The sequence below is a fragment of the Hemicordylus capensis genome, chromosome 1 (assembly GCF_027244095.1).
Source record: "Hemicordylus capensis ecotype Gifberg chromosome 1, rHemCap1.1.pri, whole genome shotgun sequence".
Taxonomy (NCBI): Eukaryota; Metazoa; Chordata; class Lepidosauria; order Squamata; family Cordylidae; genus Hemicordylus; species Hemicordylus capensis.
Genome location: NC_069657.1, coordinates 449,361,083 through 449,433,171, shown reverse-complemented (window position 1 = coordinate 449,433,171; position 72,089 = coordinate 449,361,083). Strand labels below are relative to the sequence as shown.

At 42.2% G+C, this 72,089-nt stretch overlaps 2 long non-coding RNA genes and 2 pseudogenes across 2 annotated transcripts; 2 read left to right on the top strand and 2 right to left on the bottom strand.

The window, feature by feature from the left end:
* Window positions 1-20,803: 20,803 nt before the first annotated feature.
* On the bottom strand, window positions 20,804-26,424 carry LOC128341046 (uncharacterized). The gene is made up of 3 exons (XR_008314166.1): window positions 26,168-26,424; window positions 21,521-21,646; window positions 20,804-20,889 (listed from the first exon to the last, which is right to left on the bottom strand). It is a non-coding gene; the product is annotated as an uncharacterized LOC128341046 (long non-coding RNA).
* A 15,569-nt stretch (window positions 26,425-41,993) lies between these two features.
* Window positions 41,994-42,114, top strand: LOC128341348 (uncharacterized; annotated as a pseudogene).
* A 23,099-nt stretch (window positions 42,115-65,213) lies between these two features.
* On the bottom strand, window positions 65,214-69,422 carry LOC128340886 (uncharacterized). The gene is made up of 3 exons (XR_008314060.1): window positions 68,890-69,422; window positions 67,556-67,691; window positions 65,214-65,392 (listed from the first exon to the last, which is right to left on the bottom strand). It is a non-coding gene; the product is annotated as an uncharacterized LOC128340886 (long non-coding RNA).
* Window positions 69,423-69,960: 538 nt separating this feature from the next.
* Window positions 69,961-70,081, top strand: LOC128341354 (uncharacterized; annotated as a pseudogene).
* The last annotated feature ends 2,008 nt before the right edge of the window (window positions 70,082-72,089 follow it).

Genomic DNA, 72,089 nt, shown 5'->3' with positions numbered 1-72,089 from the left:
GCTGGAGACCAGGAAGAGCAGAAGGCCAAGAATCTGAAGACCTACTCATGAATGCTCTTGGAAACCAAACGTTGGGTACCATGAATCATTGGCCTCATCCAGCCAGCCAATTATTTTCTGGGGGGAATGGGCTGAGGAGGAGGCTAGAAGTCTTCATTCATGAGTTAGTTTAGAGTGCTATATAGGAAGCGAGCAGAGGAAGACTTCATCGGTGCATAGAGCACCTTTCTTATAAGGCAAGGCTACAAAATCACAAAAAAGGGAACCCTATGGGTTTGAAAAGGGTGAGTGGGAGGTCACCTTTAGGAATCAGAGGGGGTGGCTTGAAGGCAGGGGGACATACATATAAGGGTGGGGGAGGGTGCCCTTACCTTTCCTGACGTGTTTCCCCCACCGACTCTTGGTTTTAAAATTGTCCATTGGGGTAGCAGAGTACCTCCCTGCTGCCCTGTGTCCTCTTCAGCTGGAAGTAACAGGAAGCACTCAGTGCACATGCAAATGCCAGGTGCATGCACACACACGGTGCACTAATTCGTGTGCGCACGAGTTTTACATGTACACATGCACTGGGTACTTCCTATTACTTTTGGCTGAAGAGGATATGGGGCGGCAGGGAGGTACGCTGCTGCCCTGATGGACACTTTTGAAATGGAGTGTCTGTGGGGAAATGCGGCGGCAAGGGTAAGAGCACCCCGCCCCACCCTTAAAGATATCCCCCCCCCAAAGCTTTGAACTGGCTGAACGGCCGGTCATTCGAAGCAGTTTGGAGGCCCTAAAAAGGCCTCTGAACAGGTTCATACATATCCCTAGTCACCTTACGCACCATAGCAGTGGTGGCATTTTACAAAAAATACTTAAACCGCACCTGTTCTACCAGACTTTTAGTTCAATTTAAAATTGTGTCACAGTGAGAATGTTCAATTTCCTAGCATTTGTATTTCTTTCGGAAGAAAGGCCACATATATTTTTGTTGAGAGAGAGAGAGAGAGAGAGAGAGAGAGAGAGAGAGAGAGAGAGAGAGAGAGATGATAATAGTAAGCATTCTGTTTGCAAAAGCAGATGGACAGTTTTTGACCAGGGACAAACTGCAAAGCTTTCTCAGGCACAAAGGAAACATTGAAAATATTCTTTGGCTTCTGATCTAAAGCTGGAGAGATTTGACTTCCAGATGTCTCAGTAATAAAAGCATTTCCTCACCTCACATCAGTCTCTTTAATTTCCCTGGCAAGGCAAAAGTTCATTTACCCCCAGAATATTTCTCTGGAGCTAGAACACAGAAATTAAGAGTTGATGGTTTGTTAGCTTTAATCCCCCCATTAAGGCCAGTTTTCAGTTTGTTTCGGAAGATCAAAGTCCTTGCTTTCCCCTCTCTCCTCCAGAATAGGACAAGATGCAGACACAGAGGCTTCAGAATGCTTCCAGAACAAGCACTAGTACTGTGGTTTTGAGTAAACTTCATGCACTCTGGAGAGAAGTGACTCTCCTGATTTTCCCTTTCAGCTTTCTTTTCACCATACTCCTCATTTTGGAGAGGTTTCATCTTCTGAAATTCAGAATGTCTGTGTTAGACTTCCTTGGTGATTCTCTCCTCCCATGTATGCTGAATTTGATGGCACTATGGCCACTGTTCCCTAAAGGGTCGATGACACTGACATCACACACCAAGTCCTAGGTGCCACTCAGAATTAAGTCCAAGGTTGCCTTCTCTCTGGTTGATTCCAAAACCAACAGTTCTAGAGCACAGTCATTCAGCGTATCTAGAAATTTGACCTCTTTGTCAATACCTGACTGTGAATTTACCCAGGCGATGTGTGGGTAATTGAAGTCACCCATTATCACAACCCTGCCTCTCCTTGACACCTCCCTGATTTCCTGATGCAACTCCCAGTCACTGTCAGTGTTTTGATCTACAGGGCAATAGCACGTCCCCAGTAGCACGTTCCCTTTCAGGAACATGCTACTGAGGTACAAAAATTCAAGATGTACAAGATTCGGGTACAAAACAATGTGTACCCGAATCTGGCTGATTGAGGTGATTTGTAGAAAAAACCAATCACTCCTGTGCTCAATTGTCCAGATTCAGGAACAAAACAAATTACCCCAGATTTAGACCCCAAAACTTCGGAGATGTGGACCTCCATTTTGTGGCCAAAGTAGGTTGGGTGGTAGTGCCCTACATGTGGAAGCTACCACCCAATTTTTTCCCTGAAGTTTGCATGTCTTTAAGCTTTATCCTGAGAGTAGATTCTGTGGTAGGAAATGAGAGAATCCACTCTCATTTCATACCAGAGAATCAATTCTCAGAACACCTCAGACATTGAAAATAACAAAACCCAGTGCCCCATGGGCTTGCACTTCTGGTGGTGATTGGCACCCTATGTGCACTACACCACAACCCACTCTGGGCCAGCCTTATGCCCCCCCAAGTGGAGTTATGGGGCTGCTGAAATTCTCCATTATTCCCTATGGGGAAAAAGTTTAAAGATGTGCAAACTTCAGAATAAAAATAAATATGACACTTTTAACCAATTTACTTGAAATATGGGCAGTAGCAGGCACCCATTGGGCCCTACCACCTGACCACTCTCCTGCCACCAAAGCCCCCTTTCTGCCCCAAATCTGCCACAAAGACATGCCAATTTAACTTAAGAACATAAGAACAGCCCTGCTGGATCAGGCCCAGGCCAATCTAGTCCAGCATCCTGTTTCACACAGTGGCCCACCAGATGCCAAAGGAAGCCACAGGCAGGAGTTGAGGACACGCCCTCTCTCCTGCTGTTACTCTTTGCCCAATTTCTTTGAAATATGGGTGGTAGCTTCCTTGCACTCATTGGGCACTAACACCCACCACCACAACAACCCACTCTGGGCCACCTTGCTGCCCCCACGTGGAGCTATAAGGCTTCTGAAATCCCCACTATTCCCTATGGGGAAAAGCATAAAGACTTTTTAAAAAAACCCTTTAAATACACCCCTCTGCCTAATTTCATTTAAATTTGGGTGGTAGCTTCCACCCGTTTGGCACAACCACCAACTCACTCTTTTGCCTGAGGAACACCTTTTTTGCCCCAATCGATTCAGATTTGGATTAGGAAAATTCGGGTACAAATCAAAGCTGTGGTGATTCAGGGGTGGGGGAGATTCAGACCCATAACAAATTGGGGGTGATTCAGTATGGGTACAAATAAGATTTTTAAAAAATCAATTCATGCACATCACTATTTAAAGGTGATAACCATTACTTTCTATTTCACCCAGAAACATACCAGCAGTCAATGCAACTGTTTAAGATCAGGCATGATGTGATATCTCTGAGTTACCCCAGAGACCAATCTGGCTGCCACAGCTTGGACTAACTAAAGTTTCTGAACTATGTATGCATTTCGGGACCTATTTGTCCAGGGTAGCTCAGGAGTTCAAAGAGGCCATGATGACTATGGGCCTATCCCAAGTGGTCTCTGGACCGATGCATATTGCAAGTCACATGCTTGATTTGGTCTTTTACTCTGATCAGGGTGGTGTTCTGTGGGTGGGGACTCCTGTGATTTCCCCATTGTCATGGATGGACCACTATCTGGTTAAGGTCGGACTTACAACCACTTCCCACCTCCGCATGAGTGAAGGGCCTATTAGAATGGTCCGCCTGAAGAGGTTATTGGATCCAGTAAGATTCCAAGAAGCCTTGGAGGGATTCAATGTTGTCTTTGATGATGGTCCTGTTGATGCCCTGGTTGAGAATTGGAACAACTTGCTCACCAGGGCAGGAGACACGATTGCTCCAAAGCGTCCACTCCAACCCCCTTCAAAATTGGCCCATTGGTATACGGAAAATCTATGGGGGCTGAAGTGTCAAGGTAGGCGACTGGAGCACAAGTGGAGAAAGACTCGACTCATATCCAACAGATTGAGATATAGAGCACATCTAAAGATCTATGCTCAGGCAATACGTGCGACAAAGAGGAGGTTCTTTTCTGCCCGTATTGCCTCTTCAAGTTCAGCTGAGTTGTTCAGGGTTGTGAGGGGACTAGTATCTGCTCCCCCTCCCTTCAACCAGAATTTGGAGTCATCAGTTATCCGCTGTGATGTGTTTAAAGAATTTTTCGCAGATAAAATCTCTCGGATTCGGGCCGACCTAAATGGAGACTCCACAATTAATTTGATGTCTGAACTGGAGGTGCCCAACAACTCCTCTTATGTGATTCAACTGGATCGGTTTCAGTTTGTGACTCCCGAGGATGTGGACAAGCTGCTTGGAGCAGTGAGGCCTACCACTTGTTCCCTTGACCCTTGTCCAACATGGCTTGTTCAATCTAGCAGGGAGGCTGTTGTAGGCAGCCTCGTGGAAATCATAAATGCTTCACTGAGGGTGGGCAGGATGCTTCCTTGTCTTAAGGAAGCAATTATTAGACCTCTCCTAAAGAAGCCTGCGTTAGATCCCTCAGAGTTGAGCAATTATATTCCTGTTTCCAACCTCCCATGGCTGGGCAAGGTAATTGAGGTGGCAAGGTGGCCTCTCAGCTCCAGTCGGTCTTGGAGGAAACCAATTATCTAGACCCATTTCAAACTGGTTTCCGGGCAGGCTATGGGGTGGAGAATGCCTCGGTTGACCTCATGAATGATCTCCAATTGGGAATTGACAGAGGAAGTGTGACTCTGTTGGTCCTTTTGGATTTCTCGGCAGCTTTCGATACTATTGACCATAGTATCCTTCTGGAACGTCTGAGGGTGTTGGGGGTGGGAGGCACTGATTTACAATGGTTCTGCTCCTACCTCTCAGACAGATTCCAGATGGTGTCAATTGGAGATTGTTGCTCTTCGAAATCTGAGCTTAAGTATGGTGTCCCTCAAGGCTCCGTACTTTCTCCAATGCTTTTTAACATCTACATGAAACCACTAGGAGAGATCATCAAGGGATTTAGAGCTGGGTGTTACCAGTATGCTGATGACACCCAGATCTACTTCTCCATGTCAACTTCTTCAGGAGCTGGCATATCCTCCCTAAATGCCTGCCTGGAAGCAGTAATGGGCTGGATGAGGGAGAATAAACTAAAGCTGAATCCAGATAAGACGTAGGTACTTATTGTGAGGGGTCAGAATTCTAGAGATTATTTTGCTCTCCCTGTTCTAGATGGGGTCACACGTCCCCAAAAGGAAGAAGTTCGCAGTCTGGGTGTAGTTCTGGATTCACACCTCTCCCTGGTTTCTCAGGTTGAGGCGGTGGCCAGGGCTGCTTTCTATTAGCTTCGGCTGATACAACGGCTGTGCCCATTTCTTGAGATCAATGACCTCAAAACAATGGTACAAACCTCCAGATTTCACTTTTGTAATGTGCTCTACATGGGGCTGCCTTTGTACGTAGTCCAGAAACTTCAGTTGGTTCAGAATGCAGCACCAGGTTGGTCTCTGGGTCATCTCAGAGAGAGAATGGTACATTTGTTGGTAACCTCCAGATTTGACTTTTGTAATGTGCTCTACATGGGGCTGCCTTTGTATGTAGTCCAGAAACATCAGTTGGTTCAGAATGTGGCACCAGGTTGGTCTCTGGGTCATCTCAGAGAGACCACATTACTCCTGTACTGATGGAGCTACACTGGCTGCCAATAGGCTTCCGGACAATATACAAAGTGCTAGGTATAAAGCCCTAAACAGCTTAGGCCCTGGGTATCTGAGAGCATCTTCTTCACTACGAGCTCCACCACCCATTGAGGTCATCTGAGGAGGTCCATCTGCAGTTACCACCAACTCGTCTGGTGGCTACACAGAGATGGGCCTTCTCGGTCGCTGCCCCGAGATTGTGGAATGCTCTCCCTGCTGAGATACTATCCTCTCCATCTCTGGCAATTTTCAAAAAACACCTGAAAACCCATCTTTTCACCCAAGCTTTCTCAGCTTCCTAAATTTTTTAGGTTTTAATCTCTGGGGTTTTTTTTAATTGTTAAATTGTTTTAAGCTTGTTTTATGCTATTGTTAACTGCCCAGAAACAAATGTTTGGGGCGGTCTACAAATTTGACAAATAAGTAAATAAATAAAAAATAAAGTTCCTGAACTATGTATGAACACAGCCGAACACAGAGTGCATTGCAGTATTCTAACTTGAAAGTTACTAGGAGTTTGTGGATCCAATATGATCTGAAGCAGGTTGAAATAGACCAGGTTCCCCCCCACCCCATCACTCCCTTCTGATTGGCTAGCAATCTCCTTCATCCTGGTGGGATTGTTTTCATTCAAAATCATTGTATTTTTAGGGCAGCTCAAGCTCAGACAGGGCCTGTCTGGTTCACTCTGGATCTGGAAGAAGAAACCAGAGATGTCACTGCTGCATTGCCTTGCTCTGCTGCTGCTACTGCTTTCACCCTTCACTGGAGCCCTAGCCTGCTGCTGCCTGGACACCCCTCTACTTCTGCCTGTGACTTCTAGCTGGATTTGATACACACACACACCCTTTTACGTTTCTGCCTGTTAATGCCTGTTCCACCCCCTGTCTGCATCTCCCTGCCTGCACCTGAGACTCCTCTTCTGCTTTTGCCAGTGCCTGCTGTCACCACCTCTCTGCTAGACTGTTTGTGCCTGCTGCCAGGAGTGGAAACCTCTTCTCTACTGGATTATTTTGCTGGACCTTGTGGATTATTTTGATGCAACCTATGGATTAGTTTGCTTCAAGCCTCAAGCCATACATGACTTAAAAGGTCCAGCACCCTGAATCTAGCCTGGAAGTGGACTGATAGCCAGTGAAGCTGCCACAGAATGGCTGTGACACCCATGAAGCAAATTGTGCCCATCAGTATCCGAGCAGCATCCGAGCAGCATCCTGGAAAAGCTGAATCTTCCAAACCATCTTCAAGGGCACACAGAGTGCCTTGCAGTACTTTATGCAATGCACTCACCCAAATGAGGACGTTTGTTCCCTTAGGCAGCTGAAACCTTCTCTCTTTCTCTGTCTGGAGACAACCAATAGAAACAGTTCATACCATTCTCTCGGCAGCTGACAACCTTTGCTCAGACCTGCCTCTCAGAGTTCGTTGCATTTTAAACTGTTAACAGAGCTTGGACACAGAACAAGGCAAGGACAAAATAAACCACAAACCGAACAACGAAGCGGAAGGGGGCATTCCTTTTTGTTCTTCAAAGACGGTATCATCCAAATCTGAACAAGTATGAAAATGGTCTCCATGCCTGCACAGCCGTAGAGCCCATTTTAGTTACCCCCATGCCTATGCAGAGGCCCAAAATGGGCTTGAATTGACCCAGACTATGCAGGGGGAGGCTGGCAGGGGCAGGTTGGGGGCAGCCACCCCACCGCCTCCCCACCTTGGTTACCGCCCTGAGCAGCAGCAGCACTTTTAAGGTTATTTTTTTAGTCCCTTCCCATGCCATCTATCTTTAGACAAGCCCCCCACCCCCGTGCCCCTGTGCCCTTCACTAATATAGGGGAATCATCACTGGATTCCCTTTACCCGTAGAGTTCCAAGCCCCTTTGAGCCAGCTTGTTTCGATCTCGAATCGGTTCCGGCTCGACAGCACATGGAACTGGGCCGGGCCGGGTCAGCTTAAATCCAGTTTGGATTCAAGTCAAACCAGATTTCCACTATTTCCACATCTCTACTGCTGAGGTTATACTCAGGAAAGAACTGCATCAATCCTCTCTATCTGGAGAGGCTTCATGTGTGTTGTGCATATCCCCAGTCTTCATCTCATTTATATATTTTTAGGGGTCTACTTTATGTGCACACCAAAAACATAGACATGGCTCTAAAGATTCAAGCCAGGATCAGCAAAACAAATTTATTGTAATTTTATTAGTTAAGGAGGTATTAACAAAAAATGCAAACAGGTTCTATTTTGAAGAGAAGATTTTTAGAGCAGGAGCAAATGGACCACACAGCTAGCACTGAAGGAGGATCAGGTGTTTGTTGAAGACCAAGAACAATCTTCCAATTCAGAAGGATTCTGGGGCTCCATCACCTTGAATACACTGGACTGTAAAGAAAGCCACAGTTTGTTTTTGAATCCTCTACACCCAATGCAAGGCACTGGCTGATATCCTGACATGACTCACTTGTCCTTGTAATTCCTATGGGATTTCCTCGAGTAATTTTAGTCAGGATGTCAGGTACTGTTCCCAAAGGTCTCATCCCCAAGGCTTCCCTTCTGTCTGAATTAAAAGGTGCGACCTTCAGGGTGCCCAAGATGACATTTTACTTTGGTGCCCTCCCCCCGACTGAGAAGACCTTGCTTTAATTTGAGCTGAGCAGTCTGCTCAATTGCGGGGTTAATGACCAGTCCACATGGATGGATGGCAAATGACTAACCTGCTCTGGGGTTTGAGGATACAGTGGGAGAGTATTCCCCTCTTTTTATGGGGCCAAAGCTCTCACACTTTAGAGATGAAAAGGTGCTAATGTAACTTAGAAATCCATTCTGAGACCATTCCTCTTTGGAAAGGAATGCTGAGAAGCAGGCGATGCATTTTCAAGAGTGGGAGCTCTTTATTGAGGGCTGGGGTACCATGAGGAATAAAGGCTGTTAATTCAGGAGCGTAGAATACGCTGGCCCCTTGGGGAGCAGGGGGCAATATAAACTACTGCCTTCTTACACCACTGTGTGCAGTACTTCAGGGTGCAGTCCAGGAGGGAGAGAAAGGGACCTTGGCAGTGTTATCTTCTGCCACTCTTGATATGTCTCCAATGAGTGGTGCACTAGGCAGCCAACGAGGATATAGCTGAGCAGGTGGGTTCAAAGAACCAGGGGCCCCCAGCTCCTGAGGGCCCCCCCGAATACACCGCTCCCTATTTTCTTCATCTCCCTCACTCTGAGGGGCCTCTGGAGCGAGTAGCAAACACGGAACCTCTATCCCCTAGCCAACCTGACATTTAACCCACATCGGCAAGCCCTCCTGAGATCTAATGTGGGTTTAATGCCTGGTCGGCGCTGGACAAGTCACCAGTTCTCATGACTGGGAAGCAGCAGCTGGCATGCTACAGAAATCTCCAGATTCTCTTTAAATTCACATCACATTGATCATGAGAACCAGCCCAATAAAATCTGGGTAGCTCTATGATTTTCCCTTATCAGGCAAATTTGGTGGGAGGTGTGAAATCAGGAAATAAGTACACAGAAAAAGAGGTTAATAGGGGTGTGCACGGGACCGTCTGGCCCGGTTTGGTTCAAGGCTGGGCCGGCCTCGAACGGAACCAGGCCAGTTCAGTCTGTGAACATCCCCCCCAGTCCCGTACCGGTCCATGAACTTAAAAAAAAATTAAATTAAAAGTAAGTACCGGTAGCCCCTTCGGGGGGCTTGTTGTAGCCACTGGGGGGGTCCGCGAGGGTTCCCTCTCCCCCCACTGGCCTCCCTCATCACCACCACGGACAGGTCATTGTAGCCTTTTTGGCCCTTTCGGGCCTCCGTAAAGGTGAGCGGCCACCATTTTGGCCCCCGCCACGCATGTGCAAATGTAGGCCATGCCCATCCTCACAGAGGGCATTTGCAGATGCACGGTGGTGGCCAAAATGACAGCCGCTCGCCTTTACGGATGCCCGAAAGGGCCAAAAAGGCTACATTGACCCAGCCGCGGTGGTGATGAGGGAGGCCGGCGGGGGGAGAGGGAACCCTCGCGGTCCCCCGGCGGCTACAACAAGCCCCCCCAAAGGGGCTACAGATACTTACTTTTAATTTTAATTTTTTTAAAAAGTTTGCGGACCTGCCAGATGGAACCAGAGGTATGTGGTTTCAGTTTGATCACGAACCCATGAATCCCCAGACTGAACCATCGGACCGCGTACCGCCAGACCGGTTGTGCACACCTCTAGAGGTTAACTACCCCATACACTTCCTCGTAGCCCCAATAGATAGGTATATTGGCCTTTCATCAAGCACTACCCCCCTCCTGACCACAGGCTTCAATTTTATTCCCACTTACATAGAAATAAACCTCTATCAATTCATTTGGAGCTGCAAGTAATTAAGCATGCATCGGGTCATGCTGTATGAAGGTATTTACTGAACAACATTTCCAAGGTTCAAAAGGTAGACCTGTAGTACACTATGTACTTCCTTGACTCTCTCCAACAGTCATAGATGAAGTGATGCAGAATGGTAAAACCATATGAATGAATTTATCCATGACACTTACTCTATACAGCACAAACGCCAAAAATCACACTTTCCATAAAGTTCCTTCTGGTCACAAATACCAATCCTGCTACGAAAACAGAAGCTTCCCATGAATTGGCAGAATTCCTCATCACTGAGTTCTTGGGTTAACTCTGCACAAAAAGAAATATTAAACAGAGAAAGCAAGAGCTTTGCTGGATCAGGCCCAAGGCCTTTCAACACTTCTGTTAGTTATGACAAAACCCTGAAACGATTATGCTTACAGTATTTACAATACTAGAAACCAATATGCTTTAAGAACTTGTTCAATTACAATAAAAACTATTATTTCAGCATTAATATGGAATACAATAGTTTTATCTTCTCTCCTTGCCACCAGAAGTGATGCTATCCTCCATACTATCACATGACAAACCTGGGGAAGAAGTGTGATTTTTCTTTCAGTTCCTGCCAAAACAGATCTGAGTGAAGAAATCAAAGATGCCTAAAGGTGGGGCAACCCTCACACATTCCCAGCCCCAATCCTCACTAACTGCTACTTTATTAGGGCTGTTCTCATGATAATTAATTGGGTAGGAGATGCCATCTACCCAAATATGGGAGCTGTGTGTGCTTCTTTTTTATGTTCGTGCATGTGCTACAAACAGAAGGAGGTGACAGCAGTGATCCTGTGCTAAGCAGCATCTGGATTGGAGGGCTTTCCCTCCTACCTCATTAAAAACCTGGATATAGCTGTTGGGTCAGAGAGAGCCATGTAGGGATGTGCATGAATCATTGTTTTGCAATTCAATTCAAACCTTGATTTGAATCACACAAAAACAAATTGATCCTTTGAACTGATTGGTCATTGCCAGGTGTTTTGATGAGCTGAAATGAAAATTGGTGAATATTTTGAGATTTATCCATAGGGAACAATGGGGAACTCAAATCAACCCATTATTCTCCATGGGTAGGTCATCAGCACACCAAAGTGGGTTGGATGGTAGAGCATGAGGGATGCTACCTACCACCAAGCCCACAAAAGAAACGGACAAAGAGGCAATTAAAATAAACTCCTCCCCCAACCCCCCTAGGATCCTATGGGGCTTTGGGTATTTTAAAATTAAAAACCACCCACTACTTTTGTGGGTGGGGTGGTAGGTATAACTCATCACTCTTTACCACCGAACCCACTTTGATGTCCCTTGTAGCTACCCGTGGGTAACAATGAGATGATTCAAGTTCCCCATTATTCCCTAAGAGTGAAAAAAGCAGAGTGCATACATTTTGCCTTGAAAAACAACTGTGTAGAACAGCAGGACACACAGTCCCTCCCAATACAGAACACCATATTTGGCCACACAAACATTCCAAAGATGGCCAAAAAATAATAATTGACCCAGAATCCCATTGCCCGCCACAGTGCCTGTGCTGCAATAGCATCACTGGCACAAACTGCTCTCTCACAAACAATTATGAGGTAGCCATATCTCATAAATACCTTTTTTTTAAAAAAAAACCCCGAACCATTTTTGGAAGGGTGGTATAGAAATTGAAATTATTATTATTATTATTATTATTATTATTAATACCCCCAGTGAGGCACTACCTTGGGGTGGTTGTGAGGCTTGTGTGCTCTGAGGAAGGTGAGAGCTATGCCAGAGGTCCAACCATACTGGACAGGTCTCACCAGAGGAGGCAGACAAAGAGTGCCTCTCCCATCAACAATATGGTGAGACGTAACTTTAATAAATCTATACCAGATCGGTCGTCGCCTGGGTCAATAAGGACCGCGCTAGGTGCTGGAGTCCCTGGACATCTGGTGGCAAGTGGGCAACAGGACTCAGGATCTTCAGTTGAGCAACCAGTGCTGGAGACTGCAAGGTTACTGGAAGAAACCATGACTTTCCCCTTAGTTTTAAGTAGGTTCCACCGTGGTTGCATGTGAATAGGAGACTAGATGTGTGATCACTGTAAGATATTCGTCTTAAGGGATGGAACTGTGCTTGGAAGAGCATCTAGGTTCCAAGTTCCCTCCTTGGCCTCTACAAGATAGGGCTGAGAGAGATTCCTGCCTGCAAACTTGTAGAAGCAGCTGCAAAGTCTGTGAAGACAATGCTGAGCTTGATGGAACTATGGTCTGACTCAGAATATGGCAGCTTCCTATGTTCTGCCTTTGTCAATCTGAGATCCAGCAAAACCAGATATTTATAGCAGCAATAGGTAGTACAGCATAATATACGCAGTGCTGGGAAAAGAATACTACAAAAATCAACCTTCCTTCCTCCTTCCTTCCTCCTGTCCTCATGTATCCTCTTCTTCATAAGGGCTCTCTCTCTTCCCCCTTCAATTATGGGGCAATTCATTTCATGGTTGAATCTGTGAATCACCCCCGATTATTATTATTTTTATTATTATTTATCATTAAAACTTTTATACCGCCCTTCGAAAAGGCTCAGGGCGGTTTACATTAAAACACCATTAAAATCAATTAATCATTAAAACAAAAATTATAAAACATAAAACAATAATTAACAATTAAAAACATCATCAAACAACAATTAAATTTTCAGAACTATTTAAAAACAAGTTTTAAAAAGCTGAAAAAGCCTGGTTGAAGAGGTGTGTTCAAGCGATTCATACAAAGCGATTCATACATGAATCAAATTGCATATCCCTAGTTGCTAGGTATTTAAAATATATGGGCATGGGCTCATAGCCTTCCTTTTGATCATTAAATTTAATCATATCCCCCTGAAAATAATTATATATGTTTTTTAAAAGCCACTAGTATTATGGTACAGCACTTATGAATGTGGATGCAGTACAGAGCTAGAAGAGCCCAGGAGCTTTCTCTCATTCTCCGCACAGGTGCTTTCACTGCTGCACTTACTTTCTGGAAGAGGTCATGGGGGTGGCAGATGCAAGGGTTCTTAGCCTGTCAGATTTTCCAACCCTATGCGAATGAGCATGCCCAGCATGGTTAAAGGAACCAGATTTCTTTGCTTCCTCCCCCCCCCGCCCCCGACCACGATGACTGTCAGATTTTTTTGTTTTAACTTTCTTCAAAATGGGAACAAAGCAAATACAAATTCTACAGAAAAGCATAGATTTTCTTGACTCAAGCAGAATGATCCTAACTGGAGGAATTTCTCTGTGCAGAAACTTGATAACCATTTTCCCCAAGAACAGAAGTTATAGTCTCAGCATCGTTTAGTCTCTCCCCTAATGACGACGTTCTTGGACATTGTTCCTAAGATTTCACTTTAACCCTTTGTTATATGAGAGGGAAGACTCACAAAAGCTTCAAAGATTGTAATGCTGACTTCTCCCTTTCTCTCTGGTGTTTCTTTCCTCCTCTTTTGTTTTTTCAAGATATGTGTTAAATTTAGGATTCCATCTATACCGTATTTTACGGACTATAAGACGCTACGGACTATAAGACGCACCTTAATTTTAATCCAGTTTTTCAGAGTTTTAACATATTAAACTGTTAAAACATATAAGACGCACCTGAATTTTGGCGGATATTTTTTGAGGAAAAAAGTGAGTCTTATAGTCCATAAAATACGGTAGGTTTTAACTTTGAGTATAAGTACATATTATACTTCATTAATTGGCTTTTCAATGTATTCCCTGTGTTAATTGCTCCTTTTCTTCCCTATCTATTGTTATTTAGGGAGTTCCACACAGGGTTTAATACTGAAATAATCTAATCAGTTTTAATGACTTAAGTTTTAATGACTTAAGGAACTAACACATATCTACATTAAAGAAACTGAAATATATGTGATTAATTTAGGGTTTCATTTATAGATTGTAACCTTGAGTATAACTAAATACTAAGCCTTATTTCTTGGTCTTTCAAGGGTTAATTGTCCTCCTTATTTTAACCACTAACATCTAGGGAGTTCTAAATAAGGTTTAATATGGATAATAACCTAATCAGGAACTAAGATGCTGTATGAACCCGATGGTTCTAATGACTTAAGGAACTGTCACATATATCTTTCTTTTGTTTATCTGTTTTTCTTTCTTTCATTTTTATTGAAGTAACAAAAATGTATTAAGAATGGGGGAATTAGGGAAGAATTGAGAATGTACTTGTAAGAAACAAATTCATGCAATATTGCAAATATTTTCAAATACATGGAATAAGATTATTGATTATATTCTACTATATGACATTATAGTTTTAATAGGATAAGAATGACAATCAGATGAAGTTTTTTTTCCTTTTTAGCTTCAGCTCCTTTAATCATTAACAAAGAATGTAACTTCAATTTTTTTAGAAAAATATATTTTAATTATTTACACGGTTTCTTCATTTTTCATTATTATTATTATTTCCTTTTCCCTCCCCTATGGGCTTTTATTATTTGTTATGAATACTTTATACCAATACTTTGTGAAGCTCAGCTGAATGAATAGTTTGTGATGCAAACACTTGGAAGGAAATTGTGAAGGATTAGATATATGCATAGAGGGGATATCTCACTGCCATAGCTTGATAGCTTATGTTCCCAGTTGTAGGTTATAAAGATCAGTTATGGCTGAATTTAGTCTCCCTCCATTTATCTCTCCGGTTTGTTTGTTTTTCATTACATGAGGAGGGGGACTATTAAAGGCTTAGCTGATTTTTGTCAATTACTTTATCTTGGTGTTTTGTACACCTGTTTGTGTCGAGATGGGAATTTTGATAATATATTGGTGATTATATATGTGGCTTTGTATTTACAATACACATACTAATTTTGTTATGGCATAACTAGTGATTTTTTTAAAATTCTTATTTTCTTCTCTGTTGATTAATCTTGCTGGGAACTGTTTGAATATATAGTTGCCTAATAACTAATTAAACTCAGGGGGAGGTTGAAGTCCTATTCTCTCTGATGATTAGATTTATAGTCGAGCCTACAGATACTAATATGTTTTTTTAATTGCTGTTTACTGAACCTCTCATGGAGTCTTTAGGCAGTAGCTGTGCTGAACTGTGTTTGGAGAAGAGAGACAGTATGAAGTGATTGATGTGATCTATGGTGTGGTTTGGGCACAGAGCCATGGATAACCAGCTTATGTTCTGCCTGAGGGATCCTCCCCCTTTATTGTATTGATATTAAAAAGTGTATTGAAGCACATTTAAAATTGCAGACTAAGACATATCTGAGACATACATTTTAGAGTTCTTATTAGCAGGATTGAATTCATGAATTCCATTTAGATTCCTTCATCTGTTATTTAAAGCATTGAAATTCAAGTGGAATTTAGGTGCAACTGAACTTTATAGCATTTTGCTGGTGAAGTCTGCTGCTGAGGTAGAACAAGGATTTAAAAATTCATTGCACTCATTATTGGTTTTGCCAGACTCATTGATGTTTTCTGATCATTTTAGATACTCTCTGTCCATCAGCTTAATATATAAGATAATATACTATATTTTTCATTTAATGTAGCTGGGACAGAAAAGTTTAGAAAATCCAAGACCTTTTAGAAAACTCCTCTTTGTTTAGTACTGGAGAATAATACATAATAAAAGATATTTTATTAAACATATACATTATAAGACTCAATAAATTCACCTAATGAAGGTTTTTGAATAAATTTTAGGTTTTCTTATTCCTATTTAAACAGGTTTAAAATCAGATGTAGGACAAAATGGGAGCAAGGGAACTTATATCCTCTCCTATAGAATATAGAAACTAATCATTAATACTTAACAACATTTTTGAGCTTGTGGGTTTGTGGGGTGAAGCCCATACCACAGAGCATTGGGGATGTCTGGTTCCATGCTCACTATTTTGTATGTTGTAGCTGGGTTGGTTCTCTCCTCTTTAGACTGCCTGACAGTATGATGACCAATCAGGTTGGGGGAGATATTTCTTTTTCTTTTTCCTTGAGAGGTTCAAGATTCTTTATTGACAGCTGTTGATGCTTAGTTTTGGACCTTTTAGACACAATTAATACTATTGTATTTTTCTTATGTCTTGGTTTTGATGGATAAGATCTTGTTTGTAAACTTGTATGGTTTTGTTGGACTCTCAGAGATGTAACCTTTCCATTTCTACTTATAATACTAATAAAAGCCTTAAAAAAAAGATTTTCTTGATGTTTTTATTTGGCACTCAAATTACCCTGAAATACAAAATGGGAAATACTACAGTGGTACTTATTAAGGAAAATTTGAAGTGCTATGAAATGCCCAGGAAGATAGAAAGAAAAGTCTGCATGCTCAGTCTCTCAATTTGTAACCAGTCCCTTATCCTGACAGAACAGAGACAAATTCTGGTCCAGTGCATCTGACAACATTAGCCATCAGAAATGCTTACCACAGTAGTGAAATCTGACATGGTAGTGAAACATTATGTTCTAGTCCATCAAAAAACATTACCCATCAGAAAAGTGTAGCTTGGTACTGAAATCTGACAGAACAATGGAAATTTATGGTATAGTCCATCCTAAAACATCCCCCCCCTTCAGAAAAGCTTGTCTCAGAAATGAAATCTGACAGGCTAACATTTTTTTTTTATCTTTAACCTAACCAGTCCAGGGTGGATGAGAAGGAGTGTAACTCCTTCAATACAGGAGTAATATGTACTCTCCTAGATGATCCAGAGACCAGCCTGGCTGCCGCATTCTGAACCAACTGTAGTTTCCAGACTACATACAAGGGCAGCCCCACATAGAGCACATTACAGTAATCAAGTCTGGAGGTTACCAGCAGATCTGCCACTGTTCTGAGGTCATCTATCTCAAGAAACGGATGCAGCTGACGTATCAGCCGAAGATAATAAAAGGCACCTCTGGCCACTGCCTCAACCTGGAACACCAGGGAGAGACTTGGATCCAGAAGCACCCCCAGACTGCGTACCTGTTCCTTCTGGGGAAGTGTGACCCCATCCAGAACAGGCAGATCAAAATCGTCTCTTGAGTTTCAACCCCGCACAATGAGTACCTCCATCTTATCTGGATTCAGTCTCAGTTTGTTATCCCTCATCCAGTCCATTACCGACTCCAGGCAGGCATTTAGGGAGGTTATGCCCTCTCCCGATCATGCTGCCATGGAGAAATAGATTGGGGTGTCATCAGCATACTGATAACATCCTGCAGCAAATCTCCTGATGTTCTCTCCCAGCAGTTTCATGTAGATGTTAAACAACACTGGAGTCCTGAGGGATACAATACAAAAATTCAGATTTTGAAGACGAGTCTCCATCTGGAACCTGCCCGAGAGGTAGGAGCAGAACCACTGCAGAGTGAGAACTGAAGAGAATCGCTTCTTTGCTGCACGTATTGCCTGAACATAGATCTTCAAATAAGCTCTATGTTGCAATCTGTCGGATTCAAGACAAGTCTTTCTCCACCTGCGCTCCAGTAATCTACCTCGCTGCTTCAGCCCTCTTAGTTTTTCTGTATACCAAGGGGCCAATTATGAAGCGGGTTGGAGAGGATGCTTAGGAGCGATCATGTCTACTGCCCTCGTGAGTTTGCTGTTCCATTTCTCCACCAGGGCATAAACAGGATCGTCGGCAGAGCCAACATTAAATCCTTCCAAGGCTTCTTGAAATCCTATGGGATCCAATAACCTTCTCGGATGAACCATCCTAATATGTCCCTTTCCCCTGCACAGGTGGAGTGTGACTGTGAGTCCAACCTTAACCAGATGGTGGTCCGTCCTTGACAATGAGGAAATCACAGGAGTCCCCACCAATGGAACACCACCCTCATCAGAGTGAAAGAAAAAATCAAGTGTGTGACCTGCAATGTGTGTCGGTCCCAAGACCACTTGAGATAGGCCCATATTCCTCATGGCCGTTATGAACTCCTGAGCCGCCCCGGACAAATTGGTCCCGAAATGAACACTGAAGTCCCCCAGAACCACAAGCCTGGGGGACTCCAACATCAAACCCAAGACCAAGTCCGTCAGCTCACTTAGTGACTCTGTTGAGAAGTAGGGTGATCGGTACACCAACAGAAGCCCAGTCTATCCCTGGTCCCCAAAATTATGTACACACATTTGATATGGTCTGACACTCTAACAGGGATCCTGGTAAGGGAGATATTAATCTTGTAGACCACAACCACTCCACATACCCACCCCTGGTCCCTCACCTGCTTCTCAACAGAGTACCCTGGAAGGAGAAATGGGACCACACTGGGCCCCCAGCCTCCCCCAACCAGGTCTCTATAATACATACCAGGTCGGCGCCTTCATCCAGAATCAAATCATACAGTTTCTGATTTGTTTGGTACCTACCTGGCATTACATATTAATCATGGTGTTACCTTTTAATGTTTAGGGAATTTTGTATGGGTTTTATTAGTTTTGTTCCTGAGGGTAAAATAGATACTGTTTTAATTTTATTTAGGGAGATCTATTTTGCAATAGTGACTATAACTCAATCTGATGTTTGGACTGCTTAAGATGTTCCTAAAAATTTAAATAGCTTTGTAATCCTTTTAATTCTTTTTTAAGGAAGAAATGTGTTTAAGTAAGAATATTAATACTTTGCCATTTTTGGTTTACAAATATTAACAGCATATTAAAGCTATGGAGAAAGTCTACTTTATGGGGCTTGTTAAGTTGATTTGAATTCTATGAAATCTTACAGACCTACTAAGATAGGAACTGGTTGGAGGTAAACCAATTGCATATTTTTTGAAGATCTTTCACAGAGAAACAATATTGGGGAAGCATCCTTAGAAACATAATTTTTGTTGTATGCAGATCTTTTTGATACCTTTGGAAGTAACAGCACTAGTTCTATTTCCATCACCACAGAAGTATTTTTGTCCTTGGGAACAATCCTATTATTAACATACATTAAAGATCTGATCTGTTTTTCTGACAGGAAACTCTACCACAATACAGAAAACTGTGGATATACATGGGTTTTGTACCTGAAATAACTGTAACATTTTTATTTTAGTAATATTGGCTTTTCTCTTAAAACAACTATCCCTTTTATCAGATTACTCTAGTCACTAGGTGATTAATTGGTCCATTGGGAGTTGCTCAAGTTTCTGGACTGATAGATATAGTGTTAGAAAACATTAAAGATCTATTCTTTTTTCTCTCTTTCATTTATCTTTATATCTGTGGTGCAGGAATTTAAAATTGGAAGATAAAGCTAAGAGGGTTTTTTTAAGGTTAAAAATTCTTTTTTAAAAGTTATCCTGTATTTTTGCCCATAGTTTTTTCCTTTCTTGCAAATCTAATCAAAACTGATTTATAATATTAATGAAATTTGCGTTGAATTACTTTTTATTTTGACATCATAAATCATTTTATAGGTTTGGATTAGAATTAGCACAGCAGGTGGATTTATTTTATTTTTCTTTAACTAGTTTGGAATGCATAATGCACAATCCAATTCAATATGATTTGCATTTGAATCTTCTTTAGCAAAACTGTGGTTGCCTTTCATCTTATCTCCTTTCTCCATTTTTACTTTGTTCCATTTAGAAAGTTGTTTTGATGGGAAAGATCTAGTTTGTTTTTACATTTATCTGTGATATGTATGTATGCACATATGTATGTACATGTTTACGTACAGTATATGTATGATATATCACATTACGTATGATATAACAAGTTGGAAGCTCAGAGATGTAATCTTTATTCTACTCTTTTATTTTAATCAATAAAATGCATTTTTTAAAAAAACACTATACCCTCAGAAAAGCTTATCTCAGTAATGAAATCTGACAGGCTAACACAATTTGACTTTTATCACAACCAAAAGTGTGGTTTGTGGGAGATGGCAGCACCAGCAACCCTATTGACCACCAGGGGCATTAGAAGTAGAGATAGTGAGTAAGGGCATTCCTTTTCCGACCACGTTTTCTCTACTCTGATTCCCCTTTGTTAGACTTATAGTCCCACATTTCATTCTCTCACCTGAGAGGCAGATTTCCTTCTTTACCCTTCCCTTCTTCCTGTAAGTTACTAGCAAAGAAGCATAAGTCTTATCTATCTACCTGATCATTTTCCCAAATAAACAACTTTATTTGGAATGTTAACTCCATGTCTTCAGACAGTATTATTTAGCAATGCTTTTCTATATCTGTGGCAGATATAGAAATCTCCCCTCCTGAGCTCTCTAACATCATTCATGAATTTGCCCTACACAATTTTAGGGGCTCTTCTGCCTGCAAGATAATTTGCAACACACCACACACACCACACACACCTTTACCTGGATGAGGAAGAAGTCCCAAGAAGAGGACAAGAAATAAAAGACAACTGATCTTCATTGCAATGGAGAGTCAAGAGTGAATATTACACTTCAGGATATGGAATTCCCACAAAAAGGGACACCAAGATCTCAGAGAATGGTGCACCACTTTTTGGAAACACATCAAGAGTGCCAGAATATCAGTGTCCCTCAGGAAATCTTAAAGGTGTTTTTTTCTTTTTTTGCCTTTGAAGAGGAAGGTTCTCTCAAGGACAATGAGCTATGATAGCTAAATGGAAGCACCACGCACAATTTATCTCTGGCTACAGGATCTAGGAGACAAACAAGAGGGAAAGGGCATGAATCTTATGAATGCTTAGTGGCTTCTGGCTGACTGCTCTTGCAGAACAAGACACACCACTTGAGCTTTATCAGAACAAAGTATTTCAGAACAATGTGCTAGGCTTGATCTCGTGGTGGGGTAGAAATCCTAGACACCTGGGAGTAAGGTCCCATGGAAAGTAGTAGCATTTACCTGCCAGTAATTTTGAGTAGCAGAAGACTGTTAAGCAGGAGAGGCTTTTCTTCTGTGACTGATTTTATCGCTGCCCAGCTTCTTATACCTAGGAAAGAAGAAGATTGAAATATGCATTTATTTATTATTTATTTGTTTAAAATATTTCTATACCGACCAAAACTTGCATCTCTGGGCGGTTTATAATTAAGATCATTTAAAACATTAAATCTATTAACAATTAAATTCATTTTAAAGACTAAAATCATTTAAAACCCAGTATTAAAATTACTTTTAAAAGATGGATCTAATTCAAAGCCTGAGTGAATAAATGTGTCTTCAGTGACTTTTTAAAAGTTGCCCGAGCTGGGGAGGCTCTTATTTCAACAGGGAACACATTCCTAAGTCCAGGGGCGGCAGCAGAGAAGTCCTGTTCCTGAGTACCCACCAGATGGGTTGGCAGCAGCCGCAGATGAACCTCTCCAGATGATCTTAGCAGGCTCAGGGCAGAGAAGATGTTCTCTTAAATACCCAGGGACTGAGCAGTTGAGGGCTTTATACGTTTATAGGCTTCATATGTAAGAGGAGAACCCCAGCTCCTTTTATTCTTTTGTTTGTTTGATTTTTAACATATTTGTGTACCACTCACTACCAAATTATCTAGGCAGTTTACAGCAAGAAAAGAAACTAAGACATTATAACAGTTAAAACATACAAAAAGATCAAATTAAAATACCTACAGTATAAAAACTACCAAATAGCTAAGAAGCTTGGCTCAAGAGATGTATCTAGTTGTTTCCTAAAAGCCAACAGCCCAATGCTCATTTCTGCCGGGTATTGAATTTACCACACACGTACAGCTGGATCTGGAAAGAGCATAAAGAAAAGGAGAATGAGACTATGAGAACTGATCTTCCTAGGCAATGGAAAGCCGAGAGTCATTATTTTCCTGGGAATTCTGTATTCTGAGGGCTACAGTGTGCCAAACAGGACAAATGGCCATGGTTCTGCATCTTTGTGATACATTGAATCACTGCAACTTAGGGAATGTTAATGCAGCTATTAAAAGGTTTGGGGAGATCCTTCTAACATAAGCCTCTGAAAGGTTAGGAGCCGAGATAGCTAAATGGAGACACCATGTACAGAGGAAACATTAGGGATGTGCACGGAACCAGCTGGCCTGCTTTGGTTAGAGTCTGGACAAGAATCAAACCTGAATTACCTTATCCCCTTTGGGGAAGGTCCTCGTGGTGGTGGTGGAGTCCGTGGAGGTTCCCTCTCCCCCTGACGATCTCCATTGTCAACCGTTCTGGCCGGTTCGGCCAATTCTTCAGCTGGTTCAGGCCTCTGTAGTTCAGCCTAGCGCATCCAAAATGGCCAACACGCCGAACTACGGAATGGGTGGAACTATGGAATCGAACTGCGGCCAAAGATCTGGCTGAAGGGGGTGACTACGGAGGCCGGTGGGGGGGAGTGTGAACCTCTGTGAAACCCCCCCCACTGCGTTGAGGACCTTGCTGGAAGGTGTGTGTATGTATGTGTGTGTGTTTGTATATACACACACACACACACACACACTCATGATCCCCCCCTTTAACAGTCAGGGGCGTTCCGTCTGGAGCCGGACCATACAGGGGGTGGTTCAGTCCAACCTCGATCCATTGAACCGAACCAGTTCGATGTCGAGCTGGTTTGCACATCCCTAGGAAACATATCTCCAGCTATAAGATGCTGGAGACTAGGAAGAGCAGAAGACCAATAATCTGAAGACCTACTCATGAATCCTCTTGGAAACCAAATGTTTTGTACCATGGATCACTGGCCTCATCCAGCCAGCCAATTATTTTCTGGGTGGAATGGGCTTAGGAGCAGGCTAGAAGTCTTCATTCATGAGTTAGTTTAGAGTGCTATATAGGAAAGGAGCAGAGGAAGACTTCATCGGTGCATAGAGCACCTTTCTTATGAGGCAAGGTTACAACACCTGGGGCTCTTTAGTTTAGAAAAAAGATGACTGCAGGGAGACAAGATAGAGGTCTATAAAATCATGTATGGTGTGGAGAAAGTGGGTAGAGAGAAATTCTTCTCCCTCTCAAATAATACTAGAACCAAGGGTCATCCCATTAAACTGACTGCCAAGAAATTTAGGACCAACAAATGGAAGTACTTTTTCACACACTGCACAATGAACTTGTCGGAGGGTGATAGGCCACCTCCAGCCGCAAAGGCAGGATGCCTCTGAGTACCAGTTGTAAGGGAATAATAGCAGGAGAGAGTGTATGCCCTCACCTCCTACATGTAGGCTTCCAGTGGCATATGGTGGGGTACTGTGTGAAACAGGATGCTGGATGAGATAGGCCTTAGGCCTGATCCAGCAGGCATATGCTCTTATTTTATTAATTTATTTATTTTTACATTTCTATACCGCCTTTTGTTAAAAAAAAACCCCAAGGCGGTTTACAAAAATTAAAACATACAATAAAAAGCAAAAGCAATAAAAACATCAAGCTAAAAACATATAAAACAGGGATAAAAACAATACAACAAATAAAAACACACAGAAGCAGCAGTAAAAACGATTATGTAAAAGCCTGGGTAAAAAGCCAAGTCTTTTAAAGCTTTCTAAAAGCCGTGATGGAGTCTGAGGAACGAATGGCCACTGGGAGAGCATTCCAGAGTCTAGGAGCAGTAACAAAGAAGGCCCTGTCCCGAGTGCACGACAGCCGGGCCTCCCTCATTGTCGGCACCCGGAGCAGAGCCCCCTCAGATGTCCTCGTCAAGCGGGCAGCAACCCTTGGGAGCAGGCGGTCCCTCAAATACCCCGGGCCCAAACCATTTAGGGCTTTAAAGGTCAAAACCAGCACCTTGAATTGGACCTGGAAACGAACCGGCAGCCAGTGCAGCTCTTTCAAAATGGGGGTGATATGGTCCCAACGGGCAGCTCCAGATAAAACCCTCGCTGCCGCGTTTTGCACTAGCTGCAGTTTCCGAATATTCTTCAAGGGCAGCCCCACGTAGAGCACATTGCAGTAATCCAGCCACGACGTGACTAAGGCGTGGGTAACCGTGGCCAGATCTGCCTTCTCGAGAAAGGGACGCAGCTGGCACACCAGCCGAAGCCATGCAAAGGCACCCCTGGCCACCGCCTCCACCTGAGCTTCCAAAAGCAGAGCCGGGTCCAGTAGTAACCCCAAGCTGCGTACTTGCTCCTTCAAGGGGAGTGCAACCCCATCCAGAACCGGTAAAATCTCCTCATCCCGATTGGCTCTCCTACTGACCAACAGAACCTCTGTCTTATCCGGATTCAATTTCAGTTTGTTAGCCCACATCCAAACCATCACGGCCTCCAGCCCCCGATTCAGGACATCCACTGCCTCCCTAGGATCAGATGACAAGGAGAGATAGAGCTGAGTGTCATCCGCATATTGCTGACAACTCAGTCAAGTCCCCGGATGACCTCTCCCAGCGGCTTCATGTAGATGTTAAACAGCATGGGGGACAAGACCGATGAGGGACCCCACAGGCCAACAGCCACGGGGCCGAGCAGTAGTCCCCCAGCACCACCTTCTGGACCCTCCTCCCAAGAAAGGACCGGAACCACTGCAACACACATCTTGTCCACATCCTCAGGCCGCACCAACTGAAAAGAATCCAACACAACGGGACCAGATGGTACCAGAGACACGTCTGCCGGAACTGCCAAAACTCTGGAGTCCAGGTCAGCACGGATGCAAGCGACTTCATCTGCAAAGCGACAGGCAAACCGATCACAAAGAGCTGTAGATGACTCCTCCCCCATTGTCTGGGGGGATGTGTGGAGAAAGGTTTTTACCACACGAAACAGCTCTGTTTGTCTGCACTGAGCAGACGCAATGGAGGCGGAGAAAAAGCATTTCTTTGCCGCCCCCACCGCCACGGCAAAGTCCATAAAATGGGCTCTAGCCCGTGTTCGGTCAGATTCGTGACAACTCTTCCTCCAGGGTCGTTCTTGCCATCGTCCGAGTTGCTTCATCGCCCTAAGCTCCGAGGAAAACCAAGGAGCAGATCGGGCTCCACCAAGCCGGAGAGGGCGTTTAGGAGCAACCATGTCAACAGCCCGGGCCATCTCTCCATTCCAGAGGTCAACCAGGGCCTCGAGAGGGTCACCAGCTCTGGACAATGGAAACTCCCCGAGGGCCGTCTGGAATCCAAGCGGATCCATAAGCCTCCGGGGGCGGACCATCCTAATTGGCCCAGCACCCCTGCAGAGGGCAGACGGAGCAGTCAGACTAAACCCCACCAGGTGATGATCTGTCCATGACAAAGGAGTGATCTTAAATTCCCCCACCTCCAGGTCATTTATTTCCCGGTCGGCAAAAACCAGATCTAGAGTGTTTTCCGCCACGTGGGTAGGGCCCGATACCAACTGAGACAGGCCCATGGTTGCCATGGAGGCCATGAAATCCTGAGCCGCACCCACTAGGGGTCTCTCAGCATGGACATTGAAATACCCCAAAACAATAAGCCTGGGGGAACCCAAAGCCACCTCCGAGACCACCCCTGCCAGCTCAGGTAGGGAGACTGAAGTGCAGCGGGGTGGTCGGTACACCAGCAGAATCCCCAGCCTATCTCGGAGGCCCACCCTCAAGGACAAACACTCAAAATTCTGAGATTGCCTGACCGGGCACCTGGAAACGGGAAGAGTCTCACGAAAGATGACTGCAACGCCTCCTCCCCGACCCTCGAGGCGGGGCTGCTGCACGATCTGGAAACCTGGAGGACAAAGCTGAGAGAGACCAACCCCGCCCAGCGCATCCAAACAGGTCTCCGTCACACATAACAGGTCAGCACGCTCATCCACAATCAGATCGTGGATGAGAGATGTTTTTGCGTTAACTGACCTGGCATTCAGCAGCAGCACCCTAATCCTTGAAGGAGTGTTCTCAGAGCTCCCTAGGGTCAGAGGGTTGGGAGAAGGGCCGGAAAATGGAACACGCCTCAATTGCCTGGACCGATTTCCCCTGTAACGGCCTGCCCAACTCCCACCGCCATACCTCCCTCTGCCTGCTACCCGTGATATTGCTGCCCCCACTCCATATCCAGTTTTTCGCTCTCCCAGACACATCTCCCCAGACTAACCCACCACGGCCTCTTGGCTTAATAAAAACCAGAACCAGACTTGCGTAATCTCCTGCTAGCTTCTTGATTGTGGGAAGACAGATCTTCAGGGCAGAAGGAGAGAGATCTTGTGGGCCGCCAGGCAGCTCACCCCATGGCAGAGAGCCAGAAGGACCAGAGCCCTTGTGCTCTCGCCCTTCGGCTCGCGCCGAGAGGCTCACGCCCCTGGGCCAGCCTGCCCTATATAGTGGCAGAAGCCGCAGCTCAGCAACAGCCCAGGAGATGTTACACACCTGGAGGAGAGGTGGGGCAGAAGCAAAAGACAGTCAGTGCCCCACCCAAGCTGTTCCCTTCTTCCTTCTTCCTCCAAGCCCCTGGGCCAGCCTGCCCTATATAGTGGCAGAAGCCCCAGCTCAGCAACAGCCCAGGAGATGTTAAACACCTGGAGGAGAGGTGGGCAGAAGCAAAAGACAGTCAGTGCCCCACCCAAGCTGTTCCCTTCTTCCTTCTTCTTAAATCCTGGTAGAGCTGAGAACGACTCCTGTCTGAAACCTTGGTGAGCCACTGGCAGTTAGTGGTGTTCACAGAACCATTCCGGGTGGTCCGGTTTAGATTCCAACTGAATTTGAACTGAACAGCCAGTCCATGAGCCAGTTTGTTAGAACCTGCTGGCAGTTCGGTTTGTGCACTAGAAATGGGTATGGGCAGTTCAACCTGATTCAGCACGCTCACAAAGGGGAATCCGAAGAGAGGGAAACCTATGGGTTTGAAAAGGGTGGGTAGGAGGTCACCTTTAGGGATGTGCACAGAACCTGTGGGTGTGGCTTGAAGGCGGGGAGGCATACCTCTAAGGGCAGGGGAGGGTGCTGTTACCTCTCCTGCCGCATTTCACCCACCAGCACTCCTTTTTAAAAGTGTCCATTGGTTCAGCAGAGTACCTCTTTACTGCCCCATGTCCTCTTTGTGCAGAAGTTGCAGGAAGTACTCAGTGTGCATGCACACGCTGGGTGCATGAACACTCATGGTGCACTCACTTGCATGCACATGAGCGTGACATGTGCATGTGCACTGGGTGCTTCCTATTACTTCCAGCCGAAGAGGATACGGGCTGGCAGGGAGGTACGCTGCTGCTCTGACAGACACTTCTAAAATGGAGTGTTGGTGGGGGAAACACAGAGGCAAGGGTAAGAGCTCCTTTCCTCACTCTTAATGATATGCGCCCCACCTTTGAATCAGCTGAACAGCTAGTAGTTCGAACTGGTTCAGAGGCCCATTAAAGGTCTCTGAACAGGTTCATGCACATCCCTAGTCACCTTAGGCACCATGGCAGTGGCTCCTTGGCAGCGGCAGTAGGCTGGCAGTGCCTACCCTCCAGTGACTGTTGCTGATATCTATCTTATATTTCGTAATAATAATAATAATAATAATAATAATAATAATAATAATACGATTTCTATACCGCCCTTCCAAAAATGGCTCAGGGCGGTTTACAAAGAGAAATAACAGGAAAATATTAGATCTTGACCTTCCATTGGTCGAGAGCAGATCAGTTCTCATTCATTTGGACCCTCTCCAGTCAGCTTTTCATTGAAGGGCAAGAGGTTGTCTTGGCAGAGGTCCTGACCTCCCAAAGTCCCCAAAGTGGTTTACATAGATATAAATAAACTGGTTCCCTGTCTCCAAAGGGCTCACAGTCTAAAGAAGAAACATAAGACAGACACCAGCAAGAGCAACTGGAGGGATGCTGTGTTGGGGTTGGAGAGGACCAGTTACTCTCCCCTTGCTCAATAAAGACTACCACCACTTTTAAAAGGTGCCTCTTTTTTCAGTTAGCACTCCATTTTCTTGTTCTGAAGTGGAATGCAGTGGAATTCAAATGAACACAATACACAAAGCCAGGAAGCATTCAAGCTTAACAAATGAAAGAAATGCAAGGAAAGCTTACCAAAAGAGGTGGCAGGGTCAGTCTAAGTAGCACACAACCAAGACAGTGGTGGGGGAGGGCCAATATCAGCTTGCTGCTGTTCGCCACTGGAAGCTTCATGGTGCAACCATAGAAAGCCAGTGCCAGTAGCAGGTCTGTCCCTCTCTTGCTCCCAGAGGTTACCCAACCCTCCAAGCATGATATTTGCCGAAGTACAAGGAGGGAAGGAGATCCAGTGGATGCAAGAGAGCACAGCAGCCATAGACAGAATGTCCCAACCTGCTGCCTCAGTGCTGCGCCCTGATGTGTGCCAATGTGTACCCTGATTGGGCAATGCCAATGTGCACCCTGATTGGTCAGGGCCTAGCGGAGGGTGGAGCTTTCATGCAGCTCACTGCATTCACTCCTCTTCATGCACCTCAGGCAACTCCCCGCCTCTGCTCCTGGTTCAGTTTTTGCAGGAACTGGGAGAGGAGCTTCTTTGACAAAGACGATCGGCAGCCGATGTCACCATGGTGGTTTGTGTTTTCCGTGGGAGTGCATTGGGTGCCAAGGACTGTAGGGGCTTAGTGACGGCTTTGTCGGCATCTGGGGGCCCCAGCCTCTGGGCTAGGCTGGTTTTGGTAGGAGGATAACCTGAGGACTGGCAAGTTATCCCGGGTGTGACTGGGAAGTCCTCTGGGTTTGCAGATCCCATTTGTGCATGCTAGGGGTGGGGGTCTAGTAGAGACACACACATCCTGGATTTCGGCCACTCAACACTTCCCTCTGGCAAGGGTTCTGCGTCTTTTTTTTTTTTTTTTTTTGCAGCCCTATCTATCAGTTGGTCCTATGGGGGTCGTGGTGGGAGCTCAGAGGGTGCTGGGTTTGCTGTGCAGCATTGGGCAGGGTTGGGTCCATAGTTTGTTGTACTTGGATCAACATTACTATCTATTATGCTGCCTAAGAAAGCACATGGAGAAAAGGGAGGGCACCATATTAAGAATCCTAGGAGGCCACACCCTCAGTCATCATCATCTGAGGATGAGGAATAAGTGGCATCAATATGTGTGTTGATACGTCCCTCCCATGATTTCCATACCCATTATCTAGGTGATGCCTGTTTGCTGTCTGCAGAATCCTTCATGACATGGTGGGGTGTTTGAATGCAATTTCTGCTAAACTTTTGAATGCAATATCTGCTAAACCTTAGACTTGCCTTTGATCAATTTATGACACAGGGCTCCCAAGGGAAACATCTCTTCTTCCAAGAATACCAAGAGCTTAAAAGCTCAATGGCTCATGAACCTTGTAACTCTCAGCCAGCCCCTCTGATCAGGTCTGCCCCAAGCCTGCCATGTCAAGCAGAAGCAGACAATTTCCACAGAGACTTCCATCCTCATCAGATCCTCATTGAATTCTCCATAAGGGATTTCCATTTATGGGCACAAAGTAGAGTCATAATTACATCACTGGCTGTGATCTTAAAATGACAAACTTAAACCCTTGGGTTGAAAAATCACCATTTTCTCCTAAATAGAGCTAATTACAAACTTCTTTTCTTTCTTTTTTCATTTTAATTTTAAGTTGTATTTAGAAGAGTACAGTTCCAAAATCTCAGACCAGGGACCTGTCATATTTGGAAGAACAAGATCAAGTAAGAAATGAGGATCGTCCATGAGCTGCCAGAGTATGTAAATCAAGAAACCATTTGTCAATATATGGAGAATATTTAAATTTCCAATTTTGTAAAATAATGCATTTAGCTACCAAAAAATACCCTAAAAGCTACCCAAAAATGAGCCCCTGGTAGCGCAGTGGTAAAACTGCCGCCCTGTAACCAGAAGGTTACAAGTTCGATCCTGACCAGGGGCTCAAGGTTGACTCAGCCTTCCATCCTTCCGAGGTCGGTAAAATGAGTACCCAGAATGTTGGGGGCAATATGCTAAATCATTGTAAACCGCTTAGAGAGCTTCGGCTATAAAGCGGTATATAAATGTAAGTGCTATTGCTATTGCTATTGCTATTGCTATTGCTATTGAGGCATTTCCATCGATTAGGGGTTCTTCCTTCAACATCAGGAGGCATGCCCAACAAAACTGGAACAGGGTCTAGAGGATATTCCCTCGCTATAACTAAATGCATCTGTTTCTTGAGCTCAAAACATATGCTGGCAACCTCTAGGCTGGATTACTACAATGTACTCTATGTGGGGCTGCCTTTGTATGTAGTTCAGAAACTGCAGTTGGTCCAGAATGCCGTGGCCAGGTTGGTCTCTGTATCATCTAGTAGAGACCATATCTCTCCTGTGTTGAAAGATTTACATTGGCTGCAGAAACATTTCCAAGCAAAATACAAGGTACTGGTTATTACCTATACTGCCGTAACAGCTTAGGCCCCGGATATTTAGGAGAACATCTTCACCATGAGCCCCACCACCTGTTGAGATCATCTAGAGAGGTTCACCTGCAGTTGCCGCCAAGTCTCTTGGTGGCTACTCAGGAACGAGCCTTCCCCGTTGCTGCCCCAGGAATTTGGAATGCGCTCCCTGTTGAAATGAGAGCCTCCCCTATTTCTGGCAACAATTAAAAGGGTGCTGAAGACACATCTATTCAGCCAGGCTTTTAATTAGATTCATGGTTTAAAATTTTAATGCTGGTTTTAAATGATTTTGATTTTAATGTTTTCCATGCTTAAATGATTTTAATTGTTAATAGATTTAGTTTGGATTTTAACTCTTAATTGCTCTTAATTGTTTTTATTTTTTGTAAACCACCCTGAGCCATTTTGGAGAGATGCTATATAAATCAAATCAATCAATCAATAAATATATAAATTGACACAGTCACTTATCTTTTTCTGGAGTGGAGATATAACCTTACAATTAAGGAACAGATGTAAGAGTCCTGCCTCTCCTTCCCCACATCTCCAGCATTTATCAGATTTGCTCAGCCAACATTTTTTAAAGCCCTGGGAGAGGCTAGCTCATGACATTTCCGGTTGGAACTGAATTTAACACACAAACAGGGACAGGCACAGGCCTGGATAAGGAAGGAGCTCCAAGGAAAAGACAATGAGGAAAAGAGAATTTCTCTTCATTGTGAATATTTTCCTGGAAATTTATCAGACTGGGACTTAACACGTGCCAAGGATCAAGAGTGAGGGGGGACAGGGGTTCTCTGCACAACTGGGGTTGTGATATTTTCAGCCATTGAGAAATGTTAAAGCAGGTCTGAAAGATTAAGCTGATCTCTAAGAGGGAGGTTCTCTCAAAGGCTATGAGCTGTGATAGCTAAATGGAGATGTTATGTACTGAGTGGCAAGATATCTCTTGGAATGAAGGAAGGAGGGAGGTTATGAATCTGAAGCCATTCTCATGAACACTCAGAGGCTTCTGGATGGCTGCTCTTGCAAACAGAATGATGGGTGCCATGAACCATTGGCCTCACCCAGGAAGCCAATGCTCTCCTTGGAGATGAGAGAAGGAAGCTGGAATACTTCATTTACAGGATACTGCATCCAGGTTTGTAGTAGGGATGCGCACAAAACCGGTTCGCCCGGTTCGGTTTGGATCAGAACCGGGTCCGAACCAGGAGGGGGTGGTTCGGTTTTGGTTTTGTCCGAACCACCCCCTTTTTCAGTTCGGATCTGAACCGGTTCGGATTCTAACAGAACTGGTTCGGATCTCAAACAGTAGCTAGGATGGTAGCTGGTACCCAGGGGTACCAGCTGGGTAGCTGGTACCCAGGGGTAAATATTGAAAAATATTTTTTTTCTCATAGGATATAATGGGATTCGAACCAGAGCATTATTCCTTATTGTGGAGCACCCATGGGTGCCAACAACCATGCAAACCCTGAAGCAATCAGACACCCCTATGATTTTTTATGAATATTTGAAATACTTTTAATTATTTTTCTCATAGAGTATAATGGGACAAGAACCAGTCCATATCCCCTATTGTGGAGCACCTAGGGGCACAAAAGCAGGGTGGGTGGTAGAACGATAGGGATGCCTACCACCCAAAAAATCCCAAGGCAATCGGACACTCCTCTGATTATTGGTGAATTGTTAAATTATTTTTGAATTCCTCATAGAGAATAATGAGGATTGCAGCAAATGTATAGCTTCACGTAGGGGGGAAAGGGGTGTCATAGAGTGGATTGTGGTGGGTGGTAGTTCCTAGGGTGGGCAAGGAAGCTACCTGAATTATTTGAAAGGAATTGGGCAAAGGGGTGATTTTTGGATAATTGTTGAAGTTTACGTGTCGTTAAGGTTTCCCCCCATTAGATATAATGAAGGGTGTATCGCTTCACATTGGGGGGAAAGAGATGGGCTAGAGCGGTGTGGGGTTCGTGGTAGTGCCGGTTAGGGGCAGGGAAGCTACCTGAATTTTTTCAAAGGATTTGGGCAGAGGGCTGATTTTTGGTTAATTGTTGAAGTTTACACGTCTTTAAGGTTTTTCCTCATAATAAGTTATAATGGAGCTTTCAGCAGCTCCATAAGTGCACTTGGGGGGTGCTGCGGTGGCCCAGAGTGAGTGGTGGTGTAATGCACATAGGGTGCCAACCACCCTCATGGGTTTCTAACCCATGGGGTACAGGGTTCTCTTGTTTCTGAGGTATTGAGTGTGGATTCTATGAAAGCATATTAGAGTGGATTCAAGGTGTCTCATTATCAATGTTTTTCAAAAATTAATAAAAAATCGTACGAGTGTCAGATTGCTTTGGGGTTTGGGTGACAGGTACCCCTGGGTGTCAGCTACCATCCGACCAATTTTCAGGTGTCAGAACCAGTCCAAACCAGTCCGAAGCAGTTCAAAATGAACCACCTCCGGTTCGGTTCGAATCCGAACGAAACCGGGGGGTGGTTTGGATCGAACCGCTGAACTGGAACCGTTTCAGATCCAAACCAGTTCAGATCCGAACCGGTTCGCACATCCCTAGTTTGTAGTGAGTCAAAGGAGAGAGAAACATGTTCTCTCAATGATGACAATCACATCAAATTTCATCTGGCAGAACCCCAGGGGTTGTCAAGGAATGTATAGCTGGTGAGGAGAAAGGGTACTCTTAGTGTAGACTTCCAATATGTGAATCTTCTCCTGGTGTCAGAAACAGAAGCTCCTGATCCTGTTCAGGATTTGAGTGTATAGATGTTAAGAATTTGTTGAGGCAGAGCAATATGACTCCGACTAGCACCATCCTTGCTGCAAAGGCGACCACTTAGTGAAAGGAGAATAAATGTAATGGGCCACTGCAACTCCTGTAGAGATTCAAGAAAGCTTGCAACAGAATTAGGGATGCTCACGGAATTGGTTTGATCAGTTTAGTTTAAAATTTCTTTATCATTCATTCATTCATTCGATTTCAATACCGCCCTTCCAAAACTGGCTCAGGGCGGTTAACATTAAAATAAATTTATTTAATATAAAACCAATTAACAGTTAAAATCAAAAACGATAAAAACAATATAAAACCAATTGACAATTAAAACATTTAAAACAGTTTTAAAGCCCTGGAAAATCAGGCCAAACATTTGCAGTTTATAAACAATTGTAAAACCCGGGAAGGCCAGGCCATGCAGATAGGTCATAAGGGCTCTCCTGAAGGCTAATAATGAATTCAGATTACAAATTTCTGCAGGAAATGCCTTCCACAGCCCAGGAGAAGCTGCAGCCTTTGAGTTGCCACCAGACGTGCCGGTGGTAACTGGAGACGGACCTCCTCAGATGTCATTAATATGCAGTGAGGCTCATGGAGAAGAAGGTGCTGTCTAAGGTAACCCGGACCTAAGGCGTTTAGGGCAGCCAGTCCAGAGACCAATATAACGTGCCACAGAGACCAATTTGAAATTTGAACTCCTCCGGAACGTTCCAATTCTGTCCAAACCAGGCCTGCTCTGGTTCAGCCATCAAACTTGATTGAACCTGTTCGGGAACCAATTTGGGGCAATGCTTGTAAAGGGGATTCCACTATTCCCCTTTACAAGCATGGCCCCAACTTGGTTCCGACGAGTTCTGTTTGAACTTCGGCCTAGCCAGTTTGAACGCAGACTGGTTAAACTGAGTTGGTTTGAACTGAACCAGGGTTTGAAAAAAAACTGGGTCAACCAGGACAGCTGGGTTGTGGACTTTCATTGCTGCATGCCAGGCTTTGAATAGGCCATTTGAGCATGCACGGTGGTCATTTTGTTTTGAGCATTTTGAGCATGTGTGGTGGCCAGGCGGTTCCATGCACACCCTTACCCTATGTTTGGAAGCTACCATCCAATTTTTTTCTGAAGTTTGCACATCTTTAAGCTTGTTCCTGAGAGTAGATTCTCTGGCAGGAAATGAGACAATTCACTCTCATTTCCTACCAGAGAATCAACTCTCAGAACACCTCAGAGACTGAAAATGACAAAACCCAGTGCCCAATGGACTTGCACTTCTGGGGGTGGTTGGCAACCTATGTGTACTACAACACCACAACCCACTCTGGGCTACCCTTGTGCTCCCCAAGTTCAGTTAGGGGCTGCTGAAATTCCCCATTATTCCCTATGGAAAAAAGCTTAAAGACACACAAACTTCAGAAGAATATTAAAATCACCCCTTTCACCAATTTACTTGAAATCTGAGCAGTAGCAGGCACCCACTGAGGCACTACTACCTGACCCACTCTTCTGCCCCCCAAAACCCCTTTTCTGCCCCAAATCTGCCAAAAAGACATGCCAACTTCAAACAAAAATTAGAGCACCCCTTTGCCCAATTTCTTTGAAATATCGGTGGTAGCTTCCTTGCACCAATTGGGCACTACCACCCACCACAACCCACTCTGGGCCACCCTGGAGCCCCCATGTCCAGCTATAAGGCTGCTGAAATCCCACTATTCCCTATGGTAAAAAGCTTAAAGACTTCCCAAAAAAGCCTTTAAAATTACCCCTTTGCACAATTTCATTTAAAATTGGGTAGTAGCTTCCACCCATTGGGCACTACCAGCCATTGCACTCTTTTGCCTGAGGAACTCCTTTTTTGCCCCAATCAATTCAGATTTGGATTTGGAAAATTTGGGTACAAATCAAAGCTAGGGTGATGGGGGGGGATTTCGGGCCCATAAGGAATCGGGGGTGATACTTTTTGGGTACAAATTGAATTGTCAGAAATCAATTCATGAACATCCCTTCTTAAAGGTGATAACCAGCACTTTCTATTTCACCCAGAAACATACCAGCAGTCAATGCAATGATGTGATATCTCTGACTATGAGTTACCTCAGAGACCAATCTGGCTGCCACAGTTTGGACTAACTAAAGTTTCTTTACTATGTATTTTATGTATAACCAGTCATTGCACTGGTTGCCTATTCGCTACTGAGTTCAATTTAAGGTTCTGGTTTTGACCTTCAAAGCCTTGTGGGCCTTGGCGCCTGTCTACCTACATACCCGCCTCTCCCATCCAGTTACATTCCATCCGGTCAGATCTTCTCAGGGCCAATAGGATGCCAGTTATCCAGGACTGGCACCACTGCAAAGCCTGCCAGCGGGCCAGACACATCTGGCCAGTCAGGGAAGCAGGAGCTCAACAAATCACAGCAAGTTACAGAACAGTCACAAAACGGCCACCAGCACCTAAAATGGAGGCTTGAGCCTTTCAGCCTCTATGAACTGGTTTGAATATAATCAGGCTCTGTTTGATGGGCCAGTTGTCTCACTTGGTATAAAGGTAGTTTCCTATGTTCATATGTAAGGTCTTATCTCACAATATTAATAAAACAGATACAATATAGAACTCTCCCCCACTCTCTCGCTCAACACACACACACGGTAAAACAACAATTAAAATGAACATTTTTTGAGTTGAAATAAAGGTTATCCACAAAAGCTAAACAATAAGAAACCTACTGGACATACACACTGAATAAAATATTTGAAAGCCTCTCTAAAAAAGTCTGTCTTCAGTTTCTTAAATGCACTGAGGGGGGAAGAATGGCAAAGCTCTTCTGGGAGAACATTCCAAAGTCAGGGGGCCACAACTGAAAAGGCCCAGTCTCTAGTCCCCACCAGGCAGAGCTCTGTAAGTGGTGGGGTCATGAGGAGGGTTTGAGATGGCAAACAGAGGGTCCTGGCAGGTTCATTTGGGTGTATACAGTCTGACAGGTATCCCAGCCTAAGGTCAAGAACAACACCGTGAATTTAGCCTGGAAGTGGACTGATAACCAGTGAAGCTACCACAGGAAGGCTGTGACACCCATGAAGCAACTTGTGGCCATGACCCTCTTAGCAGCTTCAGCAACAGTCTGAGTCTTCTAAACCATCCTCAAGGGCACACAGAGTGCCTCGCAGTACTTTATGCAATGCACTCAACCAAATGAGAACGTTTGTTCCCTTAGGTAGCTAGAACCTTCTTTCCTTCTCTGCCTGGAGACAACCAATAGAAATAGTTCATAACTTTCCCTCCAAAACTCGGCAGCTGACAACCTTTCCTCAGACCTGCCTCTCAGAGGTTGTTCCATTTTTAACCGTTAACAGAGCTTGGAGTGGACACAGAACAAGGCAAGTACAAAACAAACCACAAACCATGGATCAAAATGGAAAGGAGTCATTCCTTCCTGTTATTCAAAAACCGTAGCATCAAATTTTGTGCACATCTCTACTGCTGAGGTTATACTCAAGAAGGAACTCCATCAATCCTCTCTGTCTGGAGAGGCTTCATGTGTGTTGTGCATATTCCCAGTCTTCAACTCATTTACATTTTATATTTTTATGGGTCTGCTTTAGGTGCACACCAAACATGTTGACATGGCTCCCAAGATTCAAGACAGGATCAGCAAAACAAACTTATTGTAATGTGTTTTTATTAGCTGAGTTAGAAACAAAAAGTGCAAACAGGTTCTTTTTGGAAGAGTAGATTTTTAGAGCAGGAGCAAATGGACCACACAGCTAGCACTGTAGGAGGATCAGGTGTTTGTTGAAGACCAAGAACAATCTTCCAATTCAGAAGGATTCTGGGGCTCCATCACCTTGAATAAACTGGACTGTAAAGAAAGCCACAGTTTGTTTTTGAATCCTCAACACCCAATGCAAGGCACTGGCTGACATCCTGACATGACTCACGTGTCCTTGTAATTCCTATGGGATATCCTTGAGTAATTTTAGTCAGGATGTCAGGTACTCTTCCCAAAGGTCTCATCCCCAAGGCTTCCCTGCTGTTTATATTAAAAGGTGCAACCCTCAGGGTGCCCAAGATGACATTTGACTTTGGTGCCCTCCCCCCAACTGAGAAGACCTTGCTTTAATTTGTGCTGAGAAGTCCGCTCATTTGTGAGGTTGAATGACCAGTCCACATGGATGGATGGCGAATGACTAACCTGCTCTGGTTTGAGGATACAGTGGGAGAGTATTCCCCACTTTTTATGGGGCCAAAGCTCTCACACTTTAGAGTTGAAAAGATGCTACTGTAACTTGGGAATCCAGTCTGGGGCCATTCCTCTTTGGAAAGGAATGATGAGAGGCAGGCGATGCATCTTCAAGAGAGGGAGTGCAGCTTCTGGGACTAGCTCTTTATTGAGGGCCCGGGTACCATAAACAAGGAAGGCTGTTAATTTCAGGTTGTAGAATGTGCTGGCTCCTTGGGGAGCAGGGGGCTATATTACCTATTGCCTTCTTACACCACTGTGTGCAGTACTTCGGGGATGGAGACAAAGGGAGACGGAGAGTCCTTGGCAGTGCTATCTTCTGTCACTGTTGATGTGTCTCCAGGAGGAGGAGCTTAGCTTTAATGGTAGCAGGTTGTCCTTTCCTGAGTTCCTCCATTCTGTAGGTTTTTCCCTTTAGTTTTTTCCCTTTTAACTTTTTAATTTACTAACAGACTTCTCCTTCTCTTTTCTGGATGTTTATGTCATTGAAGGACCCTTTCAAGATAAGCCCTCTCCAACTTGGTAGTTTTTGTAAGGGACGCAAGGAGAGTTTCGAAGGAGTACTATCAGATTGCAGATTGGCAGTAATGGGGAGGAAACAACCTAAGAAGCCAATTACACAATTCAAAAAGCCAAGCTTTTGGAGAAAATTATACAAGACTCTGGCAGAGCTCATAAATCTTCTAAAAGAGACGACACTGCTGCAGAAGCAAAGATAGTCTCCTTCTACTTACCATCTCAGTTTGTAAGTACTTTGAATGTAGAAAATGCAGTGAATGTCAGGGCAGCATATAACCCTGATAAGTCAGTTGAGGGTCAGAGGAGGAGTACAATGAGGGCTTGTCAAGAACTGAATTGTGTCTGTACTAAATTATCCGACTCCCATTCCAACTTAAATGGTGTGAAGGATTTTTTATCACAACCTATGGATGACTCAGCAAATTAACTCTCTAGCCCTTTAAGGGAAACAACTTTATCTGGAGCTGACAAGGACACTTCTTTAAAAATGCCTAAACTTATCATGGAGACCTTGATATACTTATTCCAACGTTTTTCCAAAATAGCAATTAAAATGGATTATTTAGATATAGAAACGAAAGTTGATGTGTCTCCAAGGAGTGGTGCACTAGGCAGCTAATAGTGGTGTAGGCAGTGGCACACTAGGCAGCTAATAGGGCTAATTGAGTGGGTGGGTTCAAAGAACCAGGGCCCCCCAGATCCACACCTCCCTATTTTCTTCATCTCCCTCACTCCAGGGGCTTCTGGAGAGATGGGCAAACACAGGCCCCCTCTCCCCTAGCCAACCTGACATTTAACCCACATCGGCAAGCCCACCTGAGATCTTTGGTCTCTAATGTGGGTTTAATGCCAGGTTGGCACTGGAAAAGTCACAAATTCTCATGACTGGGAATCAGGAGCCGGCATGCTGCAGAAATCTCTAGATTCCCTTTAACCTCACATCACATTGATCATGAGAACCAGCCCAATAAAATATGCGTAGCTCTATGAGTTTCTCTTATGAGGCAAATTTGATGAGAGGTGTGAAATCAGGAAATATGTACACAGAAAAAGCAGTTAACCACCCCATACACTTCCTTGTGGCCCGAAAAGATAGGTATATGGGCCATACATCAATCACTAACCTCCACCCCCATCCCTAGGGTTCAATTTTATTCCCACTTACATGGAAATAAAAGTCTATCAGTTCAGTTGTGGATGGATCACTTCATCTATTCAGTCATAGATGAAGTGATGAGGAATGGTAAAACCGTATCAATGAATTTATCCATGACACTTACTATACACAGCAAAGACGCCAAGAATCACAATTTCCATAAATGTACTTCTTAGATTTACAACCACCAAGTCCCATAGCAAAACAGAAGCCTCCTATGAATTTGCAGAATTCCGCCTCACTCAGTTCTTGGGTTAACCCTGTACAAACAGAAATATTAAACAGAGAAAGCAAAGCAATCCATAAGAATATAAGAAGAGCCTTTCTGGATCAGGCCCAAGGCCTATCAACAAATCTGTAAATTATGACAAAACCCTTAAACCACTATGCCTATTTACAATACTTGAAACCAATATGCTTTAAGAACTAGTTCAACAACAATAAAAACTATTATTTCAGCATTAATATTGTGTAAGATATTTTCTCTCCCATGGCACCCAAAGAGATGCTATCCTCCATTCTATCACATGATGAACCTGTTGAAGAAGTGTGATTTTTGTTTCAGCTCCTGTCAAAACAGATCTGTGTGAAGAAATCAAAGATGCCTAAAGGTGGGGCAACCCTCACACATTCCCAGCCCCAATCCTCACTAATTGCTTCTTCTTTAGGGCTGTTCTCATGATAATTAATTGGGTAGGAGATGCCTTCTACCCAAATATGGGAGCTGTGTGTACTTCTCTTTTATGTTCGTGCATGCACTACAAACAGAAGGAGGTGACAGCAGTGATCCTGTGCTAAGCAGCATCTGGACTTGAGGGTTTTCCCTCCTACATCATTAAAAACCTGGATATAGCTGCTGGGTCAGAGAGCGCTATGTAGGGATGTGCATGAATCATTGTTTTGCAATTTAATTCAACCTTGATTTGAATCACACAAAAACAAATTGATTCATTGAACTGATTGGCCATTGCCAGGTGTTTTGATGAGTCAAATTGAAAATTCATGAATATTTTGTGATTCGTCCATGGTGAACAATGGGGAGCTCAAATCACCCCATTATTCTTCATGGGTAGGTCATCAGCGCACCAAAGTGGTTTGGGTGGTAGGGCATGAGGGATACTACCTACCACCCAACCCACAAAAGAAATTGGCAAACTGGCAATTAAAATAAACTACCTCCTAAATACCCTAGGTTTCAATGGGGCTTTTGGTTTTTTACAGTTAAAACCCCCACACTTCTTTTGTGGGTTGGGTGGTAGGTATAACCATCATTCTGTATCACCAAACCCACTTCAATGTGCCTTGTAGCTACCCGTGAGTAACAATAAGGTGATTCAAGTTCCCCATTATTCCCTAAGAGCCAAACAGAGTGCATACATTTTGCCTTGAAAAACAACAGCAAGCATAGCCATAAGCTCTACTACAGCAACTTCTTCAGCCACATTTTGACTGTGAGTACTCTTTGCAAGGAGTACACCTTGCAATGCAGAATGCAGTTTGCAGAGCAGACCAGAATAGTGAGTGAAGCACAAGTTACTCTCAAGGCCAGACATGGATTTCATCTCACAGCAACCACCAAGAAATATTACAGAGACAGAGAGAGAGAGAAGAGAGAGAGCGAGAGAGAGATTAGCTACCACTGTCCATTACTCACCACAACATTGTATCACAAACAGACCAATCCACAACTCAAGGAAGGAAGGCACACAAGTTGCTGGAAGAAGAGCTGGTCTTGTAGCGAGCATGAATTGTCCCCTAAGGTGAGCAGGGGCAACTCTCACACATTCCCAGCCCAAATCCTTACTAATTGATTCTTCATTAGGGCCATTCTCATGATGAGTAATTGGGTAGGAAATGGCTTCTAGATGTTTGAGCACTGTGAGATTTTCCCCTTAAGGGATGGAACTGCTCTGGGAAGGGCATCTAGGTTCCAAGTTCCCTCCCTGGCATCTCCGAGATAGGGCTGAAAGAGATTCCTGCCTGAAAACTTGGAGAAGCAGCTGCCAAGTCTGTGCAGATAATCTTGAGCCAGATGGATCTATGGTCTGACTCTGTATATGGCAGCTTTCTGTGTTCCTTTGTTTTGCCTTTGTCAATCTGAGATCCAGCAAAATCAGATATTTATAGCAGCAATAGGTAACTATAATATATTCAGTGCTTAGAAAAGAAAACTACAAAATAAAACCTTCCTTCCTTCCTTCCTCATATATCCTCTTCTTCAAAAGGTCTCTCTCTCTCTTCCTCCTAGTCACTTTGAGTACATTTTGAAATTCCCTCCAAAAGTGTTAACCCTCCCTCCTCCCAGCCAATGAGAGCACAGTTGCCCATGCCAGCACTTGATTTGAATGACAACAAGCCAGCAAGGTTGTTGAAGCTCTCAAGCCAATTGGAAGCCATTGCCAGAAAACCAATCAGCAAGGGGGGAAAGCCCACCAAGATGACCAATCACATTAAAATGAATCGATCTGCAGCAAATCATGGCTGATTCAATTTGACCTCTAATCAGCCCCTTCAATTAAGGAGCAATTCAATTTGCAGTTGCATCTGTGAATCATTACCGATGTGTTACAAATCGATTCATGCATGAATCAAACTGCACTTCCCTAGTTGCTAGGTGCTTAAAATATATGAGCATGGGCCCACAGCCTTCCTTTTAATCATTAAATTTAATCATATTCTCCTGAAAATAATGATGTATGCTTTTAAAAGCCACGAATATGATAGCACAGCATTTATGAAGGTGGAAGCAGTACAGAATTAGGTGAGATTATTCACAACGATAAACTCTTTGTACTAAATCGGAAGGATCTCATCGTAAAGAGTTTGGACATTTTCTGGGCGCAGGATCTCATTGTCTCACTGGATCTTGTGATTGCTGTCTTTACTCTTCCCCCCTCCATGGTTCTCTTGTTTTTTTCCTCCTTTACTTTGAACATAGATGGAACTTCTTGCAGGTTGTAATGTCAACATTTTGCCACATGTGGTGATTACACTGTTATCAGTTCCCATTAAATTGATTCTATTGTAACTGGGATACCTTACCAATATCACTTTTGAAAATTACTATTTTTCTTTTTGAGTTGAAAAATCTTTTTAAACTTGGACAATTATTTGGATTTATCTTTTTATTGGGGACATATTGTAATGTGGAGAACTATATTTTCTGGACTAAAATTGGATTGATACAAAAAAGATACAGAGATATGGAGGAGTTTAACATGGCCCCTCTGCAAGGATGACATGCAAATTTTTGAAGTGTTTCATATTCTTTATCTTAGACCTTACTATTATGGTGTGATCTCCTTTCTTACCATTGTATGGATACATTTGATTTTCCAGCTTTCATTGTTCTGCCTGTTGTCATGGCTGTGTCTTGATTACATGGTTTAGTTTCGAAACCAAGACCAAATAAGTTATCTGTCTGTTGATGTTTCTTTCTTTTTCCTTTTTATTGATTGGCAATTAATTTAGGGACTCTACCATGGTTGTTCCGTTTGATAATAATGCAATAAGTATTTTTAATACAGTGACCTTTCTTTTGAATACCTGATGACATATTATTCATGGACTTACCTTTTAATGTTCAGGGAATTTAGTATAGTTTTTATTCCTTATATTCCTGAGGGTAAAATAGCTACCATTTTACTTTTATTTAGGGAGATCTATTTTGCAATAATGACTATGACCCAATCTGATGTTTGGACTGCTTAAGATGTTCCTAAAAATTTAAATAGCTTTGTAATCCTTTTAATTCTTTTTTAAGGAAGAAATGTGTTTAAGTAAGAATATTAATACTTTGCCATTTTTGGTTTGCAAATATTAAAAGCATATTAAAGCTATGGAGAAAGTCTACTTTATGGGGCTTGTTAAGTTGATTTGAATTCTCTGAAATCTTACAGACCTACTAAGATAGGAACTGGTTGAAGGTAAACCAACTGCATATTTTTTGAAGATCTTTCACAGAGAAACAATATTGGGGAAAGCATCCTTAGAAACATAATTTTTGTTGTATGCAGATCTTTTTGATACCTTTGGAAGTAACGGCATTAGTTCTAGTTCCATCACCACAGAAGTATTTTTGTCCTTGGGAACAATCCTATTATTAACATACATTAAAGATCTGAAATGTTTTTCTGACAGGAAACTCTAACAGAATACAGAAAACTGTGGATATACATGGTTTTTGTACCTAAAATAACTGTAACATTTTATTTTATTTTAGTAATTTTGGCTTTTTTATTTTAGTAATATTGGCTTTTCTCTTCAATCCCTTTTATCAGATTACTTGAGTCACTAGGTGATTAGTTGGTCCATTGGGAGTTGCTCAAGTTTCTGGACTGATAGATAGATATAGTGTTAGAAATGATTAATAGATTCAGACTTAAGATCTATTCTTTTTTTCCTTTCATTTATCTTTATATCTTGTTCTGACTTTATACTGCTTTTTGACTGAAACAAAGTGTTTGGCTGAGTCCTTTTTAGCTTACATGCATTTTACCTATTCTGTTTGTGCTTTATATCATGCTTTAAAATTTTGTTTTTTTAGATTCCCTCCTTCTCAGTCTTATTGCTACATCAGTTTTAATCCCCGTAATACTGCAACACTTTCTTTATATTGCATTTATTGTATAGTATTACTGTTTTACAACTTGTGCTGGTCAACAAACGTAATAAAGATTATGATTATAGGTGATTAATTGGTCCATTGGGAGTTGCTCAAGTTTCTAGACTGATAGATATAGTGTTAGAAAAGATTAAAGATCTATTCTTTTTTTTCCTTTCATTTATCTTTATATCTGTGATGCAGGCATTTAAATTTGGAAGATAAAGCTAAGAGGCGTTTTTTTTAAGGTTAAAAATTCTTTTTAAAAAATTATCCTGTATTTTTGCCCATAGTTTTTTCCTTTCTTGCAAATCTAATCAAAACTGATTGATAATAATAAGGAAATTTGCATTGAATTACTTTTTATTTTGACAGCATAACTCATTTTATAGGTTTGGATTAGAATTAGCAGAGCGGGTAGATTTATTTTTCTTTAACTAGTTTGGAATGCATAATGCACAATCCAATTCAATTTGATTTGCGTTTGAATCTTCTTTAGCAAAACTGTGGTTGCCTTGCATCTTATCTCCTTTCTCCATTTTTACTTTGTTCCATTTAGAAAGTTGTTTTGATGGGAAAGATCTAGTTTGTTTTTACATTTATCTGTGATATGTATGTATGCACATATGTATGTACATGTTTACGTATATGTATGATATATCACATTACGTATGATATAACAAGTTGGAAGCTCAGAGATGTAATCTTTATTCTACTCTTTTATTTTAATCAATAAAATGCATTTTTTTAAAAAACACTATACCCTCAGAAAAGCTTATCTCAGTAATGAAATCTGACAGGCTAACACAATTTGACTTTTATCACAACCAAAAGTGTGGTTTGTGGGAGATGCAGCTCCTGATGGCAGCACCAAAAACTACAAAAAGCAACCCATGCAGAAACACGAAGGCACTGAGCACAACGTAAATGGTGAAAGGATAGGAATGTAATGGCAATAAATCACAGACAATAAATCACAATGTCAATAAATCACAGGCACAGTATTTATGATAAATCATAAATACAGTAATGAGGGCAGTACATGCTCCATGCAATATAACAAGTACAATAAGCCACAGTCACTAAAGTTAACTGTGCCCGAGGGTGCTGCTGCTATGTAGAAATGTGGTCATAAACCAAGCGACGTGTAGCACTCCACCTCAGCAACCCTTCGCCTAAAGGCTGAGCACAAAAATCTGGGAAATGAAGCTGGAATCTGAAGCATGAAAGCTTGAAGATGACACTGGAGTCTGAATCCAAGCACAGTGATCTTGAAAGTAGAGCTAACAGACATCCTAGGTAATGATCTGTTTCGTAAGAATCTTCATCAGAACTTAGCATATCTAAGCAGGCACGTTGGTGAGGTGCCGCGTTTTAGGAGAAGGCTTTTCCAGACTGAAGATTTTTAGACTTTTGTTAAAGAATCTTTAGTGACTGTGGCTTATTGTACTTGTTATATTGCATGGAGCGTGTACTGCCTTCATTACTGTATTTATCATTCTTATCACAGGGGTGCCTGTGATTTATTGCCATTACATTCCTATCCTTCCACCATTTACGTTGGGCTCAGGTTTTTAGTGCCTTCCTGTTTTTGCATGGGTTGCTTTTTGTAGTTTTTGCCTGTTTACCCGTGGTTCCCCCCCCCCTTTTTTTCTTTCCTGATGGCAGCACCACCAACCCTATTGACCACCAGGGGCATTAGAAGTAGAGATAGTAAGTAAGGGCATTCCTTTTCTGACCACTTTTTCTCTACTCTGATTCCCCTTTGTTAGACTGATAGTCCCACATTTCATTCTCTCACCTGAGAGGCAGATTTCCCTCTTTCCCCTTACCTTCATCCTGTAAGTTACTATCAAAGAAGCATGATAAGTCTTATCTATCTACCTGATCACTTTCCCAAATAAACAACTTTATTTGAAAATTTAACTCCATGTCTTCAGACAGTATTATTTAGCAATGCTTACCTTTTCACTTCCACTGCACCTGTGGCAGATATAGAAATCTCCCCTCCTGAGCTCTCTAACATCATTCATGAATTTGCCCTACACAATTTTAGGGGCTCTTCTGCCTGCAAGATAATTTGCAACACACCACACACACCACACACACCTTTACCTGGATGAGGAAGAAGTCCCAAGAAGAGGACAAGAAATAAAAGAGAATTGATCTTCATTGCAATGGAGAGTCAAGAGTGAATATTACACTTCAGGATATGGAATTCCCACAAAAAGGGACACTAAGATCTCAAAGAATGGTGCGACACTTCTTGGAAAACACATCAACAGTGCCAGGATATCAGTGAGCCTCTGGAAACCTTAAAGGTGTTTTTTTCCTTTTTTGCCTTTGAAGAGGAAGGTTCTCTCAAGGACAATGAGCCGTGATAGCTCAATGGAAGCACCACGCACAACTTATCTCTGGCTACAGGATCTAGGAGACAAACAAGAGGGAAAGGGCATGAATCTTATGAATGCTTAGTGGCTTCTGGCTGACTGCTCTTGCAGAACAAGACACACCACTTGAGCTTTATCAGGACAAAGTATTTCAGAACAATGTGCATGGCTTGATCTCGTGATGGGGTAGAAATCCTAGACACCTGGGAGTAAGGTCCCATGGAAAATAGTAGGATTTATCTGCCAGTAATTTTGAGTAGCAGAAGACTGTTAAGCAGGAGAGGCTTTTCTGCTGTGACTGATTTTATATCTGCCCAGCTCTTTATAGCTAGGCAAGAGAAAGATTGAAATATGCATTATTTATTTATTTATTTTAAATACTTCTATACCGACCAAAAGTTGCATCACTGGGCGGTTTACCATTAAGATCATTTAAAACATTAAATCTATTAACAATTAAATTCATTTTAAAGATTAAATACATTTAAAACCCAGTATTAAAATTATTTTAAAAAGATAAAACTAATTCAAAGCCTGAGTGAATAAATGTGTCTTCAGTGACTTTTTAAAAGTTGCCTGAGCTGGGGAGGCTCTTATTTCAACAGGGAACACATTCCTAAGTCTAGGGGCGGCAGCAGAGAAGTCCTGTTCCTGAGTATCCACCAGATGGGTTGGCAGCAGCCGCAGATGAACCTCTCCAGATGATCTTAGCAGGCTCAGGGCGGAGAAGATGTTCTCTTAAATACCCAGGGACTGGGCAGTTGAGGGCTTTATACATGTATAGGCTTCATATGTAAGAGGAGAACCCCAGCTCCTTTTATTCTTTTGTTTGTTTGATTTTTAACATATTTGTGTACCACTCACTACCACATTATCTAGGCAGTTTACAGCAAGAAAAGAAACTAAGACATTATAACAGTTAAAACATACAAAAAGATCAAATGAAAATACCTACAGTATAAAAATTACCAAATAGCTAAGAAGCTTGGCTCAAGAGATGTATCTAGTTGTTTCCTGAAAGCCAACAGCCCAATGCTCATTTCTGCCGGGTATTGAATTTACCACACACGTACAGCTGGATCTGGAAAGAGCATAAAGAAGAGGAGAATGAGACTATGAGAACTGATCTTCCTAGGCAACGGCTGGCCGAGAGTCAATATTTTCCTTGGAATTCTGGATTCTGAGGGCTACAGTGTGCCAAACTGGACAAGCGGTGGAGGTTCTGCATGTTTTATTCAACTCTGTGGAATGTGATACGTTGAATCACTGCAATTTAGGGAATGTTAATGCAGCTATTAAAAGGTTTGGGGAGAGCCTTCTAACATAAGCCACCATGTACAGAGGAAACATTAGGGATGTGCACGTAACCAGCTGGTCCGGTTCAGTTAGAGTCTGGACTGGACTCAAACCTGACTTGACCAGTTCGGTCTGGCACCCCCTCGAACCCATCCACCCCTGTTCAGTTCGGTCTGGGGTGTTGGTTTGGGGGGTGTTTGCGTAGTTTTAAATTTAAAAGAAAAGAAATTACCTTATCCTCTTTGGGGAAGGTCCTCGTGGTGGTGGTGGAGTCCGCGGAGGTACTCTCTGCCCCTGACGGTCTCCATTGTCAACTGCTCTGGCTGGTTTGGCCTATTCTTCAGCTGGTTCAGGCCTCTGTAGTTCAGCCCATTGTGTCCAAAACAGCCAAGACACTGAACTATGGAATGGGTGGAACTACGGCCGAAGAACTGGCCGAAGGGGGTGACTACAGATGCTGGTGGGGGGAGTGTGAACCTCCGTCAACACCCCCCGCCGCTGCCTTGAGGACCTTGCCAGAAGAATGCACGCGCACGCACACACACCAGAGTTGCCAGAACCTAAGGGGTATACTCGTGGGTCAAATGGGCCATAAGCCAGAATTTGGCTTTTTAAAGGCCAAATCTGGCCACCTAGACACATATACACATACATAGATATATTCACGACCCCCCCCCCTTTAACAGTTGGGGGATTTGGTCTGGAGCTAGACTGAACAAGGAGTGGTTGAGTCTAACCCCGAGCCGTTGAACCAAACCAGATCGATGTCGAGCTGGTTTGCACATCCCTAGGAAACATATCTCCAGCTATAAGATGCTGGAGAGTAGGAAGAGCAGAAGACCAATAATCCGAAGACCTACTAATAAATGCTCTTTGAAACCAAAAGTTTTGTACCATGGATCACTGGATTCATCCAGCCAGTCAAATCTTTTTTGGGGGGAATGGGCTGAGGAGCAGGCTAGATGTCTTCATTCATTAGCTAGTTTAGAGTGCGATATAGGAAGGGAGCAGAGGAAGACTTCATCGACAGAGGAAGACTTTATTCAGCATAGAGCACCTTTCTTATGAGGAAAGGCTACAACACCTGGGGCTCTTTAGTTTAGAAAAAAGATGACTGCAGGGAGACAGGATAGAGGTCTATAAAATCATGTATGGTGTGGAGAAAGTGGATAGACAGAAATTCTTCTCCCTCTCAAATAATACTAGAACCAAGGGTCATCTCTTTAAATTGATTGCCAAGAAATTTAGGACCAAGAAATGGAAGTACCTTTTTACACACTGCCCAATGAACTTGTGGAATTCATGTTGTGGTGACAGCCAACAAGGTGGATGGCTTTAGGAGGGGTTTGGATAACTTCATGGAGGAGAAGTCTATCAACGGCTACTAGTTGGAGGGTGATTGGCCACCTCCAGCCTCAAGGGCAGGATGCCTCTGAGTACCAGTTGCAGGGGAGTAATAGCAGGAGAGAGGGTATGCCCTCAACTCCTACATGTAGGCTTCCAGTGGCATCTGGTGGGCCACTGTGTGGAATAGGATGCTTGATAAGCTGGATCTTGGGCCCGATCCAGCAGGCTTATGCTCTTATATCCTGGTAGAGCTGAGAAAGACTCTTGTCTGAAACCTTGGTGAGCCACTGCCAGTTAGTAGTATGCACAGAACCATTCCGGGTGGTCCAGTTTGGATTCCAACTGAATTTGAACTGAACAGCCAGTCCATGAGCCAGTTTGTTAGAACCTGCTGGCAGTTCGGTTTGTGCACTAGAAATGGGTCAGGCTGGTATGGCCAGTTCAACCTGATTCAGTATGCTTACAAAGGGGAATCCACAAAGGGGGAAACCTATGGGTTTGAAAAGGGTGGGTAGGAGATCACCTTTAGGGATGTGCACGGATCTGGTGGGTGTGGCTTGAAGGCGGGGGGGCATACCTCTAAGGGCAGGGGAGGGTGCTGTTACCTCTCCTGTCGTATTTCACCCACCAGCACTCCTTTTTAAAAGTGTCCATTGGTTCAGCAGAGTACCTCTCTACTGCCCCATGTCCTCTTTGTGCAGAAGTTGCAGGAAGTACTCAGTGTGCATGCACACGCTGGGTGCATGCACACTCATGGTGCACTCGCATGCACATGAGCGTGACATGTGCATGTGCACTGGGTGCTTCCTATTACTTCCTGCCGAAGAGGATACGGGGTGGCAGGGAGGTACGCTGCTGCCCTGATGGACACTTCTAAAATGGAGTGTTGGTGGGGGAAACACAGAGGCAAGGGTAAGAGCTCCTTTCCTCACTCTTAACGATATGCACCCCGCCTTTGAATCAGCTGAACAGCTAGTAGTTCGAACCGGTTTAGAGGCCCATCAAAGGTCTCTGAGAAGGTTCATGCACATCCCTAGTCACCTTAGGCACCATGGCAGTGGCTCCTTGGCAGCGGCAGTAGGCTGGCAGTGCCTACCCTCCAGTGACTGCTGCTGATATCTATCTTATATTTCTTTTTAGACTGTAATCCCTTTGGGGACAGGGAGCCATCTTTCTTAATTAATTTCTTTCTTACTTACTTAATATTATTTCTCTATGTAAACTACATTGGAAACATATGTGGAAAAGCTGTATATAAATAGGTGCATTGACATTCACTCAGCTGCAATGACTCAACATATCACAGTCCTGAGAGTTGTACAAAAGACACACCACCACCAACATCATTTGTATTTGGCATAATGTGTCTCTCAGAATACAGAATCTCCAGGAAAATATTAGAACTTGACCTTCCATTGGTCGAGAGCAGATCAGTTCTCATTCATTTGGACCCTCTCCAGTCAGCTTTTCATTGAAGAGGTTGTCTTGGCAGAGGTCCTGACCTCCCAAAGTCCCCAAAGTGGTTTACATAGATATAAATAAACTGGTTCCCTGTCTCCAATGGGCTCACAGTCTAAAGAAGAAACATAAGATAGACACCAGCAACAGCCACTGGAAGGATGCTGTGCTGGGGTTGGAGAGGGCCAGTTACTCTCCCCTTGCTCAATAAAGGCTACCACCACTTTTAAAAGATGCCTCTTTTTTCAGCTAGCACTCCATTTTCTTGTTCTGAAGTGGAATGCAATGGCATTCAAATGAACACAATACACAAAGCCAGGAAGCATTCAAGCTTAACAAATGAAAGAAATGCAAGGAAAGCTTACCAAAAGAGGTGGCAGGGTCAGTCTAAGTAGCACACAACCAAGACAGTGGTGGGGGAGAGCCAATATCAGCTTGCTGCTGTTCGCCACTGGAAGCTTCATGGTGCAACCATAAAAAGCCTGTGCCAGTAGCAGGTCTGTCCCTCTCTTGCTCCCAGAGGTTACCCATCCCTCCAAGCATCATATTTGCCGAAGTACAAGGAGGGAAGGAGATCCAGTGGATGCAAGAGAGCACAGCAGCCATCGACAGAATGCCCCAACCAGCTGCCTCAGTGCTGTGCCCTGACGTGTGCTAATGTGTACCCTGATTGGGCAATGCCAATGTGCACCCTGATTGGTCTGTGCCTAGCGGAGGGTGGAGCTTTCATGCAGCTCACTGCATTCACTCCTCTTCATGCAGCTCAGGCAGGTACCCGCCTCTGCTCCCGGTTCAGTTTTTGCAGGAATTGGGAAATGAGCTTGTTTGACGCAGAGGATGGGCAGCCGATGTAGCCACCGTGGTTTGTTTTTTCAGTGGAAGTGCATTGGATGCTAAGGACTGTAGGGGCTTGGGGACAGCTTTGTCGGTATCTGGGGGCCCCAGCCTCTGGTCTAGGCTGGTTTTGGTAGGAGGATAACCTGAGGACCGGCAAGTTATCCCGGGTGTGACTGGGAAGTCCTCTGGGTTTGCAGATCCCATTTGTGCGTGCTAGGGGTCGGGGTCGAGTAGAGACACACACATCCTGCATTTGGGCCACTCAACTCTTCCCTCTGGCAAGGGTTCTGCGTCTTTTTTTCTTTTTTTTTTTGCAGCCCTTTTGCAGTTGGTACTGTGGGGATTGTGGTGGGAGCTCGGAGGGTGCTGGGTTTGCTGTGCAGCATTGGGCGGGGGGCGGGGTTGGATCTGTAGCTGGATCTGTACTTGGTTGGATCTGTACTTGGATCAACATAACTATCTATCATGCTGCCTAAGAAAGCACTGGGAGTAAAGTGGCGGCACCCTGTTAAGAATCCTAGGAGGCTCACCCTCAGTCATCATCATCTGAGGATGAGGAATAAGTGGCATCAATATGTGTGTTGATACGTCCCTCCCATGATTTCCATACCCATTATCTAGGTGATGCCTGTTTGCTGTCTGCAGAATCCTTCATGACATGGTGGGGTGTTTGAATGCAATTTCTGCTAAACTTTTGAATGCAATATCTGCTAAACCTTAGACTTGCCTTTGATCAATTTATGACACAGGGCTCCCAAGGGAAACATCTCTTCTTCCAAGAATACCAAGAGCTTAAAAGCTCAATGGCTCATGAACCTTGTAACTCTCAGCCAGCCCCTCTGATCAGGTCTGCCCCAAGCCTGCCATGTCAAGCAGAAGCAGACAATTTCCACAGAGACTTCCATCCTCATCAGATCCTCATTGAATTCTCCAGAAGGGATTTCCGTTTATGGGCACAACGTAGAGTCATAATTACATCACTGGCTGTGATCTTAAAATGACAAACTTAAACCCTTGGGTTGAAAAATCACCATTTTCTCCTAAATAGAGCTAATTACAAACGTCTTTTCTTTCTTTTTTCATTTTAATTTTAAGTTGTATTTAGAAGAGTACATGCATACATTACACTTACAGTGCAAATGTAGTTCCAAAATCTCAGAACAGGGACCTGTCATATTTGGAAGAACAAGGTCTAGTATTAAATGAGGAACGTCCATGAGCTGCAAGAGTATGTAAATCAAGAAACCATTTGTCAATATATGGAGGATATTTAAATTTCCAATTTTGTAAAATAATGCATTTAGCTACCAAAAAATGCCCTATTGAGGCATTTCCATCGATTAGGGGTTCTTCCTTCAACATCAGGAGGCAAGCCCAACAAAACTGGAACAGGGTCTAGAGGATATTCTCTTGCTATAATTAAATGCATCTGTTTCTTGAGACAAATGACCTCAAAACATATGCTGGCAACCTCTAGTCTGGATTACTACAATGCGCTCTATGTGGGGCTGCCTTTGTATGTAGTCCAGAAACTGCAGTTGGTCCAGAATGCCGTGGCCAGGTTGGTTTCTGTATCATCTAGGAGAGACCATATCTCTCCTGTGTTGAAAGAATTACATTGGCTGCAGAAACATTTCCAAGCAAAATACACGGTACTGGTTATTACCTATAATGCCCTAAACAGCTTAGGCCCCGGATATTTAGGAGAACATCTTCACCATGAGCCCCACCACCTGTTGAGATCATCTAGAGAGGTTCACCTGCAGTTGCCGCCAAGTCTCTTGGTGGCTACTCAGGAACGAGCCTTCCCCGTTGCTGCCCCAGGAATTTGGAATGTGCTCCCAATTGAAATGAGAGCCTCCCCTAGGTGATGCCTGTTTTCTGTCTGCAGAATCCTTGATGACATGTTGGGGTGTTTGAATGCAATATCTGCAAAACTGGATACCCTTAGACTTGCCTTTGATCAATTTATGACACAGGGCTCCCAAGGGAAACATCTCTTCTTCCAAGAATACCAAGAACTTAAAAGCTCAATGGCTCATGACCCTAGTAACTCTCAGCCAGCCCCTCCTATCAGGTCGGCCCCAAGCCTGCCATGTCAAGCGGAAGCAGACAATTTCCACAGCGACTTCCATCCTCATCAGATCCTCATTGAATTCTCCAGAAGGGATTTCCATTGATGGGCACACAGTAGAGTCATAATTACATCACTGGCTGTGATCTTAAAATGACAAACTTAAAGCCTTGGGTTGAAAAATCACCATTTTATCCTAAACAGAGCTAATTACGACTTCTGGTTGGTCTGCCAACATAGCTGCATGCTTCTCTGAAAGGGGGAGACCGAGGAGGAGAAAATAAGAGGGTTTTGAGGCTTCAACCCACCCCACACACGTCATCCTGGATTAAAGGGTCGACTTCAAGATAACCCACCGCTCCTCATATGCCAGCTCCTTAATTCAAGATTGTGTTGAAGAACGCAATTTTTATTTTAGGTCGAGTGGTGGAGGTAGGATTCCATCAAGCTTACTTCTCTCTCAGAAATCTTTATGACCGAAGCCAGTTGGCAGCCAAATTCTATGGTTTGGATTTAATTAATTACTTAAAGTTCAAGACGCTCACCTCTCAAGTGATTGATGATATCTTGCTGGAATTCTTCCTGCGTTTTTGGGAAAGAAAAGAAAGAAAGACGCCACAGAACTTAAGACAAAGCTGTAAGTTCTTTCCGATTACAATTAAGGAGGGGAATTAAATCTTCTTGCTGAATATTGGAACTTAAGAGCTGAATTGATGATTAAAAAATTTTAATACTTGGAAAAAGATCTTATTAGTGGGAATTATTATTATTATTATTTCTTTCTCTTTTTTTCTTTTACTGCTGTCGGGCGAAGTTTATGGAAGAGGTGTTTTGCAGCTCGCTGTTTGCTGTTGAGACTGTCTATCATTTTGCCAACCAATTAGAATAACAGGCTTTTCACACTACCATGAGAAAATTTTAATTGCCAGTGATAAGATACAGGAGCTGTGGTGCGGAACTGTTTATACCTGGGAAATAAACACAGGCTTTTACTTTCTTTTTTGAGATCAAGGACATTAAACCCTGCTGTGAAAGTGTTTTTTTTTTTTTAACCCTTCCACCATACTACAAAAGGGAGAGAGATAATGCAAATAAAGTCTCAGCAGACCCAGATACATCTAACAACCTTGGAAATCTTCCCTTCCGAGTCCAGGTGTGGGGGAAACCAGAATGCCTTTGGATATGGATCAAACACTATCTGAAATGAAACAGATACTTCAATCAAATGCTATTGCCCTTAAACAAGTTACTTTGGATATACATCAAATTAAACAAGATACAAAGACATTAAATGATATAACATCAAATATTGAAGAAACAGTCAAGAAATTAGCACAAGATAATAAAGAATTTAAATCAAGGGTTGACATTTTGGAGAAGGATGTGGGTTCACTGAAAGATGACAAAGAAAAATTATTAGATCAAATGGCATTGTTGGAATTAAGACAAAAAGAGAGATTTTTAAGGTTCAGGGGCATTCCAGAGAAAGCAGACCAGAACATCAAAAAATTACTTGGGGAGGAACTTGCACCACTTTTGGGAATTACAGCTGGAGAGATGGAGGCACAGATTGAGATAGCTTTTCATTTAAATTCGGATTTTGCTACAAGAAATAAATTAATTAAAGACTGCTTGGTGCAATTTACTTCAAAATCAATTACTGAGCAGATTTTCCAGGCTCATTTTGCTACAGCCCTCACTATTGAAACCCAGCAGATAAAATTTTTGAAAGAAATTCCAACCAGAATCCTAAGAAAACGTAAGGATTACAAATTTTTGACTGATGCATTGAATGCCAATGGAATACATTTTAGGTGGGAATTACCAGAGAGAGTTTCTTTTTTTTTACAAGGGCGAGAAGAATAGATTCACTGAGCTTCTTAAAGTGCAAGAATTTTGGCAGAAATACAAAAAAGACTTATCTCCTGAGCATCTAGCCTCCTCAACACATAATTTGAATTAGACTACATGGATCACAAACGAGATTACAGAATTTTTTCTTGGAACATTAATGGCTTAAATACAAAAGCTAAAAGAAATAGAGTCTTTCATTTTCTTAAGAAACAAAATTTGGACATTGTGTGCTTACAGGAGACGCATATTAGAAAGCAAGATAGAAAATTTCTGGTTAATAAGGCTTTAGGGCAAGAATTTGTCTCTTCAGATAAGGAAAAAAAAAGAGGGGTAGTACTTTATGTTAAACAACAATTTGAACCTAAATTGATCTTTAAAGATGAAGAAGGCAGGTTATTAGCACTGGAAATCCTAATTTCTGGAATCAAAATGGTGATAATTGGAATTTATGCTCCTAATGAAAAGAAAGTTGAATTCTATAACTACTTAGATCAAAAGATGGCGGAGTTATTGAATGTCAATTCGATTATATTGGGAGACTTTAATGGTGTTGTTTCTACATCTTTGGAGAGAAAATCCGATATGTCAGATAGGAATTCACAAGGTAAACTTCCCAAAGCATTCTTTGATTTAGTAGATCACATGGATCTTTATGATTTGTGGAGAATTAAAAATTCCAGTGCAAAAGAATATACTTATTTCTCTGAAAGATATCAATCACATTCAAGGATAGATATGGTTTGGACATCTAAAGCTATCACACCATATATGAAAAGAATGGATATTTTACCTAGGACCTTCTCAGATCAGAATCCAATTTGTTTTACATGGAAGAAGAAAGGAACAACTTCATTTCGTTGGAGATTGAATGAATACCTCCTGAAAAAACCAGACGTGGTGGAGAAAGCTAAAAAGAAGTTAAAGGATTATTTTGAATTGAATTTAAACCAAGGAATGGAGAATAAAACTGCCTGGGTTGCAAGTAGAGCGGTCATGAGAGGTTTTTTCATACAGCAAAATGTATATTTTAAAAAGCAAAGAGGATTGAAAATAGAGACATTATTGATGCAGATCTCCAAAAAGGAAAGGGAACTATTATAGGCTAAAGATAAGAAGACGGTTACTCAAGCTATCAAAATGCTACTACAACAATTCTCTATGTTAGAAGCAAATGAACTTGAACGGAATTTGAAGTATACTAAGCAAAGGACATTCGAGTTCGCAAATAAACCAGGCAAGTTGTTAGCTTGGAAAATTAGATCTGAGAAGAAGAAAAGTTACATATCCAAAATATTTACAAAAAATGGGCTCTCTTATGCTGGAAAGGAAATAAGAGCGGATTTTTAAAAATACTATTCAGAATTATATAAAGGCAAAATAGCTGAAGATAAAAATAAAATTAAGCAGTTTCTTAGGACAAAAAATATTCCAAAACTTTCCAAGGAACAAATAGAAATTATGAATGCTCCGATAACAATCATGGAAATAACAGAAGCTATAAATCAAACTAAGCCCAACAAGGCCCCAGGGCCTGATGGACTGTCAGCTTTGTCCTATAAGTCATTTAAAGATCAAATTTTACAACCTTTTCAGTGGACTATGAATGATATTTTACAAAAAGGGATTATGCCAGATTCGTGGAAGCATGCAAATATTGCAGTAATCCCAAAACCAGATCAAGACCTAACACTAGTCAAAAATTATAGACCAATCTCACTTTTAAATAATGATTACAAACTTTTTGCTGCCATTTTGGCAAGAAGAATGACGGTTATATTAAGGCACTTTATTCATGAAGATCAAGCTGGATTCTTGCCAAAGAGACAACTGAGAGATAACGTGAGAACAGTCTTGAATGTATTGGAGTATTATGAAAAACATAGTGATAAACAGATGGTGATGATCTTTCTGGATGCAGAGAAAGCTTTTGATAATATTTCGTGGCAATTTATGTGGAGATTATTAGAGGTAATGGCCACTGGCAACAATTTATTAGGGCAATTAAGACAATTTATTTGGAGCAATATGCTAAGATTATTGTAAATGGGGAATTATCAGACAATTGTGTAATACAAAAAGGGACCAGACAAGGATGTCCACTTTCCCCATTGCTTTTTATACTGGTTCTAGAAGTGCTTTGTAGAAGTATCAGAGAAGATGACAAATTACATGGTCCAAAAATTGGGAAACAAGACTACAATTTGAGCGCCTTTGCAGATGATGTTGTGCTCTTCTTAGAAAATCCAATGGACAAGAATGGAAGGCTTTTTGATAAAATACAACAATTTGGCCAATTGGCTGGATTTTATATAAATAAGACTAAAACAAAAGTTTTGGCTAAAAATATGGATCAGAAATCTAAGGACAGATTCTCCGAAATAAGTGAGTTGAAAGTGGAGAAGAAAATTAAATATTTGGAGGTCTGGTTATCAAATAACAATTCTCTGTTGTTCACAAACAGTTATGTTAAAATATGGAATACAGTGAAAAGTGATCTACAAAGATGGTTCAAAATGAATTTGTCTTTAATGGGAAGAATTTCAGTGGTGAAAATGAATGTTTTGCCTAAAATGTTATTTCTCTTTCAGACTATTCCCATAATTAACACTTTAACTTGTTTTAAGCAATGGCAGAAGGACATAACTAAGTTTGTTTGGCAGGGGAAAAGACCAAGAATTAATTTTAAGAATTTAACAGATGCAAAGGAAAGAGGTGGTCTTACCCTGCCAGACTTAAGGTTGTATTTTGATGCTGTTTGTTTGACATGGCTAAAAGAATGGATAACATTATGAAACCCTAGAATTCTGGACTTGGAAGGATTTGATAGAAGGTTTGGATGGCATGCGTATCTGTGGTATGAAAAAAGTAAAATACACAAAGACTTTTTGAACCACTATGTGAAAAGGAGTTTAATGAGGGTGTGGTTAAAAAAAAATTGGTTGGAATCTAAAACTCCGTTATGGATATCTCCGATTGAAGTTTTATCACGCAAAGAAGTAAATATGCAAATGTGTTGGGGTACCTATAGGGATTTGTTACATTTTCAAGACAACAAGGATTGTAAGTTAAAAAGTTTAACTGAAATACAAAATTTGGTTAGAGATTGGTTTCAGTATCATCAGTTAAATGAGATATTTAAGAAAGACTTTAATGTTGGATTTGAGGATCAGATTTCAAGTTTTGAGAAGGAATTATGTCAAAATGATGAAAAATTAGTTTCTAAAATGTATAAACTGTTACTTCTGGAGGAGACAACAGAGGAAGTGGTTAAAACAACCATGATAAAGTGGGCTCAAGATATGGGGCGTAATATAGAAATGGCAGCCTGGGAAAAGTTATGGAAAACTGATTTACAATTTACTGCATGCTATGCTTTAAAAGAAAATTATTATAAAATGATGTATAGATGGTACTTGACACCAAAAACATTGGCATTAATGTATAAAAATGTTTCAAACAAATGTTGGAAGTGTGGACATTCTGAAGGTACTTTTTTTCATATGTGGTGGACCTGTGGGAAGGCTAAGGCCTATTGGGATATGATATATAATGAGTTAAAGAAAATATTTAAAGTGACATTTCCTAAGAAGCCAGAATCCCTCCTACTGGGAATAACACAAGGTTTAATTTCTACAAATAACTTAACATGCTTCATGTATGCTTCTACGGCGGCCAGAATAATATACGCACAGAAATGGAAGAGTAATGAACTGCCTTCAAAAGAAGATTGGCTGATAAAAAATTTGGAATATGCGGAGATGGCAAAACTTACAAGACTGATAAGAGACCAAAACTTAGAATGTTTCGAAGAATATTGGAAACCATTTTTGGTGTATCTAAAAAACTATTTTTCTACTATTTAGAGAGGAAAGGGGGGGAAATGCAGGTTGGGTAGACTAATTGTGTTTGTAAGGGTTTAAATTTATGTTTTGAATTATTATTATAGCAAGGGTAAATTTATAGCTGATGTTTCACGAAGAGAGATGCGCGGGAAGTCAATTTCTGTTTATTATGTTTGTTATAAATGAATATCATTACTGTTAAAATCAATAAAAATTCAATTTGAAAATAAATAAATAAACAGAGCTAATTACAAATGTCTTTTCTTACTTTTTTCATTTTAATTTTAAGTTGTATATAGAAGAATACATACATACATTGCACTTACAGTGCAAATGTAGTTCCAAAATCTCAGACCAGGGACCTGTTATAAATTTAAAGAACAAGCTCTAGTATTAAATAAGGAACGTCCATGAGCTGCCAGGGTATGTAAATCAAGAAACCATTTGTCAATATATGGAGGATATTTAAATTTCCAATTATGTAAAATAATGCATTTAGCCACCAAAAAAGGCCCTATTGAGGCATTTCCATTGATTAGGGGTTCTTCCTTCAACATCAGGAGGAAATCCCAACAAAACTGGAACAGGGTCTAGAGGATATTCCCTCGCTATAACTAAATGCATCTGTTTCTTGAGACGAAAGACCTCAGAACATATGCTGGCAACCTCTAGGCTGGATTACTACAATGTACTCTATGTGGGGCTGCCTTTGTATGTAGTCCAGAAACTGCAGTTGGTCCAGAATGCGGCAGCCAGGTTGGTCTCTGGATCATCTAGGGAGACAATCTCTCTCCTGTGTTGAAAGAATTACATTGGCTGCAGAAACATTTCCAAGCAAACTACAAGGTACTGGTTATTACCTATAATGCCCTAAACATACTGGATATTTAAGAGAACATCTTCACCATGAGCCCCACAACCTGTTGAGATCATCTAGAAAGGTTGGCCTGCAGTTGCTGCTGAGTCACTTGGTGGCTACTCAGGAACGAGCCTTCTCCGTTGCTGCCCCAGGACTTTGGAATGCACTCCCTGTTGAAATGAGAGCCTCCCCTATTTCTGGCAACATTTGAAAGGGTGCTGAAGACACATCTATTCAGCCAGGCTTTTAATCAGATTCATGGTTTAAATTTTTAATGCTGGTTTTAAATGATTTTGATTTTAATGTTTTCCATGCTTAAATGATTTTAATTGTTTAATTGATTTAGTTTGGATTTTAACTGTTAATTGCTCTTAATTGTTTTTATTTTTTGTAAACCACCCTGAGCCATTTTGGAGAGATGCTATATAAATCAAATCAATCAATAAATAAATATATAAATTGACACAGTCACTTATCTTTTTCTGGAGTGGAGATATAACCTTACAATAAAGGAACAGATGTAAGAGTCCCACCTCTCCTTCCCCACATCTCCAACATTTATCAGATTTGCTCAGCCAACATTTTTTAATGCTCTGGGAGAGGTTAGCTCATGTCATTTCCGGTTGGAACTGAATTTAAACCACAAACAGGGACAGGCACAGGCCTGGATAAGGAAGGCGCTCCAAGGAAAAGACGAGGAAAAGAGAATTTCTCTTCATTGTGAATATTTTCCTGGAAATTTATCAGACTGGGACATAACACATGCCAAAGATCAAGAGTGAGTGGGGATGGGTGTTCTCTGCACAACTGGGGATTGTGATATGTTCAGCCATTGGGAAATGTTAAAGCAAATCGGAAAGATTTAGCTGATCTCCAAGAGGGAGGTTCTCTCAAAGGCTATGAGCTGTGATAGCTAAATGGAGACACCATGTACAGAGTGGTAAGATATCTCTTGGAATGAAGGAAGGAGGGAGGTTATGAATCTGAAGCCCTTCTCATGAACACTCAGAGGCTTCTGGATGGCTGCTCTTGCCAACAGAATGATGGGTGCCACGAACCATTGGCCTCACCCAGGAAGCTAATGCTCTCTTTGGAGATGGGAGAGGGAAGCTGGAGTACTTCATTTACAGGATACTGCATTCAGGTTTGTAGTGAGTCAAAGAAGAGAGAACGATGTTCTCTCAATGATGACAATCACATCAAATTTCATCTGGCAGAACCCCAGGGGTTGTCAAGGAATGTATAGCTGGTGAGGAGAAAGGGTACTCTTAGTGTAGACTTCCAATATGTGAATCTCCTCCTGGTCTCAGAAACAGACGCTCCTGATCCTGTTCAGGATTTGAGTGTATAGATGTTAAGAATTTGTTGAGGCAGTGCAACATGACTCCGACTAGCACCATCCTTGCTGCAAAGGAGACCACTTAGTGAAAGGAGAATAAATTTCATGGACCACTGCAACCCCTGTAGAGGTTTGAGAAAGCTTGCAACAGGATTAGGGATGTGCACGGAATTGGTTTGATCAGTTTAGTTTAAAATTTCTTTATCATTCATTCATTCATTTGATTTCAATACTGCCCTTCCAAAACTGGCTCAGGGCAGTTTACATTAAAATAAAATTAGTATAAAACCAATTAACAGTTAAAATCAAAAACAATAAAAACAATATAAAACCAATTGACAATTAAAACATTTAAAACAGGTTTAAAACCCTGGAAAATCAGGCCAAACATTTGCAGTTTAAAAACAATTGCAAAGCCCTGGAAAGCCAGGCCAAGTAGATTGGGCATAAGGGCTCTCCTGAAGGCTTAGATTACAAATTTCTGCAGGAAATGCGTTCCACAGCCCAGGAGAAGCTGCAGCCTTTGAGTTGCCACCAGACGGGCCGGTGGTAACTGGAGATGGACCTCCTCAGATGTCATTAATATGTAGTGAGGATCATGTAGAAGAAGGTGCTCTCTAAGGTAACCCGGACCTAAGGCGTTTATGGCAGCCAGTCCAGAGACCAATATAACGTGCCCCAGAGACCAATTTGAAATTTGAACTCCTCCAGAACGTTCCAATTCTGTCCAAACCAGGCCTGCTCTGGTTCAACCATCAAACTGGGTTGAACCTGTTCACGGACCAGTTTGGGGCAATGCTTGTAAAGGGGATTCCACTATTCCCCTTTACAAGCATGGCCCCAACTTGGTTCAGACGAGTTCTGTTTGAACTTCGGCCTAGCTAGTTTGAACTCAGACTGGTTAAACTGGGTTGGTTTGAATTGAACGAGAGTTTGAAAGGAAACTGGGTCAACCAGGACAGCTGGGTTGTGGACTTTCATTGCTGCATACCAGGCTTCAAAGAGGCCATTTGAGCATACACGGTGGTCATTTTGTTTTGAGCATTTTGAGCATGTGTGGTGGCCAGGCGGTTCCATGCACACCCTTACCCTATGTTTGGAAGCTACCATCCAATTTTTTTTCTGAAGTTTGCACATCTTTAAGCTTGTTCCTGAGAGTAGATTCTCTGGTAGGAAATGAGACAATTCACTCTCATTTCCTACCAGAGAATCAACTCTCAGAACACCTCAGAGACTGAAAATGACAAAACCCAGTGCCCAATGGACTTGCACTTCTGGGGGTGGTTGGCAACCTATGTGTACTACACCACCACAACCCACTCTGGGCTACACTTGTGCCCCCCAAGTGGAGTTAGGGGCTGCTGAAAATCCCCATTATTCCCAATGGAGAAAAGCATAAAGACACACAAACTTCAGAAGAATATTACAGGTGAAACCCGGGAAATTAGAATGTCGTGCAAAAGTCCATTAATTTCAGTAATGCAAATTAAAAGGTGAAACTGATATATGAGACAGACGCATTACATGCAAAGCGAGATAAGTCAAGCCTTAATTTGTTATAATTGTGATGATCATGGCATACAGCTCATGAAAACCCCAAATCCACAATCCCAGAAAATTAGAATATTACATGGAACCAAGAAGACAAGGATTGTAGAATAGAACAATATCGGACCTCTGAAAAGTATACAGTGTACTGTGCTTGAGTGGCCAGCAAACTCGCCTGACCTGACCCCATAGAGAATCTATGGGGCATTGCCAAGAGAAGGATGAGAGACTTGAGACCAAACAATGCAGAAGAGCTGAAGGCTGCTAATGAAGCATCCTGGTCTTCCATAATACCTCATCAGTGCCACAGGCTGATAGCATCCATGCCACGCCGCATTGAGGCAGTAATTGCTGCAAAAGGGGCCCAAACCAAGTACTGAATACATATGCATGCTTATACTTTGCAGAGGTCCGATATTGTTCTATTCTTCAGTCCTTGTCTTCTTGGTTCCATGTAATATTCTAATTTTCTGGGATTGTGGATTTGGGGTTTTCATGAGCTGTACGCCATGATCATCACAATTATAACAAATTAAGGCTTGATTTCTCTCGCTTTGCATGTAATGCGTCTGTCTCATATATCAGTTTCACCTTTTAATTTGCATTACTGAAATTAATGGACTCTTGCACGATATTCTAATTTTCCGAGTTTCACCTGTAAAATCACCCCTTTCACCAATTTACTTGAAATGTGAGCGGTAGCAGGCACCCACTGAGGCATTATTACCTGACCCACTCTTCTGCCCCCCAAACCCTCTTTCTGTCCCAAATCTGCCACAAAGACATGCCAACTTCAAACAAAAATCACAACACCCCTTTGCCCAATTTCTTTGAAATATCGGTGGTAGCTTCCTTGCACCAATTGGGCACTACCACCCACCACAACCCACTCTGGGCCACCCTGGAGCCCCCATGTCCAGCTATAAGGCTGCTGAAATTCCCACTATTCCCTATGGTAAAAAGCTTAAAGACTTCCCAAAAAAGCCTTTAAAATTACCCCTTTGCACAATTTCATTTAAAATTGGGTAGTAGCTTCCACCCATTGGGCACTACCAGCCATTGCACTCTTTTGCCTGAGGAACTCCTTTTTTGCCCCAATCAATTCAGATTTGGATTTGGAAAATTCGGGTACAAATCAAAGCTGGGATGATTCTGGGGGGAATTTTCGGACCCCTAAGAAATCGGGGGTGATTCTTTTCGGGTACAAATTGAATTGTCAAAAATCAATTCATGCACATCCCTTTTTAAAGGTGATAACCAGCACTTTCTATTTCACCCAGAAACATAACAACAGTCAATGCAATGATGTGGTATCTCTGACTCTGAGTTACCTCAGAGACCAATCTGGCTGCCACAGTTTGGACTAACTAAAGTTTCTGAACTATGTATAACCAGTCATTGCACTGGTTGCCTATTCGCTACTGAGTTCAAATTAAGGTCCTGGTTTTGACCTTCAAAGACTTGCGGGGCTTGGCGCCTGTCTACCTACAGACCCGCCTCTCCCATTCAGTTACATTCCATCCAGTCGGATCTTCTCAGGGCCAATAAGGTGCCAGTTATCCAGGATTAGCACCACTGCAAACACATCTGGCCAGTCAGGGAAGCAGGAGCTCGGCAAATCACAACTAGTGACTGAACAGTCACAAAATAGCCACCAGCACTTAAAATGGAGGCTTGAGCCTTTGAGCCTCTTTGAACTGGTTTGAATATAATCAGGCTCTGTTTGATGGGCCAGTTGTCTCACTTGGTATAAAGGTAGTTTCCTATGTTCATATGTAAGGTCTTATCTCACAATATTAATAAAATAGATACAATATAGAACTCCCCCCCCACTCTCTCGCTCAACACACACACACACACACACACACACACACAGTAAAACCACAATTAAAATGAACATTTTTTGAATCAAAATGAAGGCTATCCACAAAAGCTAAACACTAAGAAACTTACCGGATATACACACTGGATAAAATATTTAAAAGCCTCTCTAAAAAGATCTGTCTTCAGTTTCTTAAAAGCACTGAGGGAGGAAGAATGGCAAAGCTCTTCTGGGAGAACATTCCAAAGTCAGGGGGCCACAACTGAAAAGGCCCAGTCTCTAGCCCCCGCCAGGCAGAGCTCTGTAAGTGGTGGGGTCATGAGGAGGGTTTGAGATGGCAAACAGAGGGTCCTGGCAGGTTCATATGGGTGTATACAGTCTGACAGGTATCCCAGCCTAAGGTCAAGAACAACACCTTGAATCTAGCCTGGAAGTGGACTGATAACCAGTGAAGCTACCACAGGAAGGCTGTGACACCCATGAAGCAACTTGTGGCCATGAGCTTCTTAGCAGCTTCAGAAACATCCTGGACTAGTGGATGAGTCTTCTAAACCATCCTCAAGGGCACAAAGAGTGCCTCGCAGTACTTTATGCAATGCACTCAACCAAATGAGAACGTTTGTTCCCTTAGGTAGCTAGAACCTTCTTTCCTTCTCTGCCTGGAGACAACCAATAGAAATAGTTAATAACTTTCCCTCCAAAACTCGGCAGCTGACAACCTTTCCTCAGACCTGCCTTTCAGAGTTTGTTAAATTTTTAACTGTTAACAGAGCTTGGAGTGGACACAGAACAAGGCAAGTACAAAACAAACCACAAACCGTGGAACAAAATGGAAAGGAGTCATTCCTTCCTGTTATTCAAAAACTGTAGCATCAAATTTTGTGCAAATCTCTACTGCTGAGGTTATACTCAAGAAGGAACTCCATCAATCCTCTCGGTCTGGAGAGGCTTCATGGGTGTTGTGCATATTCCCAGTCTTCAACTTATTTACATTTTATATTTTTAGGGATCTGCTTTAGGTGCACACCAAACATGTTGACATAGCTCCCAAGATTCAAGCCAGTATCAGCAAAACAAACTTATTGTAATGTGTTTTTATTAGTTGAGGGAGAATCAACAAAAAGCGCAAAGAGGTTCTTTTTTGAAGAATAGATTTTTAGAGCAGGAGCAAATGGAGCACACAGCTAGCACTGAAGGAGGATCAGGTGTTTGTTGAAGACCAAGAACAATCTTCCAATTCAGAAGGATTCTGGGGCTCCATCAGCTTGACGGTGCTGGACTGTAAAGAAAGCCACAGTTTGTATTTGAATCCTCAACACCCAATGCAAGGCACTGGCTGACATCCTGACATGACTCACGTGTCCTTGTAATTCCTATGGGATATCCTTGAGTAATTTTAGTCAGGATGTCAGGTACTCTTCCCAAAGGTCTCATCCCCAAGGCTTCCCTTCTGTTTAAATTAAAAGGTGCAATCCTCAGGGTGCCCAAGATGACCTTTGACTTTGGTGCCCTCCCCCCAACTGAGAGGACTTTGCTTTAATTTCTGCCGAGAAATCCACTAATTTCTGAGGTTGAATGAAGAGTCCACACGGATGGCTGGTGAATGACTAACCTGCTCTGGTTTGAGGATACAGTGGGAGAGTATTCCCCACTTTTTATGGGGCCAAAGCTCTCACACTTTGGAGATGAAAAGGTGCTACTGTAACTTGGGAATCCAGTCTGGGACCATTCCTCTTTGGAAAGGAATGCTGAGAGGCAGGTGATGCATTTTCAAGAGAAGGGAGTGCAGCTTAAGGGACTAGCTCTTTATTGAGGGCCCAGGTACCACGAACAAGGAAGGCTGTGTATTTGGGGGTGTAGAATGTGCTGGCCCTTGGGGAGCAGGGGGCTATATTAACTACTGCTGTCTTACACCACTGTGTGCAGTACTTCACGGTGCAGTACAAGTACTTCAGGGTGCAAAAAGTCGTTGGCAGTGCTATCTTCTGGCACTGTTGATGTGTCTCCAGGAGGTGGATTTTAGCTTTCATGGTAGCAGGCTGTCCTTTTCTGAGCTTCTCCATTCTGTAGGTCTTTCCCTTTAGTTTTTTTCCCTTTTAACTTTTTAATTTACTAACAGACTTCTCCTTCTCTTTTATGGATGTTTATGTCTTTGAAGGACCCTTTCAAGATAAGCCCTCTCCAACTTGGTAGTTTTTGTAAGGGACGCAAGGAGAGTTTCGAAGGAGTACTATCAGATTGCAGATTGGCAGTAATGGGGAGGAAACAACCTAAGAAGCCAATTACACAAGGAAAAAAAGCCAATCTTTTATAGAAAATTATACAAGACTCTGGCAGAGCTCATAAATCTTCAAAAACAGACGACACTGCTGCACAAGCAAAGATAGATTCCTTCTACTTACCATTTCAGTTTGTAAGTACTTTGAATGTAGAAAACACAGTGAATGTCGAGGTGGCATATAACCCTGATAAGTCAGTTGAGGGTCAGAGGAGGAGTACAATGAGGGCTTGTCAAGAACTGAATTGTGTCTGTAATAAATTATCCGACTCCCATCCAACTTAAATGGTGTGAAGGATTTTTTATCACAACCTATGGATGACTCAGCAAATTCACTCTCTAGCCCTTTAAGGGAAACAACTTTATCTGGAGCTGACAAGGACACTTCTTTTAAAATGCCTAAACTTATCATGGAGACCTTGATATATTTATTTGGACGTTTTTCCAAAATAGCAATTAAAATGGATTATTTAGATATAGAAATGGAAGTTGATGTGTCTCCAAGGAGTGGTGCATTAGGCAGCTAATAGGGGTGTAGCTATAATTTAGTGGGTGGGTTCAAAGAACCAGGGCCCCCCAGAGCCACACCTCCCTATTTTCTTCATCTCCCTCACTCCAAGGGGCCTCTGGAGAGAGGGGCAAACACAGGCCCCCTCTCCCCTAGCCAACCTGACATTTAACCCACATCGGCAAGCCCACCTGAGATCTTTGGTCTCTAATGTGGGTTTAATGCCAGGTTGGCACTGGAAAAGTCACAAATTCTCATGACTGGGAATCAGGATCCAGCATGCTGCAGAAATCTCCAGATTCCCTTTAACCTCACATCACATTGATCATGAGAACCAGCCCAATAAAATATGCGTAGCTCTATGAGTTTCTCTTATGAGGCAAATTTGATGGGAGCTGTGAAATCAGGAAATATGTACACAGAAAAAGCAGTTAACCACCCCATACACTTCCTTGTGGCCCCAAAAGATAGGTATATGGGCCATACATCAATCACTAACCCCCCACCCCCATCCCCAGGCTTCAATTTTATCCCCACCTACATGGAAATAAAAGTCTATCAGTTCAGTTGTGGATGGATCACTTCATCTATTCAATCATAGATGAAGTGATGAGGAATAGTACAACCATATGAATGAATTTATCCATGACACTTACTATACACAGCAAAGACGCCAAGAATCACAGCTTCCATAAATGAACCCAGGAGATTCACAATCACCAAGTCCTAACACGAAACAGAAGCCTCCTAAGAATTTGCAGAATTCCTCATCACTGACTTCTTGGGTTAACCCTGTACAAACAGAAATATTAAACAGAGAAAGCAAAGCAATCCATAAGAATATAAGAAGAGCCTTTCTGGATCAGGCCCAAGGCCTATCAACAGATCTGTAAGTTATGACAAAACCCTTAAACCTCTTTGCTTATTTACAATACTTGAAACAATATGCTTTAAGAACTTGTTCAACAACAATAAAACACTATTATTTCAGCATTAATATGGCGTAAGATATTTCTTCTCCCATGGCACCCAAAGAGATGCTATCCCCCATGCTATCACATGATGAACCTGTTGAAGAAGTGTGATTTTTGTTTCAGCTCCTGTCAAAACAGATCTGAGTGAAGAAATCAAGGATGCCTAGGAGTGGGACAACCCTTACACATTCCCAGCCCCAATCCTCACTAACTGCTTCTTCATTAGGGATGTTCTCATGATGATTAATTGGGTAGGAGATGCCTTCTACCCAAATATGGGAGCTGTGTGTGCTTCTCTTTTATGTTCGTGCATGCGCTACAAACAGAAGGAGGTAACAGCAGTGATCCTGTGCTAAGCAGCATCTGGATTGGAGGGCTTTCCCTCCTACGTCATTAAAAACCTGGATATAGCTGCTGGGTCAGAGAGAGCCATGTAGGGATGTGCATGAATCATTGTTTTGCAATTTAATTCAGCCTTGATTTGAATCACAAAAGAACAAATTGATTCATTATACTGAATGGCCTTTGCCAGGGGGTTTGATGAGTCGAATTGAAAATTCATGAATATTTTGGGATTTGTCCATAGGTAACAATGGGGAACTCTAATCACCCCATTATTCTCCATGGGTAGGACATCAGTACACCAAAGTGGTTGGATGGTAGGGCATGAGGGATGCTACCTACCACCCAACCCACAAAAGAAATTGTCAAACCAGCAATTAAAATAAACTAGCCCCCTAAATACCCTAGCTTTCTATGGGGCTTTTGGTTTTTTACAGTTAAAAACCTCACACTTCTTTTGTGGGTTGGGTGGTAGGTTTAACCCATCATTCTGTACCACCAAACCCACTTCAATGTGCCTTGTAGCTACCCTTAAGTAACAATAAGGTGATTCAATTTCCCCATTATTCCATAAGAGTGAAACTATGAGTAACTTGTGCTTCACTCACTATTCTGGTCTGCTCTGCAAACTGCATTCTGCATTGCAAGGTGTACTCATTGCAAAGTTTACTCACAGTCAAAAAGTGGCTAAAGAAGATGCTGAGGTAGAGCTTATGTCTACACTGTATGCTTGCTGTTGTTTTTCCTTCCTCCTGTCAGCATATATCCTCTTCTTCAAAAGGTCTCTCTCTCTCTTCCTCCTAGTCACTTTGAATACATTTCGAAATTCCCTCCAAAAGTGTTAACCCGCCCTGCTCCCTCCTCCCAGCCAATGAGAGCACAGTTGCCCATGCCAGCACTTGATTTGAATGACAACAAGCCAGCAAGGTTGTTGAAGCAAGGAGATATCAAGCCAATTGGAAGCCATTGCCAGGAAACCAATCAGCAAGGGGGGAAAGCCCACCAAGATGGCCAATCACATTAAAATGTATTGATCTGCAGCAAATCATGGCTGATTCAATTTGACCTCTAATCAGCACCTTCAATTAAGGAGCAATTCAATTTGCAGTTGCATCTGTGAATCATCACTGATGTGTTACAAATCAATTCATGCATGAATCAAACTGCACTTCCCTAGTTGCTAGGTGCTTAAAATATATGGGCATGGGCCCACAGCCTTCCTTTTAATCATTAAATTTAATCATATTCTCCTGAAAATAATGATGTATGCTTTTAAAAGCCACGAATATGATAGTGCAGCATTTATGAAGGTGGAAGCAGTACAGAGTTAGGTGAGATTATTCACAACGATAAGCTCTTTGTACTAAATCGGAAGGATCTCATCATAAAGAGTTTGGACATTTTCTGGGCGCAGGATCTCATGGTCTCACTGGATCTTGTGATTGCTGTCTTTAGTCTTCCCCCCTCCATGGTTCTCTTGTTTTCCCCCCTCCTTTATTTGAACATAGATGGAACTTCTTGCAGGTTGTAGTGTCAGCATTTTGCCACACGTGGTGATTAGACTGTTATCAGTTCCCATTAAATTGATTCTATTGTAACTGGGATACCTTACCAATATCACTTTTGAAAATTACTATTTTTCTTTTTGAGTTGAAAAATCTTTTTAAACTTGGACAATTATTTGGATTTATCTTTTTATTGGGGACATATTGTAATGTGGAGAACTACATGTGATGTGTGATGTGGAGAACTATATTTTCTGGACTAAAATTGGATTGATACCAAAAAGATACAGAGATATGGAGGAGTTTAACATGGCCCCTCTGCAAGGATGACATGCCAATTTTTGAAGTGTTTCATATTCTTTATCTTAGACCTTACTATTATGGTGTGATCTCCTTTCTTACCATTGTATGGATACATTTGATTTTCCAGCTTTCATTGTTCTGCCTGTTGTCATGGCTGTGTCTTGATTACATGCTTTTGTTTCGAAACCAAGACCAAATAAGTTATCTGTCTGTTGATGTTTCTTTCTTTTTCCTTTTTATTGATTGGCAATTAATTTAGGGACTCTACCATGGTTGTTCTGTTTGATAATAATGCAATAAGTATTTTTAATACAGTGACCTTTCTTTTGAATACCTGATGACATATTATTCATGGACTTACCTTTTAATGTTCAGGGAATTTAGTATAGTTTTTATTCCTTATATTCCTGAGGGTAAAATAGCTACTGTCTTACTTTTATTTAGGGAGATCTATTTTGCAATAGTAACTATAAACCAATCTGATGTTTGGACTGCTTAAGATGTTCCTAAAAATTTAAATAGCTTTGTAATCCTTTTAATTCTTTTTAAAGGAAGAAATGTGTTTAAGTAAGAATATTAATACTTTGCCATTTTTGGTTTGCAAATATTAAAAGCATATTTAAGCAATGGAGAAAGTCTACTTTATGGGGCTTGTTAAGTTGATTTGAATTCTATGAAATCTTACAGACCTACTAAGATAGGGACTGGTTGGAGGTAAACCAATTGCATATTTTTTGAAGATCTTTCACAGAGAAACAATATTGGGGAAGCGTAGTTAGAAACATAATTTTTGTTGTATGCAGATCTTTTTGATAACTTTGGAAGTAACGGCATTAGTTCTAGTTCCATCACCACAGAAATATTTTTGTCCTTGGGAACAATCCTATTTTTAACATACATTAAAGATCTGAAATGTTTTTCTGACAGGAAACTCTACCACAATACAGAAAACTGTGGATATACATGGGTTTTGTACCTAAAATAACCGTAACATTTTTATTTTAGTAATATTGGCTTTTCTCTTAAAACAACTATCTATTTTATCAGATTACTCTAGTCACTAGGTGATTAATTGGTCCATTGGGAGTTGCTCAAGTTTCTGGACGGATAGATATAGTGTTAGAAAAGATTAAAGATCTATTCTTTTTTTCTTTTATTTAACTTTATATCTGTGATGCAGGCATTTAAATTTGGAAGATAAAGCTAAGAGGCGTTTTTTTTAAGGTTAAAAATTCTTTTTTAAAAATTATCCTGTATTTTTGCCCATAGTTTTTTCCTTTCCTGCAAATCTAATCAAAACTGATTTATAATAATAAGGAAATTTGCATTGAATTACTTTTTATTTTGACAGCATAAATCATTTTATAGGTTTGGATTAGAATTAGCACAGTGGGTAGATTCATTTTATTTTTCTTTAACTCGTTTGGAATGCATAATTCACAATCCAATTCAATATGATTTGCGTTTGAATCTTCTTTAGCAAAACTGTGGTTGCCTTGCATCTTATCTCCTTTCTCCATTTTTACTTTGTTCCAATTTAGAAAGTTGTTTTGATGGGAAAGATCTAGTTTGTTTTTACATTCATCTGTGTTATGTATGTATGCACATATGTATGTACATGTTTACGTATATGTATGATATATTACATTATGTATGATATGACAAGTTGGAAGCTCAGAGATATAATCTTTATTCTACTCTTTTATTTTAATCAATAAAATCAATTTTTTATTTAAAAAACAACAACTGTCCTCTTAGAAATGCTTATCTCAGTAATGAAATCTGACAGGCTAACACAATTTTTCATTCTTTATCTATTCATTCATTCATTTCATTTCATTTCATTTCTATCATACAACACCAGCCCTGGGCGAAGGAGTTCCAGGACTCTAAGCAATTCCTTCGGGGCCCATGTCCCTAATGATGCCCCTTTATTTGACACACTGGTCAGGATCTTGATCTGGTGGAAGAGGATGTTTCTGGATTGTGTTTATTTTGGACAGGGAAAGTTGTGCTCAAAAGTTCTGGAACCCCATCCATCACTCCAATTCTAGGATGTTGAGTTC